The sequence below is a fragment of the Leptodactylus fuscus genome, chromosome 1, assembly GCF_031893055.1.
Source record: "Leptodactylus fuscus isolate aLepFus1 chromosome 1, aLepFus1.hap2, whole genome shotgun sequence".
In the NCBI taxonomy this organism is placed as follows: domain Eukaryota; kingdom Metazoa; phylum Chordata; class Amphibia; order Anura; family Leptodactylidae; genus Leptodactylus; species Leptodactylus fuscus.
Window position 1 is genome coordinate 369,090,418 of NC_134265.1, and position 72,089 is coordinate 369,162,506.

Below are 72,089 nucleotides of genomic sequence, written 5' to 3' on the forward strand. Positions count from 1 at the left end.
GCAGCTCTGGAGTATAATACAGGATAAGTAATGTAATGTATGTACACAGTGACTGCACCAGCAGAATAGTGAGCGCAGCTCTGGAGTATAATACAGGATAAGTAATGTAATGTATGTACACAGTGACTGTACCAGCAGAATAGTGAGCGCAGCTCTGGAGTATAATACAGGATAAGTAATGTAATGTATGTACACAGTGACTGCACCAGCAGAATAGTGAGCGCAGCTCTGGAGTATAATACAGGATAAGTAATGTAATGTATGTACACAGTGACTGTACCAGCAGAATAGTGAGCGCAGCTCTGGAGTATAATATAGGATAAGTAATGTAATGTATGTACACAGTGACTGTACCAGCAGAATAGTGAGCGCAGCTCTGGAGTATAATACAGGATAAGTAATGTAATGTATATACACAGTGACTGCACCAGCAGAATAGTGAGCGCAGCTCTGGAGTATAATACAGGATAAGTAATGTAATGTATGTACACAGTGACTGTACCAGCAGAATAGTGAGCGCAGCTCTGGAGTATAATACAGGATAATTAATGTAATGTATGTACACAGTGACTGCACCAGCAGAATAGTGAGCGCAGCGCTGGAGTATAATACAGGATAAGTAATGTAATGTATGTACACAGTGACTGTACCAGCAGAATAGTGAGCGCAGCTCTGGAGTATAATACAGGATAAGTAATGTAATGTATGTACACAGTGACTGTACCAGCAGAATAGTGAGCGCAGCTCTGGAGTATAATACAGGATAAGTAATGTAATGTATGTACACAGTGACTGCACCAGCAGAATAGTGAGCGCAACTCTGGAGTATAATGCAGGATAAGTAATGTAATGTATGTACACAGTGACTGTACCAGCAGAATAGTGAGCGCAGCTCTGAAGTATAATAGAGGATAAGTAATGTAATGTATGTACACAGTGACTGTACCAGCAGAATAGTGAGCGCAGCTGTGGAGTATAATACAGGATAAGTAATGTATGTACACAGTGACTGTACCAGCAGAATAGTGAGCGCAGCTCTGGAGTATAATGCAGGATAAGTAATGTAATGTATGTACACAGTGACTGTACCAGCAGAATAGTGAGCGCAGCTCTGAAGTATAATAGAGGATAAGTAATGTAATGTATGTACACAGTGACTGTACCAGCAGAATAGTGAGCGTAGCTCTGGAGTATAATACAGGATAAGTAATGTAATGTATGTACACAGTGACTGCACCAGCAGAATAGTGAGCGCAGCTCTGGAGTATAATACAGGATAAGTAATGTAATGTATGTACACAGTGACTGCACCAGCAGAATAGTGAGCGCAGCTCTGGAGTATAATGCAGGATAAGTAATGTAATGTATGTACACAGTGACTGTACCAGCAGAATAGTGAGCGCAGCTGTGGAGTATAATACAGGATAAGTAATGTAATGTATGTACACAGTGACTGCACCAGCAGAATAGTGAGCGCAGCTCTGGAGTATAATACAGGATAAGTAATGTAATGTATGTACACAGTGACTGTACCAGCAGAATAGTGAGCGCAGCTCTGGAGTATAATACAGGATAAGTAATGTAATGTATGTACACAGTGACTGTACCAGCAGAATAGTGAGCGCAGCTCTGGAGTATAATACAGAATAAGTAATGTAATGTATGTACACAGTGACTGCACCAGCAGAATAGTGAGCGCAGCTCTGGAGTATAATACAGGATAAGTAATGTAATGTATGTACACAGTGACTGTACCAGCAGAATAGTGAGCGCAGCTCTGGAGTATAATACAGGATAAGTAATGTAATGTATGTACACAGTGACTGCACCAGCAGAATAGTGAGCGCAGCTCTGGAGTATAATGCAGGATAAGTAATGTAATGTATGTACACAGTGACTGTACCAGCAGAATAGTGAGCGCAGCTCTGAAGTATAATAGAGGATAAGTAATGTAATGTATGTACACAGTGACTGTACCAGCAGAATAGTGAGCGCAGCTCTGGAGTATAATACAGGATAAGTAATGTAATGTATGTACACAGTGACTGCACCAGCAGAATAGTGAGCGCAGCTCTGGAGTATAATGCAGGATAAGTAATGTAATGTATGTACACAGTGACTGTACCAGCAGAATAGTGAGCGCAGCTCTGAAGTATAATAGAGGATAAGTAATGTAATGTATGTACACAGTGACTGTACCAGCAGAATAGTGAGCGCAGCTGTGGAGTATAATACAGGATAAGTAATGTATGTACACAGTGACTGTACCAGCAGAATAGTGAGCGCAGCTCTGGAGTATAATGCAGGATAAGTAATGTAATGTATGTACACAGTGACTGTACCAGCAGAATAGTGAGCGCAGCTCTGAAGTATAATAGAGGATAAGTAATGTAATGTATGTACACAGTGACTGTACCAGCAGAATAGTGAGCGTAGCTCTGGAGTATAATACAGGATAAGTAATGTAATGTATGTACACAGTGACTGCACCAGCAGAATAGTGAGCGCAGCTCTGGAGTATAATACAGGATAAGTAATGTAATGTATGTACACAGTGACTGCACCAGCAGAATAGTGAGCGCAGCTCTGGAGTATAATGCAGGATAAGTAATGTAATGTATGTACACAGTGACTGTACCAGCAGAATAGTGAGCGCAGCTGTGGAGTATAATACAGGATAAGTAATGTAATGTATGTACACAGTGACTGCACCAGCAGAATAGTGAGCGCAGCTCTGGAGTATAATACAGGATAAGTAATGTAATGTATGTACACAGTGACTGTACCAGCAGAATAGTGAGCGCAGCTCTGGAGTATAATACAGGATAAGTAATGTAATGTATGTACACAGTGACTGTACCAGCAGAATAGTGAGCGCAGCTCTGGAGTATAATACAGGATAAGTAATGTAATGTATGTACACAGTGACTGTACCAGCAGAATAGTGAGCGCAGCTCTGGAGTATAATACAGGATAAGTAATGTAATGTATGTACACAGTGACTGCACCAGCAGAATAGTGAGCGCAGCTCTGGAGTATAATACAGGATAAGTAATGTAATGTATGTACACAGTGACTGTACCAGCAGAATAGTGAGCGCAGCTCTGGAGTATAATACAGGATAAGTAATGTAATGTATGTACACAGTGACTACACCAGCAGAATAGTGAGCGCAGCTCTGGAGTATAATACAGGATAAGTAATGTAATGTATGTACACAGTGACTGTACCAGCAGAATAGTGAGCGCAGCTCTGGAGTATAATATAGGATAAGTAATGTAATGTATGTACACAGTGACTGTACCAGCAGAATAGTGAGCGCAGCTCTGGAGTATAATACAGGATAAGTAATGTAATGTATGTACACAGTGACTGCACCAGCAGAATAGTGAGCGCAGCTCTGGAGTATAATACAGGATAAGTAATGTAATGTATGTACACAGTGACTGTACCAGCAGAATAGTGAGCGCAGCTCTGGAGTATAATACAGGATAAGTAATGTAATGTATGTACACAGTGACTGCACCAGCAGAATAGTGAGCGCAGCTCTGGAGTATAATACAGGATAAGTAATGTAATGTATGTACACAGTGACTGTACCAGCAGAATAGTGAGCGCCGCTCTGGAGTATAATACAGGATAAGTAATGTAATGTATGTACACAGTGACTGCACCAGCAGAATAGTGAGCGCAGCTCTGGGGTATAATACAGGATAAGTAATGTAATGTATGTACACAGTGACTGTACCAGCAGAATAGTGAGCGCAGCTCTGGAGTATAATACAGGATAAGTAATGTAATGTATGTACACAGTGACTGTACCAGCAGAATAGTGAGCGCAGCTCTGGAGTATAATACAGGATAAGTAATGTAATGTATGTACACAGTGACTGTACCAGCAGAATAGTGAGCGCAGCTCTGGAGTATAATACAGGATAAGTAATGTAATGTATGTACACAGTGACTGCACCAGCAGAATAGTGAGCGCAGCTCTGGAGTATAATGCAGGATAAGTAATGTAATGTATGTACACAGTGACTGTACCAGCAGAATAGTGAGCGCAGCTCTGAAGTATAATAGAGGATAAGTAATGTAATGTATGTACACAGTGACTGTACCAGCAGAATAGTGAGCGCAGCTGTGGAGTATAATACAGGATAAGTAATGTATGTACACAGTGACTGTACCAGCAGAATAGTGAGCGCAGCTCTGGAGTATAATGCAGGATAAGTAATGTAATGTATGTACACAGTGACTGTACCAGCAGAATAGTGAGCGCAGCTCTGGAGTATAATACAGGATAAGTAATGTAATGTATGTACACAGTGACTGCACCAGCAGAATAGTGAGCGCAGCTGTGGAGTATAATACAGGATAAGTAATGTATGTACACAGTGACTGTAACAGCAGAATAGTGAGCGCAGCTCTGGGGTATAATACAGGATAAGTAATGTAATGTATGTACACAGTGACTGTACCAGCAGAATAGTGAGCGCAGCTCTGGAGTATAATACAGGATAAGTAATGTAATGTATGTACACAGTGACTGTACCAGCAGAATAGTGAGCGCAGCTCTGAAGTATAATAGAGGATAAGTAATGTAATGTATGTACACAGTGACTGTACCAGCAGAATAGTGAGCGTAGCTCTGGAGTATAATACAGGATAAGTAATGTAATGTATGTACACAGTGACTGCACCAGCAGAATAGTGAGCACAGCTCTGGCGTATAATACAGGATAAGTAATGTAATGTATGTACACAGTGACTGTACCAGCAGAATAGTGAGCGCAGCTCTGAAGTATAATAGAGGATAAGTAATGTAATGTATGTACACAGTGACTGTACCAGCAGAATAGTGAGCGCAGCTCTGGAGTATAATACAGGATAAGTAATGTAATGTATGTACACAGTGACTACACCAGCAGAATAGTGAGCGCAGCTCTGGAGTATAATACAGGATAAGTAATGTAATGTATGTACACAGTGACTGTACCAGCAGAATAGTGAGCGCAGCTCTGGAGTATAATATAGGATAAGTAATGTAATGTATGTACACAGTGACTGTACCAGCAGAATAGTGAGCGCAGCTCTGGAGTATAATACAGGATAAGTAATGTAATGTATGTACACAGTGACTGCACCAGCAGAATAGTGAGCGCAGCTCTGGAGTATAATACAGGATAAGTAATGTAATGTATGTACACAGTGACTGCACCAGCAGAATAGTGAGCGCAGCTCTGGAGTATAATACAGGATAAGTAATGTAATGTATGTACACAGTGACTGCACCAGCAGAATAGTGAGCGCAGCTCTGGGGTATAATACAGGATAAGTAATGTAATGTATGTACACAGTGACTGTACCAGCAGAATAGTGAGCGCAGCTCTGGAGTATAATACAGGATAAGTAATGTAATGTATGTACACAGTGACTGCACCAGCAGAATAGTGAGCGCAGCTCTGGGGTATAATACAGGATAAGTAATGTAATGTATGTACACAGTGACTGTACCAGCAGAATAGTGAGCGCAGCTCTGGAGTATAATACAGGATAAGTAATGTAATGTATGTACACAGTGACTGTACCAGCAGAATAGTGAGCGCAGCTCTGGAGTATAATACAGGATAAGTAATGTAATGTATGTACACAGTGACTGCACCAGCAGAATAGTGAGCGCAGCTCTGGAGTATAATGCAGGATAAGTAATGTAATGTAATGTATGTACACAGTGACTGTACCAGCAGAATAGTGAGCGCAGCTCTGAAGTATAATAGAGGATAAGTAATGTAATGTATGTACACAGTGACTGTACCAGCAGAATAGTGAGCGCAGCTGTGGAGTATAATACAGGATAAGTAATGTAATGTATGTACACAGTGACTGCACCAGCAGAATAGTGAGCGCAGCTCTGGAGTATAATACAGGAAAAGTAATGTAATGTATGTACACAGTGACTGCACCAGCAGAATAGTGAGCGCAGCTGTGGAGTATAATACAGGATAAGTAATGTAATGTATGTACACAGTGACTATACCAGCAGAATAGTGAGCGCAGCTCTGGAGTATAATACAGGATAAGTAATGTAATGTATGTACACAGTGACTGCACCAGCAGAATAGTGAGCGCAGCTGTGGAGTATAATACAGGATAAGTAATGTAATGTATGTACACAGTGACTGTACCAGCAGAATAGTGAGCGCAGCTCTGGAGTATAATATAGGATAAGTAATGTAATGTATGTACACAGTGACTGCACCAGCAGAATAGTGAGCGCAGCTCTGGAGTATAATACAGGATAAGTAATGTAATGTATGTACACAGTGACTGTACCAGCAGAATAGTGAGCGCAGCTCTGGAGTATAATATAGGATAAGTAATGTAATGTATGTACACAGTGACTGTACCAGCAGAATAGTGAGCGCAGCTCTGGAGTATAATACAGGATAAGTAATGTAATGTATATACACAGTGACTGCACCAGCAGAATAGTGAGCGCAGCTCTGGAGTATAATACAGGATAAGTAATGTAATGTATGTACACAGTGACTGTACCAGCAGAATAGTGAGCGCAGCTCTGGAGTATAATACAGGATAAGTAATGTAATGTATGTACACAGTGACTGTACCAGCAGAATAGTGAGCGCAGCTCTGGAGTATAATACAGGATAAGTAATGTAATGTATGTACACAGTGACTGCACCAGCAGAATAGTGAGCGCAACTCTGGAGTATAATGCAGGATAAGTAATGTAATGTATGTACACAGTGACTGTACCAGCAGAATAGTGAGCGCAGCTCTGAAGTATAATAGAGGATAAGTAATGTAATGTATGTACACAGTGACTGTACCAGCAGAATAGTGAGCGCAGCTGTGGAGTATAATACAGGATAAGTAATGTATGTACACAGTGACTGTACCAGCAGAATAGTGAGCGCAGCTCTGGAGTATAATGCAGGATAAGTAATGTAATGTATGTACACAGTGACTGTACCAGCAGAATAGTGAGCGCAGCTCTGAAGTATAATAGAGGATAAGTAATGTAATGTATGTACACAGTGACTGTACCAGCAGAATAGTGAGCGTAGCTCTGGAGTATAATACAGGATAAGTAATGTAATGTATGTACACAGTGACTGCACCAGCAGAATAGTGAGCGCAGCTCTGGAGTATAATACAGGATAAGTAATGTAATGTATGTACACAGTGACTGCACCAGCAGAATAGTGAGCGCAGCTCTGGAGTATAATGCAGGATAAGTAATGTAATGTATGTACACAGTGACTGTACCAGCAGAATAGTGAGCGCAGCTGTGGAGTATAATACAGGATAAGTAATGTAATGTATGTACACAGTGACTGTACCAGCAGAATAGTGAGCGCAGCTCTGAAGTATAATAGAGGATAAGTAATGTAATGTATGTACACAGTGACTGTACCAGCAGAATAGTGAGCGTAGCTCTGGAGTATAATACAGGATAAGTAATGTAATGTATGTACACAGTGACTGCACCAGCAGAATAGTGAGCACAGCTCTGGAGTATAATACAGGATAAGTAATGTAATGTATGTACACAGTGACTGTACCAGCAGAATAGTGAGCGCAGCTCTGAAGTATAATAGAGGATAAGTAATGTAATGTATGTACACAGTGACTGTACCAGCAGAATAGTGAGCGCAGCTCTGGAGTATAATACAGGATAAGTAATGTAATGTATGTACACAGTGACTACACCAGCAGAATAGTGAGCGCAGCTCTGGAGTATAATACAGGATAAGTAATGTAATGTATGTACACAGTGACTGTACCAGCAGAATAGTGAGCGCAGCTCTGGAGTATAATATAGGATAAGTAATGTAATGTATGTACACAGTGACTGTACCAGCAGAATAGTGAGCGCAGCTCTGGAGTATAATACAGGATAAGTAATGTAATGTATGTACACAGTGACTGCACCAGCAGAATAGTGAGCGCAGCTCTGGAGTATAATACAGGATAAGTAATGTAATGTATGTACACAGTGACTATACCAGCAGAATAGTGAGCGCAGCTCTGGAGTATAATACAGGATAAGTAATGTAATGTATGTACACAGTGACTATACCAGCAGAATAGTGAGCGCAGCTCTGGAGTATAATGCAGGATAAGTAATGTAATGTAATGTATGTACACAGTGACTGTACCAGCAGAATAGTGAGCGCAGCTCTGAAGTATAATAGAGGATAAGTAATGTAATGTATGTACACAGTGACTGTACCAGCAGAATAGTGAGCGCAGCTGTGGAGTATAATACAGGATAAGTAATGTAATGTATGTACACAGTGACTGCACCAGCAGAATAGTGAGCGCAGCTCTGGAGTATAATACAGGAAAAGTAATGTAATGTATGTACACAGTGACTGCACCAGCAGAATAGTGAGCGCAGCTGTGGAGTATAATACAGGATAAGTAATGTAATGTATGTACACAGTGACTATACCAGCAGAATAGTGAGCGCAGCTCTGGAGTATAATACAGGATAAGTAATGTAATGTATGTACACAGTGACTGCACCAGCAGAATAGTGAGCGCAGCTGTGGAGTATAATACAGGATAAGTAATGTAATGTATGTACACAGTGACTGTACCAGCAGAATAGTGAGCGCAGCTCTGGAGTATAATATAGGATAAGTAATGTAATGTATGTACACAGTGACTGCACCAGCAGAATAGTGAGCGCAGCTCTGGAGTATAATACAGGATAAGTAATGTAATGTATGTACACAGTGACTGCACCAGCAGAATAGTGAGCGCAGCTCTGGAGTATAATATAGGATAAGTAATGTAATGTATGTACACAGTGACTGTACCAGCAGAATAGTGAGCGCAGCTCTGGAGTATAATACAGGATAAGTAATGTAATGTATAGTACACAGTGACTGCACCAGCAGAATAGTGAGCGCAGCTCTGGAGTATAATACAGGATAAGTAATGTAATGTATGTACACAGTGACTGTACCAGCAGAATAGTGAGCGCAGCTCTGGAGTATAATACAGGATAAGTAATGTAATGTATGTACACAGTGACTGTACCAGCAGAATAGTGAGCGCAGCTCTGGAGTATAATACAGGATAAGTAATGTAATGTATGTACACAGTGACTGCACCAGCAGAATAGTGAGCGCAACTCTGGAGTATAATGCAGGATAAGTAATGTAATGTATGTACACAGTGACTGTACCAGCAGAATAGTGAGCGCAGCTCTGAAGTATAATAGAGGATAAGTAATGTAATGTATGTACACAGTGACTGTACCAGCAGAATAGTGAGCGCAGCTGTGGAGTATAATACAGGATAAGTAATGTATGTACACAGTGACTGTACCAGCAGAATAGTGAGCGCAGCTCTGGAGTATAATACAGGATAAGTAATGTAATGTATGTACACAGTGACTGCACCAGCAGAATAGTGAGCGCAGCTCTGGAGTATAATACAGGATAAGTAATGTAATGTATGTACACAGTGACTGCACCAGCAGAATAGTGAGCGCAGCTCTGGAGTATAATGCAGGATAAGTAATGTAATGTATGTACACAGTGACTGTACCAGCAGAATAGTGAGCGCAGCTCTGGAGTATAATACAGGATAAGTAATGTAATGTATGTACACAGTGACTGCACCAGCAGAATAGTGAGCGCAGCTCTGGAGTATAATACAGGATAAGTAATGTAATGTATGTACACAGTGACTGTACCAGCAGAATAGTGAGCGCAGCTCTGGAGTATAATACAGGATAAGTAATGTAATGTATGTACACAGTGACTGTACCAGCAGAATAGTGAGCGCAGCTCTGGAGTATAATACAGGATAAGTAATGTAATGTATGTACACAGTGACTGTACCAGCAGAATAGTGAGCGCAGCTCTGGAGTATAATATAGGATAAGTAATGTAATGTATGTACACAGTGACTGTACCAGCAGAATAGTGAGCGCAGCTCTGGAGTATAATACAGGATAAGTAATGTAATGTATGTACACAGTGACTGCACCAGCAGAATAGTGAGCGCAGCTCTGGAGTATAATACAGGATAAGTAATGTAATGTATGTACACAGTGACTGTACCAGCAGAATAGTGAGCGCAGCTCTGGAGTATAATACAGGATAAGTAATGTAATGTATGTACACAGTGACTGCACCAGCAGAATAGTGAGCGCAGCTCTGGAGTATAATACAGGATAAGTAATGTAATGTATGTACACAGTGACTGCACCAGCAGAATAGTGAGCGCAGCTCTGGAGTATAATACAGGATAAGTAATGTAATGTATGTACACAGTGACTGTACCAGCAGAATAGTGAGCGCAGCTCTGGAGTATAATACAGGATAAGTAATGTAATGTATGTACACAGTGACTGTACCAGCAGAATAGTGAGCGCAGCTCTGGAGTATAATACAGGATAAGTAATGTAATGTATGTACACAGTGACTGTACCAGCAGAATAGTGAGCGCAGCTCTGGAGTATAATACAGGATAAGTAATGTAATGTATGTACACAGTGACTGTACCAGCAGAATAGTGAGCGCAGCTCTGAAGTATAATAGAGGATAAGTAATGTAATGTATGTACACAGTGACTGTACCAGCAGAATAGTGAGCGCAGCTGTGGAGTATAATACAGGATAAGTAATGTATGTACACAGTGACTGTACCAGCAGAATAGTGAGCGCAGCTCTGGAGTATAATGCAGGATAAGTAATGTAATGTATGTACACAGTGACTGCACCAGCAGAATAGTGAGCGCAGCTCTGGGGTATAATACAGGATAAGTAATGTAATGTATGTACACAGTGACTGTACCAGCAGAATAGTGAGCGCAGCTCTGGAGTATAATACAGGATAAGTAATGTAATGTATGTACACAGTGACTGTACCAGCAGAATAGTGAGCGCAGCTCTGAAGTATAATAGAGGATAAGTAATGTAATGTATGTACACAGTGACTGTACCAGCAGAATAGTGAGCGTAGCTCTGGAGTATAATACAGGATAAGTAATGTAATGTATGTACACAGTGACTGTACCAGCAGAATAGTGAGCGCAGCTCTGGAGTTTAATACAGGATAAGTAATGTAATGTATGTACACAGTGACTGCACCAGCAGAATAGTGAGCGTAGCTCTGGAGTATAATACAGGATAAGTAATGTAATGTATGTACACAGTGACTGTACCAGCAGAATAGTGAGCGCAGCTCTGGAGTTTAATACAGGGATAAGTAATGTATATACAACCAAAGGCAACCTATTGCTATTGTGGTGTAGACGTGGACTGGAGCTTCTGGGTAGTGAGGGCGCAGTCTGGGGGCCCTTCACATGGTGATTCATGAATTGTATTTCACGGCAAAAGTTGGAGTGGCTTTTTCGAGGGCGGTGACCCCATGTAATAATTTCATACCTCCTACATAAACTATATCATTTTCACCATTCTCATTGACGCCTTTTATGCTCACCGTAACTAGTGTTGTGATGTTATTGTGCGGTTTGTTATGGTTACGATGTTACCAAATGTAATTTATTAAAATTAGAAGTGCGTCGCCTCTCACGATTACACTGAATGTTAAATAGACTGGACAATTCTGTCATGGTTGCTTATGGCCAAAGCTGCTCTCTGCAGACCTGACTACGAAATAAAGTAGTTGTAAGGCCAGCTACTATAATCTGGTAAGATCGGACCAGAATGGAGACTGCTGTGGACCGATCTTAGATTACGCCTCCACCGGCAGAACCAACATTGATTGGCCGAATGCTGTACTCTGTATGGCATTCGGCCAATCAACGCTGGTCAATGCTTTTCTATGCCGAGATTTAGCAGTGCGTGCTGGCTGTGCGCTCAGCTCAACCACACCGGAGATGCAGCCGAGCTGAGCGCACAGCCAGCACTGCTACACCAGAGAACCGCTGAACCCTGCTTGCACACTCAGCTCAGCTGCATCAGAGATGCAGCATAGCTGAGTGTGCAGCAGGGTTCAGCGGTTCTTCGGCCAATCAACGTTGATTCTGACGTAGGAGGCGGAGTCTAATATTGGTCCACAGCAGTCTCCATTCTGGTCCGATATTAGACTCCACCTCCTCACAGACGAGCTTCCGGAAGAACCAGCGTTGATTGGCTGAATGCTGTACTCTGTATGGCATTCGGCCAATCAACACTGGTCAATACATTCCTATGGGAAAAAGTCAGCTCCTGCATATCACAAGCTGACAGGGATCCCGACCAGATAGAGCCCCAAAGAGCTGGGTGAGTGACATCCCCCCCTAAATAAAGGTAATCCCTAGCTAACCCTGCCTGTACATCTGTCCCTGTCTCACAGTCACAGTCCCAAATTAATTGAATGTTAAATCCACCATTCGTCTAAATTGGAGGTCACCTGATTTCGGCAGCCAATAACTTTTTCTGATTTTTTTTCGATGCCTTCATTGTCGTAGTTCCTGTCCCCCCCCAAAAAAAAGCGCCAGGGAAGGTGGGAGGGGATACAAATTTTTACTGCGTTTGCCTCGTGGTATTCAATCACAATCGAATACCTCGAATGGCCTGATATTCGATCAAATACCTATTCGATCAAACGGCGTTCGCTCATCTCTATTACTTACCTCTCTCTGAAGGCTTCAGGGCCTACTTGTGTGATGTCTCAGACGTCACATGACCGGGGCCTGCGTCCTTATGTGTCGTGACGCAGGCCCCTGGTCACATGACGTCCCTGACGTCATAGAAGATAGCCGACAGCGGGGAGCGCAGGGATAGGTAAGTAACAGTGTTTACAGAAGAGGGCGCTAGCTTCCCAGGCACACATCCAGGGGAGCAAGCCCGACTCCTACCACCACCAAGCATGGCTAAGCCACCTGAGCAAACCAGACACTCACCAACCAAACAGCAGCCAACCACCAAACCAAAAACTCCAACAGATGATAACCAAGGCCGAAATAAAGGCGACCACAGAGGCAAACAGAGAGCGGTACATTGAAGAATGGAGAAACGAAATAAATAACTCCAAGAAACTCACCGTGTACCAATCCCTACAAAGGGACTACACCATGGCCACCTACCTGGAGAGAATACGCCACCCCAAGCACAGACAGACCCTGAGCCGATACAGACTGAGCGCCCACAACCTAGAGATAGAGACGGGGCGATACAGGCAGACGTACAAGCCACGGGAGAAGAGACTGTGCCAGCACTGTGACCAGGGGGTCCTAGAAGACCAGACCCACTTCCTGCTACACTGCACCAAATACTCAGCTGTGAGGGCCGTCTACTACCAAAGACTCTCTGCCCACATCCCAGACTGGGAGAAGAGGAAACTCTACATCCTACTGGGAGAAGAAGAGGCCACTGTGGAGATCGCTGCCCAATACGTGTCCAGCTGTCACCAAACCAGAGGAAGATGTGACTCCACGGACTGTTATATTTATCCAATACACCCGCCCCCCCACCCCCCCCCATATAGCAGTCACCAACGAAGAGGAAGATGAGACTCCACGGACTGTTATATTTATCCCAATACACCCGCCCCACCCCCACCCCCACCTCCCCATATAGCGGTCACCAACGAAGAGGAAGATGAGACTCCACGGACTGTTATATTTATCCAATACACCCGCCCCACCCCCACCCCCCCATATAGCAGTCACCAATGAAGAGGAAGATGAGACTCCACGGACTGTTATATTTATCCAATACACCCGCCCCCCCCCACCCCCCCCCCCCCATATAGCAGTCACCAATGAAGAGGAAGATGAGACTCCACGGACTGTTATATTTATCCCAATACACCCGCCCCACCCCCACCTCCCCATATAGCGGTCACCAACGAAGAGGAAGATGAGACTCCAGGGACTGTTATATTTATCCCAATACACCCGCCCCCCATACCCACCACTCACCCCTCACCCTCCCACCCGACTCCGACTCCAACTCCCCATCCCCTCCACTAGCTTTGGCAATGCCAAATATCTATTTGGACGTGCCAATAAGGCTTGTTTGATTTGATATGACTCCGCCCCTTCTATCCTCATAGTGTAGAGTGTTGTAGTACAGTGTTGGTCCTGCAGGGGCTGCTGTCGTCCTGGACATTCAGATAAGCGGCGCCTGCAGTACCACAGTTGGCCGTAGAGGCCGGTAATCTCTATATATGATACGCAGTGCGCTTGATCCCCGGCAGGTGTCGCTATCTGCTTCCTGGTGTCTGTTATGCGGATGTTCCCCGGCAGGTGTCGCTGTGCTCCCTCCATTCTTCCCGCTCAGGCCCCCGGGCCGCGTCCATAGTAACGGCCGAGAGTGAGCGGTGGCTGCAGTGCGCAGGCGCAGAGGACTGAGGCGGACACGGAGAGGGAAGAGGAGACGGCGGTGAGTGGATGTCATGTGTGAATAGTGCTGGAAATACTGCTGCTCTGCGGTATCACTGCGCGCTGTGTGTCATGTGTATAGGCTGCTATACATACTGTGTGTTATATGTCTACAGGCTACCTATAGATCCTGTGTATTATATACAGTATATACGGACTGGTACACCTATAGATCCTGTGTATTATATACAGTATATACAGGCTGGTAGACCTATAGATCCTGTGTATTATATACGGTATATACCGGCTGGTAGAGCTATAGATCCTGTGTATTATATGCAGTATATAAGGGCTGGTAGACCTATAGATCCTGTGTATTATATACAGTATATACAGGCTGGTAGACCTATAGACCCTGTGTATTATATACAGTATATACAGGCTGGTAGACCTATAGATCCTGTGTATTATATACAGTATATACAGGCTGGTAGACCTATAGATCCTGTGTATTATATACAGTATATACAGGCTGGTAGACCTATAGATCCTGTGTATTATATACAGTATATACAGGCTGGTACACCTATAGATCCTGTGTATTATATACAGTATATACGGGCTGGTAGACCTATAGATCCTGTGTATTATATACAGTATATACGGGCTGGTAGACCTATAGATCCTGTGTATTATATACAGTATATACAGGCTGGTAGCCCTATAGATCCTGTGTATTATATACAGTATATACAGGCTGGTACACCTATAGATCCTGTGTATTATATACAGTATATACAGGCTGGTAGCCCTATAGATCCTGTGTATTATATACAGTATATACAGGCTGGTAGACTTATAGATCCTGTGTATTATATACAGTATATACCGGCTGGTAGACCTATACACCCTGTGTATTATATACAGTATATACGGGCTGGTAGACCTATAGATCCTGTGTATTATATACAGTATATACAGGCTGGTAGCCCTATAGATCCTGTGTATTATATACAGTATATACAGGCTGGTAGACTTATAGATCCTGTGTATTATATACAGTATATACCGGCTGGTAGACCTATACACCCTGTGTATTATATACAGTATATACGGGCTGGTAGACCTATAGATCCTGTGTATTATATACAGTATATACAGGCTGGTACACCTATAGATCCTGTGTATTATATACAGTATATACAGGCTGGTAGCCCTATAGATCCTGTGTATTATATACAGTATATACAGGCTGGTAGACTTATAGATCCTGTGTATTATATACAGTATATACAGGCTGGTAGACCTATAGATCCTGTGTATTATATACAGTATATACAGGCTGTTACACCTATAGATCCTGTGTATTATATACAGTATATACAGGCTGGTAGCCCTATAGATCCTGTGTATTATATACAGTATATACAGGCTGGTAGACTTATAGATCCTGTGTATTATATACAGTATATACAGGCTGGTAGCCCTATAGATCCTGTGTATTATATACAGTATATACGGGCTGGTAGACCTATAGACCCTGTGTATTATATACGGTATATACCGGCTGGTACACCTATAGATCCTGTGTATTATATACAGTATATACAGGCTGGTAGACCTATAGACCCTGTGTATTATATACAGTATATACGGGCTGGTACACCTATAGACCCTGTGTATTATATACAGTATATACGGGCTGGTACACCTATAGATCCTGTGTATTATATACAGGCTGGTAGACCTATAGATCCTGTGTATTATATACAGTATATACAGTCTGGTAGACCTATAGATCCTGTGTATTATCTACAGTATATACCGGCTGGTAGACCTATAGATCCTGTGTATTATATACAGTATATACAGGCTGGTAGACCTATAGATCCTGTGTATTATATACAGTATATACAGGCTGGTAGACCTATAGATCCTGTGTATTATATACAGTATATACAGGCTGGTAGCCCTATAGATCCTGTGTATTATATACAGTATATACAGGCTGGTAGACCTATAGATCCTGTGTATTATATACAGTATATACAGGCTGGTAGACCTATAGACCCTGTGTATTATATACAGTATATACGGGCTGGTACACCTATAGACCCTGTGTATTATATACAGTATATACGGGCTGGTACACCTATAGATCCTGTGTATTATATACAGTATATACAGGCTGTTACACCTATAGATCCTGTGTATTATATACAGTATATACAGGCTGGTAGCCCTATAGATCCTGTGTATTATATACAGTATATACAGGCTGGTAGACTTATAGATCCTGTGTATTATATACAGTATATACAGGCTGGTAGCCCTATAGATCCTGTGTATTATATACAGTATATACAGGCTGGTAGACCTATAGACCCTGTGTATTATATACAGTATATACGGGCTGGTACACCTATAGACCCTGTGTATTATATACAGTATATACGGGCTGGTACACCTATAGATCCTGTGTATTATATACAGGCTGGTAGACCTATAGATCCTGTGTATTATATACAGTATATACAGTCTGGTAGACCTATAGATCCTGTGTATTATCTACAGTATATACCGGCTGGTAGACCTATAGATCCTGTGTATTATATACAGTATATACAGGCTGGTAGACCTATAGATCCTGTGTATTATATACAGTATATACAGGCTGGTAGACCTATAGATCCTGTGTATTATATACAGTATATACAGGCTGGTAGCCCTATAGATCCTGTGTATTATATACAGTATATACAGGCTGGTAGACCTATAGATCCTGTGTATTATATACAGTATATACAGGCTGGTAGACCTATAGACCCTGTGTATTATATACAGTATATACGGGCTGGTACACCTATAGACCCTGTGTATTATATACAGTATATACGGGCTGGTACACCTATAGATCCTGTGTATTATATACAGGCTGGTAGACCTATAGATCCTGTGTATTATATACAGTATATACAGTCTGGTAGACCTATAGATCCTGTGTATTATCTACAGTATATACCGGCTGGTAGACCTATAGATCCTGTGTATTATATACAGTATATACAGGCTGGTAGACCTATAGATCCTGTGTATTATATACAGTATATACAGGCTGGTACACCTATAGATCCTGTGTATTATATACAGTATATACAGGCTGGTAGACCTATAGACCCTGTGTATTATATACAGTATATACGGGCTGGTACACCTATAGACCCTGTGTATTATATACAGTATATACGGGCTGGTACACCTATAGATCCTGTGTATTATATACAGGCTGGTAGACCTATAGATCCTGTGTATTATATACAGTATATACAGGCTGGTAGCCCTATAGATCCTGTGTATTATATACAGTATATACAGGCTGGTACACCTATAGATCCTGTGTATTATATACAGTATATACAGGCTGGTAGCCCTATAGATCCTGTGTATTATATACAGTATATACAGGCTGGTAGACTTATAGATCCTGTGTATTATATACAGTATATACCGGCTGGTAGACCTATACACCCTGTGTATTATATACAGTATATACGGGCTGGTAGACCTATAGATCCTGTGTATTATATACAGTATATACAGGCTGGTAGCCCTATAGATCCTGTGTATTATATACAGTATATACAGGCTGGTACACCTATAGATCCTGTGTATTATATACAGTATATACAGGCTGGTAGCCCTATAGATCCTGTGTATTATATACAGTATATACAGGCTGGTAGACTTATAGATCCTGTGTATTATATACAGTATATACAGGCTGGTAGACCTATAGATCCTGTGTATTATATACAGTATATACAGGCTGTTACACCTATAGATCCTGTGTATTATATACAGTATATACAGGCTGGTAGACCTATAGATCCTGTGTATTATATACAGTATATACGGGCTGGTACACCTATAGATCCTGTGTATTATATACAGTATATACAGGCTGGTAGACCTATAGATCCTGTGTATTATATACAGTATATACCGGCTGGTAGACCTATAGATCCTGTGTATTATATACAGTATATACGGGCTGGTAGCCCTATAGATCCTCTGTATTATATACAGTATATACCGGCTGGTAGACCTATAGATCCTGTGTATTATATACAGTATATACAGGCTGGTAGCCCTATAGATCCTGTGTATTATATACAGTATATACCGGCTGGTACACCTATAGATCCTGTGTATTATATACAGTATATACCGGCTGGTACACCTATAGACCCTGTGTATTATATACAGTATATACCGGCTGGTACACCTATAGATCCTGTGTATTATATACAGTATATACGGGCTGGTAGACCATAGATCCTGTGTATTATATACGGTATATACAGGCTGGTAGACCTATAGATCCTGTGTATTATATACAGTATATACGGGCTGGTACACCTATAGATCCTGTGTATTATATACAGTATATACGGGCTGGTAGACCATAGATCCTGTGTATTATATACGGTATATACAGGCTGGTAGCCCTATAGATCCTGTGTATTATATACGGTATATACAGGCTGGTAGACCTATAGATCCTGTGTATTATATACAGTATATACAGGCTGGTAGACCTATAGATCCTGTGTATTATATACAGTATATACGGGCTGGTAGACCTATAGATCCTGTGTATTATATACAGTATATACGGGCTGGTAGAACTATAGATCCTGTGTATTATATACAGTATATACAGGCTGGTAGACCTATAGATCCTGTGTATTATATACAGTATATACAGGCTGGTAGACCTATAAATCCTGTGTATTATATACAGTATATACCGGCTGGTACACCTATAGTTCCTGTGTATTATATACAGTATATACAGGCTGGTAGCCCTATAGATCCTGTGTATTATATACAGTATATACAGGCTGTTACACCTATAGACCCTGTGTATTATATACAGTATATACAGGCTGTTACACCTATAGACCCTGTGTATTATATACAGTATATACAGGCTGGTAGACCTATACACCCTGTGTATTATATACAGTATATACAGGCTGGTAGACCTATAGGTCCTGTGTATTATATACAGTATATACAGGCTGGTAGACCTATAGATCCGGTGTATTATATACAGTATATACGGGCTGGTACACCTATAGATCCTGTGTATTATATACAGTATATACGGGCTGGTAGCCCTATAGATCCTGTGTATTATATATAGTATATACAGGCTGGTAGACCTATAGATCCTGTGTATTATATACAGTATATACCGGCTGGTAGACCTATAGATCCTGTGTATTATATACAGTATATACGGGCTGGTAGACCTATAGATCCTGTGTATTATATACAGTATATACAGGCTGGTAGACTTATAGATCCTGTGTATTATATACAGTATATACAGGCTGGTAGACGTATAGATCCTGTGTATTATATACAGTATATACAGGCTGGTAGCTCTATAGATCCTGTGTATTATATACAGTATATACGGGCTGGTAGACCTATAGATCCTGTGTATTATATACAGTATATACGGGCTGGTAGACCTATAGATCCTGTGTATTATATACAGTATATACAGGCTGGTAGCCCTATAGATCCTGTGTATTATATACAGTATATACAGGCTGGTAGACTTATAGATCCTGTGTATTATATACAGTATATACAGGCTGGTAGACCTATAGATCCTGTGTATTATATACAGTATATACAGGCTGGTAGACCTATAGATCCTGTGTATTATATACGGTATATACCGGCTGGTAGACCTATAGATCCTGTGTATTATATACGGTATATACCGGCTGGTAGAGCTATAGATCCTGTGTATTATATGCAGTATATAAGGGCTGGTAGACCTATAGATCCTGTGTATTATATACAGTATATACGGGCTGGTAGACCTATAGATCCTGTGTATTATATAAAGTATATACAGGCTGGTAGACCTATAGATCCTGTGTATTATATACAGTATATACAGGCTGGTACACCTATAGATCCTGTGTATTATATACAGTATATACAGGCTTGTAGACCTATAGATCCTGTGTATTATATACAGTATATACAGGCTGGTAGACCTATAGATCCTGTGTATTATATACAGTATATACAGGCTGGTAGCCCTATAGATCTTGTGTATTATATACAGTATATACGGGCTGGTAGACCTATAGATCCTGTGTATTATATACAGGCTGGTAGAACTATAGATCCTGTGTATTATATACAGTATATACAGGCTGGTAGACCTATAGATCCTGTGTATTATATACAGTATATACGGGCTGGTACACCTATAGATCCTGTGTATTATATACAGTATATACGGGTTGGTAGCCCTATAGATCCTGTGTATTATATACAGGCTGGTAGCCTTATAGATCCTGTGTATTATATACGGTATATATCGGCTGGTAGAGCTATAGACCCTGTGTATTATATACGGTATATACAGGCTGGTAGACCTATAGATCCTGTGTATTATATACAGTATATACGGGCTGGTAGACCTATAGATCCTGTGTATTATATACAGTATATACAGGCTGGTAGCCCTATAGATCCTGTGTATTATATACAGTATATACGGGCTGGTAGACCTATAGATCCTGTGTATTATATACAGTATATACAGGCTGGTAGCCCTATAGACCCTGTGTATTATATACAGTATATACGGGCTGGTAGACCTATAGATCCTGTGTATTATATACAGTATATACCGGCTGGTACACCTATAGATCCTGTGTATTATACACAGTATATACAGGCTGGTAGCCCTATAGATCCTGTGTATTATATACAGTATATACAGGCTGGTAGACCTATAGATCCTGTGTATTATATACAGTATATACAGGCTGGTAGACCTATAGACCTTGTGTATTATATACAGTATATACAGGCTGGTAGACCTATAGACCTTGTGTATTATATACAGTATATACAGGCTGGTAGACCTATAGATCCTGTGTATTATATACAGTATATACGGGCTGGTAGACCTATAGATCTTGTGTATTATATACAGTATATACAGGCTGGTAGCCTTATAGATCCTGTGTATTATATACGGTATATACCGGCTGGTAGAGCTATAGACCCTGTGTATTATATACGGTATATACAGGCTGGTACACCTATAGATCCTGTGTATTATATACAGTATATACGGGCTGGTACACCTATAGATCCTGTGTATTATATACAGTATATACGGGCTGGTAGCCCTATAGATCCTGTGTATTATATACAGTATATACCGGCTGGTACATCTATAGATCCTGTGTATTATATACAGTATATACTGGCTGGTACATCTATAGATCCTGTGTATTATATACAGTATATACAGGCTGGTAGCCCTATAAATCCTGTGTATTATATACAGTATATACAGGCTGGTAGCCCTATAGATCCTGTGTATTATATACAGTATATACAGGCTGGTAGCCCTATAGATCCTGTGTATTATATACAGTATATACGGGCTGGTAGCCCTATAGATCCTGTGTATTATATACAGTATATACAGGCTGGTAGACCTATAGATCTTGTGTATTATATACAGTATATACGGGCTGGTAGACCTATAGATCCTGTGTATTATATACAGTATATACAGGTTGGTACACCTATAGATCCTGTGTATTATATACAGTATATACCGGCTGGTACACCTATAGATCCTGTGTATTATATACAGTATATACGGGCTGGTAGACCTATAGATCCTGTGTATTATATACAGTATATGCGGGCTGGTAGACCTATAGATCCTGTGTATTATATACAGTATATACAGGCTGGTAGCCCTATAGATCCTGTGTATTATATACAGTATATACAGGCTGGTAGACCTATAGATCCTGTGTATTATATACAGTATATACAGGCTGGTAGCCCTATAGATCCTGTGTATTATATACAGTATATACGGGCTGGTAGACCTATAGATCCTGTGTATTATATACAGTATATACAGGCTGGTAGCCCTATAGACCCTGTGTATTATATACAGCATATACGGGCTGGTAGACCTATAGACCCTGTGTATTATATACAGTATATACGGGCTGGTAGACCTATAGGTCCTGTGTATTATATACAGTATATACAGGCTGGTAGACCTATAGATCCCGTGTATTATATACAGTATATACAGGCTGGTAGACCTATAGATCCTGTGTATTATATACAGTATATACAGGCTGGCAGCCCTATAGACCCTGTGTATTATATACAGTATATACGGGCTGATAGACCTATAGATCCTGTGTATTATATACAGTATATACAGGCTGGTAGACCTATAGACCCTGTGTATTATATACAGTATATACCGGCTGGTAGACCTATAGATCCTGTGTATTATATACAGTATATACGGGCTGGTAGACCTATAGATCCTGTGTATTATATACAGTATATACGGGCTGGTAGACCTATAGATCCTGTGTATTATATACAGTATATACGGGCTGGTAGACCTATAGATCCTGTGTATTATATACAGGCTGGTAGACCTATAGATCCTGTGTATTATATACAGTATATACGGGCTGGTAGACCTATAGATCCTGTGTATTATATACGGGCTGGTAGACCTATAGATCCTGTGTATTATATACAGTATATACAGGCTGGTAGCCCTATAGATCCTGTGTATTATATACAGTATATACAGGCTGGTAGACCTATAGATCCTGTGTATTATATACAGTATATACGGGCTGGTAGACCTATAGATCCTGTGTATTATATACAGGCTGGTAGACCTATAGATCCTGTGTATTATATACAGTATATACAGGCTGGTAGACCTATAGATCCTGTGTATTATATACAGTATGTACGGGCTGGTAGACCTATAGATCCTGTGTATTATATACAGTATATACGGGCTGCTAGACCTATAGATCCTGTGTATTATATATAGGCTGGTAGACCTATAGATTCTGTGTATTATATACAGTATATACAGGCTGGTGTTTGTGTTTTTCCTTTATTACCTGATAATTAACCTGCAGGGATTCCCTAATGATGAGCTGAGATCAGGGAGATCTCCCAGCGGGGGGGCGCCATCTGCACAGCCTGTACCTCAGCAACCGCAGCATGTATAGTACAGTATAACTGTATGATGTCAGTAACAGGGGGCGGGGCTGTGACAAACTCTCAGACATGCTATACAGTCCTATGAAAAAGTTAGTGCCCCCCTATTAATCTTAATCATTTTTGGTTGTAAATATGTTGGTGTTTGCCATGTCAGTCTGATCTCTCTAATAACTGATGGACACAGTAATATTTCAGGATTGGAATGAGGTTTATTGTACTAACAGAGAATGTGCAATATGCATTACACCAAAATGTGACCGGTGCAAAAGTCTGGGCACCCCAACAGAGACGTGCCAGTAATATTTAGTAGCTCCTCCTTTTGCCTCTAGTCGCTTCCTGTAGCTGTTAATCAGTTCCTGGATCCTGGATGAAGGGATTTTGGACCGTTCCTCTTTACAATTCGCGTTCAGTTCAGTGTGATGGTGGCCGAGCATGGACAGCCCGCTTCCAATCATCCCACAGATGTTCAATGATATTCAGGTCTGGGGACTGGGATGGCCATTCCAGAACATTGTAATTGTTCCTCTGCATGAATGCCTGAGGATTTGGAGCGGTGTTTTGGATCATTGTCTTGCTGACATATCCATCTCCGGGGTAACTTCAACTTCGTCACTGATTCTTGAACATTATTCTCAAGAATCTGCTGATACTGAGTGGAATCCATGCGACCCTCAACTTTAACAAGATTCCCGATGCCGGCATTGGCCACACAGCCCCAAAGCATGATGGAACCTCCACCAAATCTTACAGTGGGTAGCATGTGTTTTTCTTGGAATGCTGTTTTTTTAGACGCTATGCATAACGCCTTTTTGTATGACCAAACAACTCAATCTTTGTTTCATCAGTCCACAGGACCTTCTTCCAAAATGAAGCTGGCTTGTCCCAATGTCCTTTTGCATACCTCAGGCAACTCTATTTGTGGCGTACGTGCAGAAACGGCTTCTTTCTCATCACTCTCCCATACAGCTTCTCCTTGTGCAAAGTGCGCTGTATTGTTACCGATGCACAGTGACACCATCTGCAGCAAGATGATGCTGCAGCTCTTTGGAGGTGGTCTGTGGATTGTCCTTGACTGTTCTCACCATTCTCCTTCTCTGCCTTTCTGATATTTTTCTTGGCCTGCCACTTCTGGGCTTAACAAGAACTGTCCCTGTGGTCTTCCATTTCCTTACTATGTTCCTCACATTGGAAACTGACAGGTTAAATCTCTGAGACTTTTTGTCTCCTTCCCCTGAACAACTATGTAGAACAATCTTTGTTTTCAGATCATTTGAGAGCGGGCTGTCCATGCTCGGCCACCATCAAACTGAACTGAACGCGAATTGTTTTGTAAAGAGGAATGGTCCAAAATCCCTTCATCCAGGATCCAGGAACTGATTAACAGCAACAGGAAGCGACTAGAGGCAAAAGGAGGAGCTACTAAATATTACTGGCACTGTTCTGTTGAGGTGCCCAGACTTCTGCACCGGTCACATTTTGGTGTAATGCATATTGCACATTCTCTGTTAGTACAATAAACCTCATTCCAATCCTGAAATATTACTGTGTCCATCAGTTATTAGAGAGATCAGACTGACATGGCAAACACCAACATATTTACACCTAACAAGGATTAAGATTAATAGGGGGGCACTAACTTATACATAGGACTGTATACAGCTGGTTGTCAGTAATGGGCGGGGCTGTGACAACCTCTCAGACATGATATATACAGCTGGTTGTCAGTAGTAATAGATGATTTGTTGAGCTGGTGGTTCCTGAGTATCGGTGTGACAGATAAGGGGTGTATATAATTTGGGGGTTCTATACGAGGCCTCTTCTGTATTTGGTGGTGTCGGCGTCTCGGTTCCCATTCTCTCGGGTGTATACTGACTTCCTCGGCCCTCTTCATCTTCTTCTTCTTTTCACAATTTATTACAGATTTGATTATTTCTTTTTTATCTGACGTCACGTTGAAGAACAAAAGCGGCGTCTGCGCCCGCCGGTGGCGAGGAGCTTCTATAAATAGTCGCTGGCAGCTGTGACACCTACCGCGCTATTTGTAGGGCACTCAAGGGAAACAAAAAACCTGCGATTTTTAATTTTTATGTAATTTAATTATTTATTTTAATGAAATGTAAAACTCCCGATTTGCTGACGCCGGGGCTGGGGATGGCGTCACCTCTTTTGTCTGTCACTTTTTCTGATGCTTCATCTCCAGAACATGGCAGGTATCACATTTGGGGGCCGCTCATTAATAGGACGGGGTACGTCATTCTGTTCTGTTGTTTACACCAGGAAAGCATCCGGCCTAAACAGAGGAAAGAAAATGGTGCTGTTACCTCTAGCAACCGTGTCTGAGATCTGATTGGTCACAGTGGTTAGCTGACTCTATTACGTGACTCCTTCGGGTTTTTGTCACTCATGACAACCAATCAGATTCCAGCTTTCATTGAGGTCACACTTGGCCAGAACGGTGGGGGGGGAGGGCAAGTACGGTGGGGGGGGAGGGCAAGTATAACTTTGGGGCTGGGTGAATAAATTGTATATTTGTCCCACCCAGATGGCAGAGTCGTGGTACCAGCTACCGGCAGAGGAAGACGCCAGCGTGGCCATGCTTAGTGAGGCGGTCCCCCGCGGAGAGCAGACAGACTTCCCGAGTTTGGAGGAGGGCACGCTGCTGTCAGACACGGAGATAAGGAAAGGCTTCTCCGCCGGGCGGGCGCACACACTACAGCTGGGTAAGGATCTGGTACGTGAATGCTCCGACCTCAAGAGCGAGTCTATGTGTAATGGTTGTGCTGTGTCTATATGACAGAGGTCCAGGATAGTCGCCTGTCTCCCTGCCTCCCTCTGCTGACCACTGATTCCACCCCAGGGGACAAGTTCTTTGAAGACACGTTGTTCCAGAAGACAGAGGAGGACGAGTTTGCTCCCCTAAGGTACAGTGACCACTCCATGAAGCCTTCACTTCACAGGGGACATACGTATCACGGGTAGGGTTAAGGTGAGCATACAGTGGTGAGGGTCATAATATATTAGGGTGCCAAGTAACCTTAGGTCCACCATGGTTTTGTAGATTGTTGGCCATCCCTGAAGACCAGAGAACTGGACATATACCGTATGTGCTAGATGACCAAACGCTTTCCAGGTGAGCTGCTCACATTGTCTTATGTCACCATTGTTCTTTGTATCACTGCAGAGCTTCACTAGACATTTCGGAGTTCCCCGGACCGCCACCAAAGTCATTGCAGATAAGTGACGTAGTGGAGCTGACCAGCAAGGAGATAACACTGGACGAGGGGAATGGCGGTCTGTCACTGTCTCGGCAGTACTCGAGGAAAGCCCCACGAGACACTGGAGATGGTCACAGAGAAAAAGAGGACAAAAATCCTTCCGCGGACAATGAGCCAGAATCGGTAGTCGTACATAGGACATCATCTAATGACATCATTCAACCTGTGGGAGATACATTGGGCAAGGAACTGAGAAGTGAGGACGGGGCTTTCTTAAGCAGCACCGTCCCGGCCCCTGTGCTGTTGGAACTTTTGGAGAAAGAAGTGGGCATGTCAAGTAGCAGTGGAAGGTCCTCAAAGTCTTCCTCTACTGGCGGGGCCGAAAAGGTTCATGGAATGAGAGGGAAACCTGATCCTGAAGAAGGAAACCTCAACACCTTGGAGCTCGGTGTGCACTTTGATCTCAGGACAAGCTCCAACCAGTCATTGGAAGAATCATTCAGAGACGCCAGTGAAATTGATTTTTCCAAAGACGTTGAGAAAGAAGCCGATGATCCCAATGACTCCAGTCAGCTAAAGCAGTCCGGGATTACTCTTCGACCGTCGAGAGACGCTCTCCACCAGCAACTATTCTCTGAAATCCTACAGCGAAGCCAGGAAAGGGACATGTCAGGCAGTACTAAGAGCAGAAAAGACTCCATGGCCCCTGGAAGCTCTCCTGTCCTCAACAAAACGCCTACTGAGCCCCCCAACAAGGTAGATGACACGTCGGCAGAAGCTCACTTACGGGACGAGCTGAGTATGTCATCTCGTTGTAGCATCGAACGTGGACATAAAGACACGGACATATTACAGACAGGAAATACTCCTGTGGACGAGACTTTGTTCATCGGCAGATTACCTCATCCTATCTCTCAGTCGACACCTGGAACGTTTACAGTGAATCGGAAACCACTGTCAGGGCGAATACAGCAAATCAAAGCCAAGCTGACCGGTTCTGACATGTCCTTAAATGAAGAGCCTTCCTCCGAATCTCCTCCCCGTAATGTGGCTCCTTCTGCGGTGCCCCAATCTATCCAGAGCAGCCAAGGTTACCCCGAGAGCAGTGACTCTCAGAGATCATTGTCTCCACAAAGGAGGAGGATTCAGTCTCTGCCAAGTCTGAATTATATCGAAAAGGTCGGAGCCTGGAATACAAACCAGTCATTTGACACGTTAGTTCTCCGCGGCTTAACCGGAGTGTCTCCTAAAAAGTTAGCTTATAATGCCGTGGCTGATTCCTTGAACCGCATGCTATCCAAACAGACCGGTACCACCGCTACTCCAAAGAAAGCGCTCTCCGCCTCACTCAATGCCACATCTTCTATGACCAATCTAAGTGCGGCTGAGAAAGGGTCAAGCATCGCCTCCGCGATCACCAGATCTCAGTCTTATAACTCTGTCTTACCTGCAAGAGATCAAACTGAAGAAGTACGTCACGCAACCAAGTCCAAAACGTCACAATCACTTGACTCATTGAGAGGTTCCTCCTCCACTAGAGGTCCAAGTGTTGGAGGCCATGATCTTCCTAGCAAGCAGATATCTTCAGACCTTAAGGAGGTTGTTCGTAGTGGACAAGAGGAGGTGTTTAATACATCGGGAAAGCAGAGTCGTAACGTTGTGACAATGGATCGATTCAGTGATGTTTCTTCTGAGCAAGATTACGCCAATAGCTCTCACTCCAGTCACCATGAGAAGGAGATGGTCGTGGGCTCTCGGACTTCTGGCCAACACCAGCTGACCAAGGAAGGTGGAAGTATTGAGTGGTCACCTACTGAGGAGACTTCTGGGAAGGAGGAACTGGACATAGAAGGAAGAATACCTGTAAGTAGTTCCTAGGGCTGTTGGGTGTCATTCGTAGCATAGTCTTCTGTCATCCGGATTGTCCTTACGATAGGTCCAGCTGTCAGCACCCTGACAATCACCTCTTCTCATTATAAGATGCCTTCATGGTTCTGAACCTTCTTGTGACGCTTTGCTTATATTAACCAGAATGCCTTTGTTTTGTAGACGTATCTCAGGAACCTCGGCATTGATCAGTCCCCCACCGCTATCCTCACACCCTTTGCTCTAAAGGGACCCATCCGAGAACCAGAATTCTCGCCCTCAGAGCTGAGAACCATCAAGGGATCCACAGCCACACCAAGCCGAAGCATGAGGCTCTCCGAAGGTAACTGTCAGATGGTTCTTCTGCAGGGCTCACATCTTCTGGTTCAGTGTCTTATATAATAGTATTGAGTACTGCCCTTGCTCTCGTAGTCTCAGCCTGTAATGATTTTGTGTTTTGGGGTTCTTTTTTTGGTTAGGTGGCTCCCAAAGCGCAGTGAACATCTCTCAGTCCAGCCTGTATTCATCCACCTCCACCACCAGCGTGTCTATCCCTATGGGATCAGAAGTTGGGCCAGAATCTCCTTTGCCCACTGAAATGTCTCCTTCATTTGGCCTTGGGTCAGCTAATGATAGACCGATCAGTCAGGATGACACCATGCCTCGTGGTGTTGGCAATGAGTTGAGGGCACTCTCCACCCATGTCGAGATGTCGCCAGCTCTGCAACCAACCAGTGACCTTAACTCTGCATGTCAAGGCTTCGTCAGTGAGGACCACGTGGAGCTAACGCAGGTGAAGCATCTGATCGAGCAGTCGGAGTCTGGTGGGTCTGAAGGGACCACCTCACACGATATTGTCAATGATCAGGTGCCATCCTTACAAGGGTACCCAATAAAACCTCCCTCCAGGGATCTTGTCAATGATTCCTTTGTTGGATCCAAAACCCTCAAAGAGATTCAGAAGCTCTTGGCAGAAGCAGAGGACGCCGGCCTTGATAGAACTGGTTCTAGTTTATACCGAGCTTCTCCAATCGGGGATCCATATACTGAGGCTCCATCAAGGAGCCTAAATTTAGAAGACTCTCTCCATAGTAGGTCAGCCACTCCTCTGGACATCCTGTTGAAGGACATGTCCTGGGACTCTTCATTTAATAGCAGCTTAACCGGTGATCACTCCGTAAACAAAGATTTGTCGGTGACTTGGAATAATGACTCTCCGCCGACAACTCGGGACAGCTCTTACTTAGAACTTGTCGAAAACAGAAGCTCCTTGGCTGCTCCATTTACTCTACGGAGTCAGTGGGGAAGATCTGAGCCAGAAGGCTGCAGTAAAGCCACAACAAACAAGATGGTGCCATCTAAATTTAGCATGGGGAATGATGGGGCCATAACTGAGAAGGTTCAGCGCAGTCAACAACTTCTGAGTGGCGTTTCAAGCTCAGTAATGGGCTTGAGAAATGCGTTGGCTGTGACGGGACCTGGATTTGTTCAGGGGACGGAGCTAGAGAGCGATGAAAGTAGCGGAGACTCCCTGGCCGCACGAGTCACAAGTCTCCTGAAGAACGATAACCCATTGGCTTACACGGTGCGAGCAATGCAAGATTCGGCGGAGGAGGAACGGAGGACACGTGGTAAGATGCCACCTATAGAGTCTGACCACTGTCCTGACCGTTCAGGCTGATGGATCCAGGCTCCTCAACTTTTATTGATCTTCTTCCATTGCACTTTGTTGTAAGGTTCGATGAAGATAAAGCTGACCAGTCACCCGGTGATCCCGGACTCGGAGCTGAGTGATGAGGACAGACGACGGATTGAGGAGATCAAGAGAGAACTGCTGGAGAGCGCTAAGGAAGCCGAGAAGGTGCACAGACTTATGTATTGGGGCATCGTGAGCAATACTGGTTAGGGAGTAGTATGTGGTCACTTCATAGATAGGGGGCGCCATTGAGATATAACAGCAGGGGGGCAGGGCTCGGATTGTTGTCAGTTCCTTCTAGTAACTTCTCCTTACTTGTTATGATGCAGCGTCCCGCGTGGACTTCAGGTAAGTTCACACTCTGCTGTGTGCCGTGCTTCTCTGCATGACGGAACCGTTGCCTTTACTCTACCAGATCTATCCAGCTGTTGTATAGAGAAAATCTTTCTCCTAGATTTGGTGACTTCATCCCTCAGTGCCGGGGGACATTTATGGGGATGTCTGTGAGTAAGCACATAGGTAGCGCATATATCCCCCGCCCCCAATGGGACCAGCGCAGAGAATATCCATCATGTTCCAGAAGATTGCCTGAAACTACAGCAAACCTCCAGCTGTGAGAAGTAGCAGGTCGGGAGAAAGTATTCTGGAGGTGAACAAGCAGGTTCCTATTCACTGACAGCAAGCATAGGAATGGACCTGAAGAGAATAGGTCGGGGGGTGGATATATAACATTGACTGGTTATATTAGTGCTGCGGATATGAGGTCTGCGTGTCCAGGATGCCGAGATACCATCTCCTTCTATAGTCCACGAGGGACCTTGTACTGACAGACATCACTGCAGAACTTGCCTTGGGGTTTTCTCTACACTCATTACTCATCATACACAGCCTGCGTGACTCCCCCTTCCTTCCCATGTCGCATCTCCTTATTCTCGTGTGTGTGTGTGTGTGTGCGTGCGCGCGCGCACTAATCTTCTCTGTATCGTTCCAATTTTTTTTTTTTTACGTATATGTGCTGCTGAAGTAAGCCCAACCCCCACCCCTGTCTATATTCTGATACGTTACAACCTATGTGATCTGCTCCTCCTGAAGACTTGGGTGCTCCCCCCCCCTCATCTGTATTCTGATACGTTACAACCTATGTGATCTGCTCTTCCTGAAGACTTAGGTGCTCACCCCTCCCCCCCTTTGCCTTCCTGCTGCTACCAGTATATGTGAGAAGAGCAGACAGAGGCCGGAGCCGAGTATCAGCCACCTAGGAGTTGCTGCATAGCTTAATATGATCCCTTTAAGACACCAGTGTTTATGTTTGTATCCTCAGTGTGACCCTGCTTGCTGTTTGTTATATAAAACATCCTCCGTGTTTCTTTCCATGGACCCTCCACCGTCAGGCGCTTCAGTGTTCTTGTGTATTGCGATAATCCTTGGCGAGAATAAGGGCTAATTCACGTTCCGTCGCGGCTGCCACAACGGGATGCCGGTGCAGTGCTTTCCGCTCCGTATTAGGCCCAGGCCTAGTCCGGAGGGTGGTGTCGTGAGGCGGACGCCGGGGCTGAATCAGCCGCAGAATCTGCCTCAAGAAGGGGCAGCTCGCTTCTTTTTTCGCGAATGGGAACAAATCGCTCACGGAAAAAAGGAAATGCCCGGATGTGAATAAGCCCGATGAGGGTCTAGTGCGGAGGACCAGGAGGGGGCAGATAGATGGTGAGAAACCTGCGGGGTGGTATGGAGAAGCCGTCATCCAAACTGCCCATAGACATCACAAGAACATCCTCTTATGGCGCCTTCCACTCCCAGCAAGCCCTGCACCAATAGTAGTTTTGCCAAAACAGGAGAGCCCAATATTGTCCGGGAACAAGTCCTTAGATATTGTCACCACCCGGATGGAAAGTAACCCAGCAGTTTCCCTTTATGTCTTATATGGCGTCTCTTCCGGGGGGCAGCGCTGACCCCCCGACTCCCAGAAATAGCTTTCTATACAGCCATAGAATTCCGTGTCTTTGAGATTATCGGCGTGACGTTGTCGGGAGGTTTCTGTGAGTGTCAGGGGTTTCCTGAAGCTTCACGTAACCATCTACTATGTGAGACTAACAAGTCTACAAAGCGCGACTGTGCCGACCCTGACCCGAGTGCCGGAAGTGTTATATATATAGCCTTCATTCAGCGCACTCGCTTTTATCCGCATCTCGTTGTTGTTTCATCTTTATACCAAATGCTTTTTTATCCCTTGGGAGATATTTATAACGAATGAAAGGCCCTGAGCGTAGAACATGGGTATCTGTCCTCGCACAAAGCAAGACAACGGGGGAAGAAAGGAAGCGTGGGCGGCAGCGGCGCCGCCATGTTTAGGAAGAGCTCCACACTCCAGGCACCAGAAATAGCTAGTATTAACTCTTTCCATATCATTTATAGGGACTCAAGTAAAGATGACAAGGTGGGGATCCAGTGGTGATCTATTAAGGAGAGTTTGGCTGTAGTTGTAGTCAGGTTCCGTCATAGTAGAGGCCATCAATGAGGATTTGCAGATTCTTCTTATCCCAGTAGGGTATAGGGGGTACGGCCAGCTTTACCAGTCTACAAAACCACTCATTAAACGTATCACACCATTGTTTTCAGGATCATCCTCACCCTATAAGGCGAGCTTCTTCAGGGGACGCAGTAGAATTCCAGCTACGGTTGACCCCATCGCCCTTGCAGTTACCTGTTACCAACTCTAATGAGGAGGACACCAAAGATATCACCTCTGTTCAAGCTTTCGATATACAACGCAACGCTACATATGGTGGGAGGACTGAAGATGTGTCCTCTGTCGTGTCTGCTCAGTCTCCACCAATGTCTGCTCCTAGCCAACAAGACCCAATAACTGAGCTTCAATATCACGAAACTCCAAGAAGAAATGTTAGTGAGCTGGACAGACGAGACGCACCACTAGTGAAATCCACTGAAGAGGCCACCAAACCAATATCCTCTATCACATTCTCCTCTCGTAAACGTTCTTCACCTCCGTCCTCTTCTCCCGATAGACGTTCTCCACCACTTCCTTTTGACTTACACGTTGACCATGATAAATCGCCAACCAACCACAGCTTTGACCTTAGACCTCCTCCAGCTTCTCTAAATGTCCACCACGTTTATCACCCAACTCCTTCACCATCACGTCTGGAGGATAAACGTGCAGATACCGCTCTTGTGACTTCTCAACGATGGCGATCTGGCGATTCTACAACCCAAGAGTTCTCGGCAAGTTCCTGGGCCAGGGATAAAGAATGTTCTACAGTTGCATCGCCACTTACTTCTCCATCTATTGGGAGATTTGATCCATCCTCAGGTCCTCAGAAGCAAAATGTGGATCCTGAAAAAGTCAATTCGGAAGGTTTAGTCATCAACTATGGTTGCCAAGTGAAGAGTGATGGTGGCGATAGCCAACTGACTACATGTAGTGGACCCAAAGCCGATGGGGATGGATCACCTCCATCTATGTCTTCTCCAACTCGCAAAGCCCTTTCTTGTGTCCATGTGACAATCTCTCCAAAGGAGGACATGAAAGTTATAGACGTGTCCAAAGCTCTGGTGACATTAGATACTGGTTTATTGGCTTTGGAACCAAGAGCAAAGGCTGACATGTCTTGGTCATCTTCTGCAAACCTCTCCAGGAATGAGCAGGTCCTGAGCCAGAACGACCTCTCTGCTGGTACCGAACCATCCAGTCCTTCTCACGTATACCCTATAAGAGACATGAAGACCATTCCTGAAGATGTGCTCCAGTTCACAGACAAAGAAAACATTCCCGACAGACTAATCCATTCTGAGAGAAGACGTTCTCCATTATCTGATGCCACCACCCAGATCACCACTGAAAGTCCACAGAAAACCAGCTTCTCGGCTGAGATCTTTGTTGACGGGTCACTAAGAGAAGCCTCCACATCATCAATCCTGAAAGTCAACCAGACTCCTGAACATCAGACGCCCTCTCGTACCCCACTGTCCTGCCTGTCCCGGGCCATCGGTGAGCACTGTCTTATAAGTATTCTGGGCTGCACTCCTGCAATGACATCACACATTCTGTAGTAGACCTCTATGATGTCATCAGTTCCAGATGTATAACTGCACCTGCATAATGACATCTTGGAGGGATCAGATGTCCTCAACATGGCGGGGTGAGCCACGGGTGGAAAAAACAATTTTAAGTAGCATGAGGGGGGTCAAATTGTGTCTGAAGGGATTATAAGTTCTGACCTATGACCTTTTTCCTGTGCAGCAGTGGGAGTGGTTGCACTAGTATAAAGGCCCCAATCCCTGAATCGGTATCCAGCCCCCGCCATGTGGTAGAAGGGGAGTGTGACCTCTAGCTCTGCACCCCCTATAACTAGACCCCTATGCTAGAATACAGGATAACACTGTGATGTTTGCAGATCAGCCCCTGCTGCTGCCATATCGACCCCCGGGGAGCCCCGAGCTGTTCTATGTGCCTGTCATGGAAGGAGGGTCCAGGATGTCCCCGGTCAGTACCATCGAGAGCTCCCACCCAGGTAAGACAGACCTGGATCACCCCCAGTTCTCATATGAGGAGCTGCCGATCATTATTATGTCCTCTGATTCTGATTAGTCGCAGAGTCCAGCCACGGTTGGGGCCTATATGGCCGTCTCCTCCCTGCAGGGGGCGCTGCTCGGTAGTGTGAGCGCAGTGTTACTCCAGCAGCGGCAGGGTCTTCTTGTCATTACGACAGGGAACATGAACATAAATGTCTGCGCTCCCTCCAACCTGCCTTAACCCTGATAATAAACGTTCTCCTCCTCCTCCTCTTCTGTCTCTTTTGCCTTGTTTCTTCTTCTCCTCCTCCTCCGTCTCTTCTTCCTCCTCTTCCACCCTCTTTGTTTCTTCTTCCTTTTCTGCCTTGTTTCTTCTTCTCCTCTTCTTCCTCTTCCGCCTTGTTTCTTCTTCTCCTCCTCTGTTTCTTTTTCTCCTCTTCTTCCTCTTCCACCCTCTTTGTTTCTTCTTCTCCTCCTCCTCCGTTTCTTCTTCTCCTCTTCTTCCTCCTCCTCCTCCGTTTCTTCTTCTCCTCTTCTTCCTCTTCCACCTTCTTTGTTTCTTCTCCGTTTCTTCTTCTCCTCTTCTTCCTCCTCCTCCTCCGTTTCTTCTTCTCCTCTTCTTCCTCTTCCACCTTCTTTGTTTCTTCTCCTTCTCCTCCTCCGTTTCTTCTTTTCCTCTTCTGTCTCTTCCACCTTCTTTGTTTCTTCTTCTCCTCCTCCTCCGTTTCTTCTTCTCCTCTTCTTCCTCTTCCACCTTCTTTGTTTTTTCTCCTCCGTTTCTTCTTCTCCTCTTCTTCCTCCTCCTCCGTTTCTTCTTCTCCTCTTCTTCCTCTTCCACCTTCTTTGTTTCTTCTCCTTCTCCTCCTCCGTTTCTTCTTTTCCTCTTCTGTCTCTTCCACCTTCTTTGTTTCTTCTTCTCCTCCTCCTCTGTTTCTTCCTCTTCCACCCTCTTTGTTTCTTCTCCACCTTCTTTGTTTCTTCTTCTCCTCTTCTTCCTCCTCCGCCTTCTTTGTTTCTTCTTCTCCTCCGTTTCTTCTTCTCCTCTTCTTCCTCTTCCGCCTTCTTTGTTTCTTCTTCTCCTCCTCCTCCGTTTCTTCTTCTCCTCTTCTGACTCTTCCGCCTTCTTTGTTTCTTCTTCTTCCTCCTCCTCCTCCTCCGTTTATTCTTCTTCTCTTCTGACTCTTCCACTTCTTTTGTCTCTTCTTCTCCCTCATCTTCACCTTCTCTTCTTACATACAGGCTCCAATGATGCCATTTCACCAAAGTTTCCCCCGGACGTCTTGGGTTCGGCACCGGAGAAGTTTTCAGACCCTTCTATACCCAAACACAGAGACGGCATCTACAGCAAAGAGCCCAGCCCGAAAACAGCGGAGCGAAGGCAGAAGCTGGCGAGAGGTGAGCGCCAGCACCCTGCTGTACAAGTCTATGGAGAGAGCGCAGTCACATCCAGAGCTGTATTCACACTTCTGATCTCTTGCACAGGATCTGTAGTGCTCATTGTCTAGAAGACGTACAGACACTGAAGCAGCAGGCGCTGCAGCAAGATGCCAAGAGAAAAGGAGTATAAGACATAACGCTGCTCCCAGCCAGGGCTAGTGATGAGCTCCTTGTGAGGAGGAGGAGAGCGTCTCCATTATACTCTATGGTTAGCGTGCAGCTCTGGATATGACTGGAGTATAAGATGAGATGTAAATCTTTCTGACGTGTAGAGACCTTCACATGTCATTGGCATCACTTCTTGTATGGACACTTCTTCAGTATCTTTTTGTTCTAGATCGGACTGATAACTCGACCCCATCCCAATATCCATCAGCACCCGCCTCACGGCAGACACCGGCAGCGAAGGATCCCGGGAGTAAAATGTCCTTCAGCGTTGTCCATCATAGAGGTTCTGAGTCCACAAAGAGGTCGGACCCCAGAGGACCACGGGTGTATACGACTTCTACCTTCGAGGACGAGTTCCTTCCTTTACAACCAGAAATGGACTATTCCCAAGACCAGTCAGATCTTAATGGTCTGGCGGGGTCCAGGACCCTAGAAGTGACCGAGAGGAAGAAAACTTACTCCGTGACTAGTAAGGACCTCTCAGGACGAAGTGACAAGAGTGGACAGAGTGATGGAGACCGGAGAGATAAATGTCAGAGCGTCACCTCCAACCAGAGCCTGGACGACCTGTGGGCGCGCTATACGGAAAGCAAGAGAAGACGGACCACAGAGTCCAGCAACGGGCTGGAGGTGTCCCTTGTGGAGCGTCTAGAGCGACTGGCCAGACTGCTACAGAATCCTCCGCCACATTCACTGAGGTCCTCTAAAGATGAAGAGAAGGACAAGCACCATCAGAAGAAAGCTGCCCGGGAGCAGTGGTACAGGAGGAAGCTGGGGGTGGACTCTGCACAGTCTGTGGATGATGGCTCAGTGGGTAAACCCTACGAGGACAGTCCTGACACCGGCTCACTGCACTCAGACCCCAGCACTGTGACCGATGGTGCCACCACCACCGAGTCACAGACCAGCAGCGATATCTCATCTGGGACCGGCTCCGTGTCCACCATAGACACCATCAGACTCATTAACGCATTTGGGCCTGAGCGGGTTTTGCCCTCATCGAGGCTCGGCCGTCTCTACAGCACCATCGACCTGCAAAAGAAACGCACCGAGGAGAAGGCAAAAGGCTCAAAACAGTCATCTACAGGCCGGGAGCAGTCCAGGATGGAGATGCAGGAGCTCCTGAAGAGTCAGGTATGACGGCACGGCGCTGATGCCGCTTATCTCACGGTTAGTCTTCAGAGTAGTCACTCGCTGTCTCTTTCTCTTATGAAGATGGCGGATGCTGAATCTGTCACCTCGTCAAGTGGTTTATGGGAACCAAGTCCAGCGCTGAGACAAAAGAAGAGTAGCAGAGGTCTGAACAAGGGCGTCCAGGCAGGTAGGTGACCTCTGCGCCTTCTAGAAGTATCTACCCTACCATCAGATCTCCTTACTAAGGTCTACAGAGAGGCCCGGCAGCCTGTTGTTGGTGTCCCCTCCGCTGGTCCGTGCTGAGTGTTTACGATTGTTGTAGGGGAGCTGGAGATTGTGATGAGCACCACCAGGAGGAACACCAGAGATGTGGGGACCACATTCCCATCTCCAGGGGGTGAAAGGCTGATGTCTGATCCGGCACCTTCTGTGACCAAGGAGACCAGTACGAGAACAGCCAGGAGCAAAGTGAACATAGCGGCGCAGTACAACCCACCAGGTGGGTGATGTCTATACTGTAGGAAGCCATCAATAGAATGAAAGAAGTTACTCAGCTTTTCCTGACCCAGAGTGGCAGGGAACTTATAGAATTGAACATTTATGGGGGTTCCTATGGTATAATCCGGCCTGTTTTCCTCCATCGTCCTCACAGGGATGAGCTGGTTTGTTCCAGCTGAAGACCTAAAATCTGAGTCCCGGAAGGAGAATGAGCCGAGGGTCCGGAGGGGTCCAGGCCCGGCCTGGTATGAGCCAGTGACCAGCACCAAGCCCTGGAGAGAACCTCTGCGGGAGAAGAACGAGCAGGAGTGGGTGACCGGGAGATCAGAGAGCCCCATCCTCAAAACCAGAGTCATCCCCAGTGCACAGGACAATTCGTTCATCAGAGTGACCCTACAGGTGAGTGGAGCCCCAGGTGTGGCGTCAGGGGTGGAGTGGGCCCCGGGGTGTGGCGTCAGGGATGGAGCAGGACCTTGTGTGTGGCATCAGGGGTGCAGTGGGCCCCGTGGTGTGTCAACAGGGGTGGAGTGGGCCCCGGGGTGCGGCGTCAGGGGTGCAGCGGGCCCCGGGGTGTGGTGTCAGGGGTGAAGCGGGCCCTGGGGTGTGGTGTCAGGGGCGGAGCAGGACCTGGGGTGTGGCGTCAGGGGTGCAGCGGACCCCGGGGTGTGGTGTGAGGGACGGAGCGGACCCCGGGGTGTGGTGTGAGGGACGGAGCGGACCCCGGGGTGTGGTGTGAGGGACGGAGCGGACCCCGGGGTGTGGTATGAGGGACGGAGCGGACCCCGGGGTGTGGTGTGAGGGACGGAGCGGACCCCGGGGTGTGGTATGAGGGACGGAGCGGACCCTGGGGTGTGATGTGAGGGACGGAGCGGACCCCGGGGTGTGGTGTGAGGGACGGAGCGGACCCCGGGGTGTGGTGTGAGGGACGGAGCGGACCCTGGGGTGTGATGTGAGGGACGGAGCGGACCCCGGGGTGTGGTGTGAGGGACGGAGCGGACCCCGGGGTGTGCTGTTTGGGACGGAGCGGGACCTGGGGTGTGACGTCAGGGGTGGAGGGGGCCCCGGGGTGTGGCGTCAGGGGCGGAGTGGGCCCCGGGGTGTGGCGTCAGGGGCGGAGTGGGCCCCAGGGTGTGGCGTCAGGGGTGCAGAGGGCCCAGTGGTGTGGTGTCAGGGGCGGAGTGGGCCCCAGGGTGTGGCGTCAGGGGCGGAGTGGGCCCCAGGGTGTGGCGTCAGGGGTGCAGAGGGCCCAGTGGTGTGGTGTGAGGAACGGCGCAGGACCTGGGGTGTGGTGTCAGGGGCGGAGCGGGCCCCAATCCTGTCTTATTCTCTGCTTATGTCTTAGGAGTCTCTGAGGTCTCATCGGCCGGACTTCATCTTCCGCTCTGGGGAGAGGGTGAAACGGCTGCAGCTCCTCACCGAGGAACGAAAACTACAGAGCGTGTTCCAGGGAGAGAGAGAAGAACTCTTCAACCAGGCGCGGAGGAGCGGAGACCCCCGATACAAAGGTGATGGCAATTCACCACCTACACTACTCTGTCCTGACGCCCCTTTATATGTCATTCTGAATTGGTCTCTTTGGGTTCCTGTAGTTACTTGTCGCCCAGTGCTGCCCTCTGCAGGTGCCTGTAGATGACTGTCAGAGTAATAATTTACTGTAATGAGGCGGGAGCGGAGGCCACGCCCACAGCCGCCATCGCCTCATCTCACACGTGTCCTCTCCTTGTAGGTCCCGCATTATCAGAGCAGAACCGAAGCATCCCGAAGAAAGAGATGATCCAGAGGTCAAAGAGGTGAGATGGGGCCCCGCACTATAGGGTGGGCCTGTGGGTGTCATGTAGGGGCAACTGCGAATGTACAGGGCGAGGCTCAGAGTGCGGGGTCAGTATACATGAGAGAAGGTCATAGCGCCCCCTTCTGGACTGACACATTGCACTCATTATTTCAGGATTTACCAGCAGCTTCCAGAAATCAGGAAGAGGAAGGAAGAAGAGAAGAGGAGGTCGGAGTACGAGAGCAATCGGCTGAGGGCCCAGCTGTACAGGAAGGTGAGCAGTACTGCAACGCTGCCACCGGAGGCGCAATACCCGCAGAACACCACAGGAGGCGTAATACCCGCAGAACACCACAGGAGGCGTAATACCTGCAGAACACCATAGGAGGCGTAATACCTGCACAACACCACAGGAGGCGTAATACCCATACACCGTCACAGGAGGCGTAATACCTGCAGAACACCACAGGAGGCGTAATACCAATACACTGCCACGTGAGGGCAGCATCTACTCGCTGCTCCAGATTAACAACATAATCCCCCTACAGGGCTACAAGTCCGCCTGTGAAGGGGTTAATGTGACCTTCATCTATAAATACTCTACAGCAGCACAGAGCATTTCAGGAGGGGAACATGCTAGTCATTTAGAGGTTCCAATCTGCGCCGGAGGACTCTGCTGTCTTTATGGAACTCACCCAAGATCATATAGTTCTTAGATACTCTGTGCTGCTGGGGGCCCTGCTCCTCCCACTATGTAACTCTCACCCTGTGACCTCCTCTATAAGCTCTGCACACTCCTGTCCTGACATCCTCTGTGCTGCTGTGACCCTGCTCCTCCCACTATGTAACTCTATAGGATCTGCACACTCCTCTCCTGACATCCTCTGTGCTGCTGGGGCCTCTGATATTTGCATTTCCTCTAATTCTTCTCTGTATTTTCTTGCAGAAATTGACCAATCACATCCTGGGCAGGAAGACCCCCTGGAATTGACCCCGCCCTGACGTGTGACAATACAGGCTCCGCCCCTATTGCTGACTCCTCCCTTCTGTGTTTTGTAGATTTGTTTCTATTTTTTTATTAGCTAATTATTATATTTTATATATTTTTTCTTAATATATTTGGGTCTCCGGGGCTGTGCGGGGGAGGGACGTTTGCTGCAGCTCTCGTTGTGTTTGGAGGATTTTATACGTTATGAATAAAGTGAGAACAAGATACAAATCACCGTCTTGGCAATTACAAAACTTTATTTACACTAACACTGGGTGACGCCTTCCGCTGGCTGTATTATCTGCTATAGACAGGGGGCGCCGCTCGTCACAGGGTCATGCTACCACTCAGCTCCTTCTCCACTGTCTGTATAGCCTGGTGGCTGAGGAATAGCAGCGCCCCCTGTGGCATGAAGGCGTCCATGATCATCTCCATCTTGTCGGGCCGGAGGACGGCACTGCTGCCGAGGCTGAGGAGGCGCAGCGTGTCCAGCAGGTACTTCACCAGCATCCTCAGCGTCATCTCTGCCAGTGACAGGTTGTCCTGGAGGTCACAGATCAGGGAGAAGCCCAGGTGGTGCACCCCCAGCCACACCACCGTCATCTCCTGCGGGAAGGGCTCCCCCACTGGTAACCCCAGCACCCCAACATCCTCCTCATGGAGAGTGATCGCCTCCTCCGTGTCAGCCAGCGGCCGAGCCGAGACCTGACGCCTCAGGAGACAGAGAGAGTCCACCTGTCTGAGGAGGGAACGGGACAAGCGTCATGGAGGGAGCAGGCACAACAGGCAAGGCATCATGGGAGGAGCAACACATCGGGAAGGAGGCGGAGACAACAGGTGGAGAGAAGACCGCGGGCGACGCATCAGGAGAGAGGAGGAGACCACGGGCGACACATCAGGAGAGAAGAGACCGCGGGTGACGCATCAGGAGAGAGGAGGAGACCACGGGCGACGCATCAGGAGAGAGGAGGAGACCACGGGTGACGCATCAGGAGAGAGGAGGAGACCACGGGCGACGCATCAGGAGAGAGGAGGAGACCACGGGTGACGCATCAGGAGAGAAGAGGAGACCGCGGGCGACGCATCAGGAGGAAGAGGAGACCACGGGTGACGCATCAGGAGAGAGGAGGAGACCGCGGGCGACGCATCAAGAGAGAGGAGACCGCGGACGACGCATCAGGAGGAAGAGGAGACCACGGGCGACGCATCAGGAGAGAGGAGGAGACCACGGGCGACGCATCAGGAGAGAGGAGGAGACCACGGGCGACGCATCAGGAGAGAGGAGGAGACCACGGGCGACGCATCAAGAGAGAGGAGGAGACCACGGGCGACGCATCAAGAGAGAGGAGACCACGGGTGACGCATCAGGAGAGAGGAGGAGACCACGGGTGACGCATCAGGAGAGAAGAGGAGACCACGGGTGACGCATCAGGAGAGAAGAGGAGACCACGGGCGACGCATCAAGAGAGAGGAGGAGACTACGGGCGACACATCAGGAGAGAAGAGGAGACCACGGGTGACGCATCAGGAGAGAAGAGGAGACCACGGGTGACGCATCAGGAGAGAGGAGGAGACCACGGGTGACGCATCAGGAGAGAAGAGGAGACCACAGGCGACGCATCAAGAGAGAGGAGACCACGGGTGACGCATCAGGAGAGAAGAGGAGACTGCGGGCGACGCATCAGAAGAGAGGAGGAGACCACGGGCGACGCATCAAGAGAGAGGAGACCGCGGGCGACGCATCAAGAGAGAGGAGGAGACCACGGGCGACACATCAGGAGAGAAGAGGAGACCACGGGTGACGCATCAGGAGAGAAGAGGAGACCACGGGCGACGCATCAAGAGAGAGGAGACCGCGGGTGACGCATCAGGAGAGAAGAGGAGACCACGGGTGACGCATCAGGAGAGAAGAGGAGACCGCGGGCGACGCATCAGGAGAGAGGAGGAGACCGCGGGTGACGCATCAGGAGAGAAGAGGAGACCACGGGTGACGCATCGGGAGAGAGGAGGAGACCGCGGGCGACGCATCAGAAGAGAGGAGGAGACCGCGGGCGACGCATCGGGAGAGAAGAGGAGACCGCGGGCGACGCATCGGGAAAGAAGAGGAGACCGCGGGCGACGCATCGGGAGAGAAGAGGAGACCGCGGGTGACGCATCAGGAGAGAGGAGGAGACCACGGGCGACACATCAGGAGAGAAGAGACCGCGGGTGACGCATCAGGAGAGAGGAGGAGACCACGGGCGACGCATCAGGAGAGAGGAGGAGACCACGGGTGACGCATCAGGAGAGAGGAGGAGACCACGGGCGACGCATCAGGAGAGAGGAGGAGACCACGGGTGACGCATCAGGAGAGAAGAGGAGACCGCGGGCGACGCATCAGGAGGAAGAGGAGACCACGGGTGACGCATCAGGAGAGAGGAGGAGACCGCGGGCGACGCATCAAGAGAGAGGAGACCGCGGACGACGCATCAGGAGGAAGAGGAGACCACGGGCGACGCATCAGGAGAGAGGAGGAGACCACGGGCGACGCATCAGGAGAGAGGAGGAGACCACGGGCGACGCATCAGGAGAGAGGAGGAGACCACGGGCGACGCATCAAGAGAGAGGAGGAGACCACGGGCGACGCATCAAGAGAGAGGAGACCACGGGTGACGCATCAGGAGAGAAGAGGAGACCGCGGGCGACGCATCGGGAGAGAGGAGGAGACCACGGGCGACGCATCAGGAGAGAGGAGGAGACCACGGGCGACGCATCAGGAGAGAAGAGGAGACCACGGGTGACGCATCAGGAGAGAAGAGGAGACCACGGGCGACGCATCAAGAGACAGGAGACCGCGGGTGACGCATCAGAAGAGAGGAGGAGACCACGGGTGACGCATCAGGAGAGAAGAGGAGACCACGGGTGACGCATCAGGAGAGAAGAGGAGACCACGGGCGACGCATCAAGAGAGAGGAGGAGACCACGGGCGACACATCAGGAGAGAAGAGGAGACCACGGGTGACGCATCAGGAGAGAAGAGGAGACCACGGGTGACGCATCAGGAGAGAGGAGGAGACCACGGGTGACGCATCAGGAGAGAAGAGGAGACCACAGGCGACGCATCAAGAGAGAGGAGACCACGGGTGACGCATCAGGAGAGAAGAGGAGACTGCGGGCGACGCATCAGAAGAGAGGAGGAGACCACGGGCGACGCATCAAGAGAGAGGAGACCGCGGGCGACGCATCAAGAGAGAGGAGGAGACCACGGGCGACACATCAGGAGAGAAGAGGAGACCACGGGTGACGCATCAGGAGAGAAGAGGAGACCACGGGCGACGCATCAAGAGAGAGGAGACCGCGGGTGACGCATCAGGAGAGAAGAGGAGACCACGGGTGACGCATCAGGAGAGAAGAGGAGACCGCGGGCGACGCATCAGGAGAGAGGAGGAGACCGCGGGTGACGCATCAGGAGAGAAGAGGAGACCACGGGTGACGCATCGGGAGAGAGGAGGAGACCGCGGGCGACGCATCAGAAGAGAGGAGGAGACCGCGGGCGACGCATCGGGAGAGAAGAGGAGACCGCGGGCGACGCATCGGGAAAGAAGAGGAGACCGCGGGCGACGCATCGGGAGAGAAGAGGAGACCGCGGGTGACGCATCGGGAGAGAGGAGGAGACCGCGGGCGACGCATCAGAAGAGAGGAGGAGACCGCGGGCGACGCATCGGGAGAGAAGAGGAGACTGCGGGCGACGCATCGGGAAAGAAGAGGAGACCGCGGGTGACGCATCGGGAGAGAGGAGGAGACCGCGGGTGACGCATCAGGAGAGAAGAGGAGACCACGGGTGACGCATCAGGAGAGAAGAGGAGACCACGGGCGACGCATCAAGAGAGAGGAGGAGACCACGGGCGACACATCAGGAGAGAAGAGGAGACCACGGGTGACGCATCAGGAGAGAAGAGGAGACCACGGGTGACGCATCAGGAGAGAGGAGGAGACCACGGGTGACGCATCAGGAGAGAAGAGGAGACCACAGGCGACGCATCAAGAGAGAGGAGACCACGGGTGACGCATCAGGAGAGAAGAGGAGACTGCGGGCGACGCATCAGAAGAGAGGAGGAGACCACGGGCGACGCATCAAGAGAGAGGAGACCGCGGGCGACGCATCAAGAGAGAGGAGGAGACCACGGGCGACACATCAGGAGAGAAGAGGAGACCACGGGTGACGCATCAGGAGAGAAGAGGAGACCACGGGCGACGCATCAAGAGAGAGGAGACCGCGGGTGACGCATCAGGAGAGAAGAGGAGACCACGGGTGACGCATCAGGAGAGAAGAGGAGACCGCGGGCGACGCATCAGGAGAGAGGAGGAGACCGCGGGTGACGCATCAGGAGAGAAGAGGAGACCACGGGTGACGCATCGGGAGAGAGGAGGAGACCGCGGGCGACGCATCAGAAGAGAGGAGGAGACCGCGGGCGACGCATCGGGAGAGAAGAGGAGACCGCGGGCGACGCATCGGGAAAGAAGAGGAGACCGCGGGCGACGCATCGGGAGAGAAGAGGAGACCGCGGGTGACGCATCGGGAGAGAGGAGGAGACCGCGGGCGACGCATCAGAAGAGAGGAGGAGACCGCGGGCGACGCATCGGGAGAGAAGAGGAGACTGCGGGCGACGCATCGGGAAAGAAGAGGAGACCGCGGGTGACGCATCGGGAGAGAGGAGGAGACCGCGGGTGACGCATCAGGAGAGAAGAGGAGACCACGGGTGACGCATCGGGAGAGAGGAGGAGACCGCGGGCGACGCATCAGGAGAGAGGAGGAGACCGCGGGCGACGCATCAGAAGAGAGGAGGAGACCGCGGGCGACGCATCAGAAGAGAGGAGGAGACCGCGGGCGACGCATCGGGAGAGAAGAGGAGACTGCGGGCGACGCATCGGGAAAGAAGAGGAGACCGCGGGTGACGCATCGGGAGAGAAGAGGAGACCACGGGCGACGCATCAGGCGAAAAGAGAAGGTGGTGGAAACCATGCACAAAAGATCAGGAGAGAGAGCAGAGACCACGGCCGACGCATCAGGAGAAAAGAGGAGACCGCGGGCGACGCATCGGGAGAGAGGAGGAGAAGGTGGTGGAAACCATGCACAACAGAGCAGGAGAGAGAGCAGAGACCACGGGTGATGCAGCAGGACAGAAGGCGGAGACAAGAGGCGGAGTGGGAGAAGGAAAGAGATAAGGGGCGACACATTGGGGAGACGAGGGGTGACACATTGGGGGTGGGGAGTGACATACAACAGGACGGGGAGAGAATGGTGACAACTAAGGGCTAGTTCACATGGATTTTGCCTCGGACTCCGCCTCCTCACAATGGCGGCCGATGTCGATCACTAGCCATCGGTTTTCCGCTAGCGGTTTGTTGCTGCCGTATCTTGAGGCAGACACGGCGGCGGCACGTCACGGACATCCCTCCAGACTGGTACCAATCATTGGGGCCGGAGCCGCGCACTTCCTGTGTCTAAATCAAGATCCGTGGTCACTAGCCCGTGGGAGGAGGTGGAGCCAATGAGCGCTATGTTATGAGGCATTATGGGAGTAGTGCGCCCCCTGCAGGCTCTGACTACCTCCAGCCGTTGTCAGCCCCTCCCCCGGAGGACACGTTACCTGGCCACGGCCTCCACCTGCGCCTTCCTGCTGACGGTCTCCTGCTCCAGATAAGCTTCTTCCGTCCGCCGCTGCTCATCCACCAGACGGCAGGAGAAGACGCGATGGTACAGGATCCGGGGGCCCTCAGGGGCGGAGCCCACCGTGTGGAGGATGAAGCCGTACACCATGAGGGGGCGCTATAACACAACAGAGAGTCAGCCTGAGGGGAGAACCCCGGAAACAGCACAGAACATAATACCAGGCCTCAGCTCCTACCTGCAGATACTCAGCCTGACTCTGCTCCACTCACACATCAAGCTGCAAGGAAGAGAGGAGACGTTAGTGAGAGCATGACGTCACTATAATGAGGCACATGACGTCATATATAGTCCACGCCTACTACGAGAAGACGGCTGCGGTACCGCACATCACTGGCACACACTCACCTCTGCTCCACACTGCAGCCATAACAAGGGAGGCCTGATCACATGACTTATACAAACTCATTGTACGTCACTTCCTGTCTATGTCACATTGCATCATGGGAACTGTAGTCCCACAGCGATAAACCCGGAGGATCAGAGAAACAGCGCCACCTAGCGGAAAGAGAGAGATAGTGCAGATGAGGAAAGAAGAGATCTGAGCTGTGAGATCGGTGCGCCCTCCGGTGGTCAAGTATAGTATGTGCAGCTCTCTATAGATATGGAAATGTACAGTCAGAAACAGTGTGACTACAATCTATTACTATCTGTTATCAGCCATGTCAGGAGAGGAGAGGGCGACTGTAGGACAGGGGAATACAATCTATTACTATCTGTTATCAGCCATGTTAGGAGAGGAGAGGCCGACTGTAGGACAGGGGAATACAATCTATTACTATCTGTTATCAGCCATGTCAGGAGAGGCCGACTGTAGGACAGGAGAATACAATCTATTACTATCTGTTATCAGCCATGTCAGGAGGGGAGAGGCCGACTGTAGGACAGGGGAATACAATCTATTACTATCTATTATCAGCCATGTCAGGAGAGGAGAGGCCGACTGTAGGACAGGAGAATACAATCTATTACTATCTGTTATCAGCCATGTCAGGAGAGGAGAGGGCGACTGTAGGACAGGGGAATACAATCTATTACTATCTGTTATCAGCCATGTCAGGAGAGGAGAGGCCGACTGTAGGACAGGGGAATACAATCTATTACTATCTGTTATCAGCCATGTCAGGAGAGGAGAGGCCGACTGTAGGACAGGGGAATACAATCTATTACTATCTGTTATCAGCCATGTCAGGAGGGGAGAGGCCGACTGTAGGACAGGAGAATACAATCTATTACTATCTGTTATCAGCCATGTCAGGAGGGGAGAGGCCGACTGTAGGACAGGTGACTACAATCTATTACTATCTGTTATCAGCCATGTGAGGAGAGGCCGACTGTAGGACAGGGGAATACAATCTATTACTATCTGTTATCAGCCATGTCAGGAGAGGCCGACTGTAGGACAGGGGAATACAATCTATTACTATCTGTTATCAGCCATGTCAGGAGAGGCCGACTGTAGGACAGGAGAATACAATCTATTACTATCTGTTATCAGCCATGTCAGGAGAGGCCGACTGTAGGACAGGGGAATACAATCTATTACTATCTGTTATTAGCCATGTCAGGAGGGGAGAGGCCGACTGTAGGACAGGAGAATACAATCTATTACTATCTGTTATCAGCCATGTCAGGAGAGGAGAGGCCGACTGTAGGACAGGAGAATACAATCTATTACTATCTGTTATCAGCCATGTCAGGAGAGGCCGACTGTAGGACAGGAGAATACAATCTATTACTATCTGTTATCAGCCATGTCAGGAGAGGAGAGGCCGACTGTAGGACAGGAGAATACAATCTATTACTATCTGTTATCAGCCATGTCAGGAGAGGCCGACTGTAGGACAGGAGAATACAATCTATTACTATCTGTTATCAGCCATGTCAGGAGGGGAGAGGCCGACTGTAGGACAGGGGAATACAATCTATTACTATCTGTTATCAGCCATGTCAGGAGAGGAGAGGCCGACTGTAGGACAGGGGAATACAATCTATTACTATCTGTTATCAGCCATGTCAGGAGGGGAGAGGCCGACTGTAGGACAGGGGAATACAATCTATTACTATCTGTTATCAGCCATGTCAGGAGAGGCCGACTGTAGGACAGGGGAATACAATCTATTACTATCTGTTATCAGCCATGTCAGGAGAGGCCGACTGTAGGACAGGGGAATACAATCTATTACTATCTGTTATCAGCCATGTCAGGAGAGGAGAGGCCGACTGTAGGACAGGGGAATACAATCTATTACTATCTGTTATCAGCCATGTCAGGAGGGGAGAGGCCGACTGTAGGACAGGGGAATACAATCTATTACTATCTGTTATCAGCCATGTCAGGAGAGGAGAGGCCGACTGTAGGACAGGAGAATACAATCTATTACTATCTGTTATCAGCCATGTCAGGAGGGGAGAGGCCGACTGTAGGACAGGGGAATACAATCTATTACTATCTGTTATCAGCCATGTCAGGAGAGGAGAGGCCGACTGTAGGACAGGGGAATACAATCTATTACTATCTGTTATCAGCCATGTGAGGAGGGGAGAGGCCGACTGTAGGACAGGGGAATACAATCTATTACTATCTGTTATCAGCCATGTCAGGAGAGGCCAACTGTAGGACAGGGGAATACAATCTATTACTATCTGTTATCAGCCATGTCAGGAGAGGCCGACTGTAGGACAGGGGAATACAATCTATTACTATCTGTTATCAGCCATGTCAGGAGAGGCCAACTGTAGGACAGGGGAATACAATCTATTACTATCTGTTATCAGCCATGTCAGGAGAGGCCGACTGTAGGACAGGGGAATACAATCTATTACTATCTGTTATCAGCCATGTCAGGAGAAGAGAGGCCGACTGTAGGACAGGAGAATACAATCTATTACTATCTGTTATCAGCCATGTCAGGAGGGGAGAGGCCGACTGTAGGACAGGGGAATACAATCTATTACTATCTGTTATCAGCCATGTCAGGAGGGGAGAGGCCGACTGTAGGACAGGGGAATACAATCTATTACTATCTGTTATCAGCCATGTCAGGAGAGGCCGACTGTAGGACAGGAGAATACAATCTATTACTATCTGTTATCAGCCACATCAGGAGAGGAGAGGCCGACTGTAGGACAGGGGAATACAATCTATTACTATCTGTTATCAGCCATGTCAGGAGAGGAGAGGCCGACTGTAGGACAGGAGAATACAATCTATTACTATCTGTTATCAGCCATGTCAGGAGAGGCCAACTGTAGGACAGGGGAATATAATCTATTACTATCTGTTATCAGCCATGTCAGGAGAGGTCGACTGTAGGACAGGAGAATACAATCTATTACTATCTGTTATCAGCCATGTCAGGAGAAGAGAGGCCGACTGTAGGACAGGAGAATACAATCTATTACTATCTGTTATCAGCCATGTCAGGAGGGGAGAGGCCGACTGTAGGACAGGAGAATACAATCTATTACTGTCTGTTATCAGCCATGTCAGGAGAGGAGAGGCCGACTGTAGGACAGGTGAATACAATCTATTACTATCTGTTATCAGCCATGTCAGGAGAGGCCGACTGTAGGACAGGGGAATACAATCTATTACTATCTGTTATCAGCCATGTCAGGAGAGGCCAACTGTAGGACAGGGGAATATAATCTATTACTATCTGTTATCAGCCATGTCAGGAGAGGCCGACTGTAGGACAGGAGAATACAATCTATTACTATCTGTTATCAGCCATGTCAGGAGAAGAGAGGCCGACTGTAGGACAGGAGAATACAATCTATTACTATCTGTTATCAGCCATGTCAGGAGGGGAGAGGCCGACTGTAGGACAGGAGAATACAATCTATTACTGTCTGTTATCAGCCATGTCAGGAGAGGAGAGGCCGACTGTAGGACAGGTGAATACAATCTATTACTATCTGTTATCAGCCATGTCAGGAGAGGCCGACTGTAGGACAGGGGAATACAATCTATTACTATCTGTTATCAGCCATGTCAGGAGAGGCCGACTGTAGGACAGGAGAATACAATCTATTACTATCTGTTATCAGCCACATCAGGAGAGGAGAGGCCGACTGTAGGACAGGGGAATACAATCTATTACTATCTGTTATCAGCCATGTCAGGAGAGGAGAGGCCGACTGTAGGACAGGAGAATACAATCTATTACTATCTGTTATCAGCCATGTCAGGAGAGGAGAGGCCGACTGTAGGACAGGAGAATACAATCTATTACTATCTGTTATCAGCCATGTGAGGAGGGGAGAGGCCGACTGTAGGACAGGGGAATACAATCTATTACTATCTGTTATCAGCCATGTCAGGAGAGGCCGACTGTAGGACAGGAGAATACAATCTATTACTATCTGTTATCAGCCATGTCAGGAGAAGAGAGGCCGACTGTAGGACAGGAGAATACAATCTATTACTTTCTGTTATCAGCCATGTCAGGAGAGGAGAGGCCGACTGTAGGACAGGGGAATACAATCTATTACTATCTGTTATCAGCCATGTCAGGAGGGGAGAGGCCGACTGTAGGACAGGGGAATACAATCTATTACTATCTGTTATCAGCCATGTCAGGAGGGGAGAGGCCGACTGTAGGACAGGGGAATACAATCTATTACTATCTGTTATCAGCCATGTCAGGAGAGGAGAGGCCGACTGTAGGACAGGGGAATACAATCTATTACTATCTGTTATCAGCCATGTCAGGAGGGGAGAGGCCGACTGTAGGACAGGGGAATACAATCTATTACTATCTGTTATCAGCCATGTGAGGAAGGGAGAGGCCGACTGTAGGACAGGGGAATACAAACTATTACTATCTGTTATCAGCCATGTCAGAAGAGGCTGACTGTAGGACAGGAGAATACAATCTATTACTATCTGTTATCAGCCATGTCAGAAGAGACCGACTGTAGGACAGGGGAATACAATCTATTACTATCTGTTATCAGCCATGTGAGGAGGGGAGAGGCCGACTGTAGGACAGGGGAATACAATCTATTACTATCTGTTATCAGCCATGTGAGGAGGGGAGAGGCCGACTGTAGGACAGGAGAATACAATCTATTACTATCTGTTATCAGCCATGTCAGGAGAGGAGAGGCGGACTGTAGGACAGGAGAATACAATCTATTACTATCTGTTATCAGCCATGTCAGGAGAGGAGAGGCCGACTGTAGGACAGGGGAATACAATCTATTACTATCTGTTATCAGCCATGTCAGGAGACACCGACTGTAGTACAGGGAATACAATCTATTACTATCTGTTATCAGCCATGTCAGGAGAGGAGAGGCCGACTGTAGGACAGGAGAATACAATCTATTACTATCTGTTATCAGCCATGTCAGGAGAGGAGAGGCCGACTGTAGGACAGGAGAATACAATCTATTACTATCTGTTATCAGCCATGTCAGGAGAGAAGAGGCCGACTGTAGGACAGGGGAATACAATCTATTACTATCTGTTATCAGCCATGTCAGGAGAGCAGAGGCCGACTGTAGGACAGGAGAATACAATCTATTACTATCTGTTATCAGCCATGTCAGGAGAGGAGAGGCCGACTGTAGGACAGGGGAATACAATCTATTACTATCTGTTATCAGCCATGTCAGGAGAGGAGAGGCCGACTGTAGGACAGGAGAATACAATCTATTACTATCTGTTATCAGCCATGTCAGGAGAGGAGAGGCCGACTGTAGGACAGGAGAATACAATCTATTACTATCTGTTATCAGCCATGTCAGGAGAGGAGAGGCCAACTGTAGGACAGGGGAATACAATCTATTACTATCTGTTATCAGCCATGTCAGGAGAAGAGAGGCCGACTGTAGGACAGGGGAATACAATCTATTACTATCTGTTATCAGCCATGTCAGGAGAAGAGAGGCCGACTGTAGGACAGGAGAATACAATCTATTACTATCTGTTATCAGCCATGTCAGAAGAGGCCGACTGTAGGACAGGAGAATACAATCTATTACTATCTGTTATCAGCCATGTCAGGAGAGAAGAGGCCGAAGGTAGGACAGGGGAATACAATCTATTACTATCTGTTATCAGCCATGTCAGGAGAGGAGAGGCCAACTGTAGGACAGGGGAATACAATCTATTACTATCTGTTATCAGCCATGTCAAGAGAAGAGAGGCCGACTGTAGGACAGGGGAATACAATCTATTACTATCTGTTATCAGCCATGTCAGGAGAAGAGAGGCCGACTGTAGGACAGGAGAATACAATCTATTACTATCTGTTATCAGCCATGTCAGGAGAGGAGAGGCCGACTGTAGGACAGGGGAATACAATCTATTACTATCTGTTATCAGCCATGTCAGTGGAGGCCGGCTGTAGGATAGGAGAATACAATCTATTACTATCTGTTATCAGCCATGTCAGGAGAGGAGAGGCCGACTGTAGGACAGGAGAATACAAACTATTACTATCTGTTATCAGCCATGTCAGGAGGGGAGAGGCCGACTGTAGGACAGGGGAATACAATCTATTACTATCTGTTATCAGCCATGTCAGGAGGGGCCGACTGTAGGACAGGGGAATACAATCTATTACTATCTGTTATCAGCCATGTCAGGAGAGGAGAGGCCGACTGTAGGACAGGGGAATACAATCTATTACTATCTGTTATCAGCCATGTCAGGAGAGGAGAGGCCGACTGTAGGACAGGGGAATACAATCTATTACTATCTGTTATCAGCCATGTCAGAAGAGACCGACTGTAGGACAGGGGAATACAATCTATTACTATCTGTTATCAGCCATGTGAGGAGGGGAGAGGCCGACTGTAGGACAGGAGAATACAATCTATTACTATCTGTTATCAGCCATGTCAGGAGAGGCCGACTGTAGGACAGGAGAATACAATCTATTACTATCTGTTATCAGCCATGTGAGGAGGGGAGAGGCCGACTGTAGGACAGGGGAATACAATCTATTACTATCGGTTATCAGCCATGTCAGGAGAGGCCGACTGTAGGACAGGAGAATACAATCTATTACTATCTGTTATCAGCCATGTGAGGAGGGGAGAGGCCGACTGTAGGACAGGGGAATACAATCTATTACTATCTGTTATCTGCCACATCAGGAGAGGAGAGGCCGACTGTAGAACAGGAGAATACAATCTATTACTATCTGTTATCAGCCATGTCAGAAGAGGCCGACTGTAGGACAGGGGAATACAATCTATTACTATCTGTTATCAGCCATGTCAGGAGAGGAGAGGCCGACTGTAGGACAGGGGAATACAATCTATTACTATCTGTTATCAGCCATGTCAGGAGGGGAGAGGCCGACTGTAGGACAGGAGAATACAATCTATTACTATCTGTTATCAGCCATGTCAGGAGAGGAGAGGCCGACTGTAGGACAGGGGAATACAATCTATTACTATCTGTTATCAGCCATGTCAGGAGGGGAGAGGCCGACTGTAGGATAGGAGAATACAATCTATTACTATCTGTTATCAGCCATGTCAGGAGGGGAGAGGCCGACTGTAGGACAGGAGAATACAATCTATTACTATCTGTTATCAGCCATGTCAGAAGAGGCCGACTGTAGGACAGGAGAATACAATCTATTACTATCTGTTATCAGCCATGTCAGGAGAGGCCGACTGTAGGACAGGGGAATACAATCTATTACTATCTGTTATCAGCCATGTCAGGAGGGGAGAGGCCGACTGTAGGACAGGGGAATACAATCTATTACTATCTGTTATCTGCCATGTCAGGAGAGGAGAGGCCGACTGTAGGACAGGAGAATACAATCTATTACTATCTGTTATCTGCCATGTCAGGAGAGGCGAGGCCGACTGTAGGACAGGGGAATACAATCTATTACTATCTGTTGTCAGCCATGTCAGGAGAGGAGAGGCCGACTGTAGGACAGGGGAACACAATCTATTACTATCTGTTATCAGCCATGTCAGGAGAGGAGAGGCCGACTGTAGGACAGGAGAATACAATCTATTACTATCTGTTATCAGCCATGTCAGGAGAGGCCGACTGTAGGACAGGAGAATACAATCTATTACTATCTGTTATCAGTCATGTCAGGAGAGGAGAGGCCGACTGTAGGACAGGGGAATACAATCTATTACTATCTGTTATCAGTCATGTCAGGAGAGGCCGACTGTAGGACAGGAGAATACAATCTATTACTATCTGTTATCAGCCATGTCAGGAGAGGGCGACTGTAGGACAGGAGAATACAATCTATTACTATCTGTTATCAGCCATGTCAGGAGAGGAGAGGCCGGCTGTAGGACAGGAGAATACAATCTATTATTATCTGTTATCAGCCATGTCAGGAGGGGAGAGGCCGACTGTAGGACAGGGGATTACAATCTATTACTATCTGTTATCAGCCATGTCAGGAGAGGCCGACTGTAGGACAGGAGAATACAATCTATTATTATCTGTTATCAGCCATGTCAGGAGAGGGCGACTGTAGGACAGGAGAATACAATCTATTACTATCTGTTATCAGCCATGTCAGGAGAGGAGAGGCCGACTGTAGGACAGGAGAATACAATCTATTACTATCTGTTATCAGCCATGTCAGGAGAGGAGAGGCCGACTGTAGGACAGGAGAATGCAATCTATTACTATCTGTTATCAGTCATGTCAGGAGAGGCCGACTGTAGGACAGGAGAATACAATCTAATACTATCTGTTATCAGCCATGTCAGGAGAGGCCGACTGTAGGACAGGGGAATACAATCTATTACTGTCTGTTATCTACCATGTCAGGAGAGGCCGACTGTAGGACAGGAGAATACAATCTATTACTATCTGTTATCAGCCATGTCAGGAGAGGAGAGGCCGACTGTAGGACAGGAGAATACAATCTATTACTATCTGTTATCAGCCATGTCAGGAGAGGAGAGGCTGACTGTAGGACAGGGGAATACAATCTATTACTATTTGTTATCAGCCATGTCAGGAGAGGCCGACTGTAGGAAAGGGGAATACAATCTATTACTATCTGTTATCAGCCATGTCAGGAGAGGCCGACTGTAGGACAGGGGAATACAATCTATTACTATCTGTTATCAGCCATGTCAGGAGAGGCCGACTGTAGGAAAGGGGAATACAATCTATTACTATCTGTTATCAGCCATGTCAGGAGAGGCCTACTGTAGGACAGGAGAATCCAAACTATTACTATCTGTTATCAGCCATGTCAGGAGAGGAGAGGCCGACTGTAGGACAGGGGAATACAATCTATTACTATCTGTTATCAGCCATGTCAGGAGAGGCCGACTGTAGGACAGGAGAATACAATCTATTACTATCTGTTATCAGCCATGTCAGGAGGGGAGAGGCCGACTGTAGGACAGGAGAATACAATCTATTACTATCTGTTATCAGCCATGTCAGGAGAGGAGAGGCCGACTGTAGGACAGGGGAATACAATCTATTACTATCTGTTATCAGCCATGTCAGGAGAGGAGAGGCCGACTGTAGGACAGGGGAATACAATCTATTACTATCTGTTATCAGCCATGTCAGGAGGGGAGAGGCCGACTGTAGGACAGGAGAATACAATCTATTACTATCTGTTATCAGCCATGTCAGGAGAGGAGAAGCCGACTGTGGGACAGGAGAATACAATCTATTACTATCTGTTATCAGCAATGTCAGGAGGGGAGAGGCCGACTGTAGGACTGGAGAATATAATCTATTACTATCTGTTATCAGCCATGTCAGGAGAGGAGAGGCCGACTGTAGGACAGGGGAATACAATCTATTACTATCTGTTATCAGCCATGTCAGGAGGGGAGAGGCCGACTGTAGGACAGGGGAATACAATCTATTACTATCTGTTATCAGCCATGTCAGGAGGGGAGAGGCCGACTGTAGGACAGGGGAATACAATCTATTACTATCTGTTATCAGCCATGTCAGGAGAGGAGAGCCCGACTGTAGGACAGGAGAATACAATCTATTACTATCTGTTATCAGCCATGTCAGGAGAGGCCGACTGTAGGACAGGAGAATACAATCTATTACTATCTGTTATCAGCCATGTCAGGAGAAGAGAGGCCGACTGTAGGACAGGAGAATACAATCTATTACTATCTGTTATCAGCCATGTCAGGAGGGGAGAGGCCGACTGTAGGACAGGGGAATACAATCTATTACTATCTGTTATCAGCCACATCAGGAGAGGAGAGGCCGACTGTAGGACAGGAGAATACAATCTATTACTATCTGTTATCAGCCATGTCAGGAGAGGCCGACTGTAGGACAGGAGAATACAATCTATTACTATCTGTTATCAGCCATGTCAGGAGAGGCCGACTGTAGGACAGGGGAATACAATCTATTACTATCTGTTATCAGCCATGCCAGGAGAGGAGAGGCCGACTGTAGGACAGGGGAATACAATCTATTACTATCTGTTATCAGCCATGTCAGGAGAGGAGAGGCCGACTGTAGGACAGGGGAATACAATCTATTACTATCTGTTATCAGCCATGTCAGGAGGGGAGAGGCCGACTGTAGGACAGGAGAATACAATCTATTACTATCTGTTATCAGCCATGTCAAGAGAGGCCGACTGTAGGACAGGTGAATACAATCTATTACTATCTGTTATCAGCCATGTCAGGAGAGGAGAGGCCGACTGTAGGACAGGAGAATACAATCTATTACTATCTGATATCAGCCATGTCAGGAGGGGCTGACTGTAGGAAAGGAGAATACAATCTATTACTATCCGTTATCAGCCATGGCAGGAGAGGCCGACTGTAGGACAGGAGAATACAATCTATTACTATCTGTTATCAGCCGTGTCAGGAGAGGAGAGGCCGAATGTAGGACAGGGGAATACAATCTATTACTATCTGTTATCAGCCATGTCAGGAGGGGAGAGGCCGACTGTAGGACAGGGGAATACAATCTATTAATATCTGTTATCAGCCATGTCAGGAGAGGAGAGGCCGACTGTAGGACAGGAGAATACAATCTATTACTATCTGTTATCAGCCATGTCAGGAGAGGCCGACTGTAGGACAGGAGAATACAATCTATTACTATCTGTTATCAGACATGTCAGGAGAGGCCGACTGTAGGACAGGAGAATACAATCTATTACTATCTGTTATCAGCCATGTCAGGAAAGGAGAGGCCGACTGTAGGACAGGAGAATACAATCTATTACTATCTGTTATCAGCCACATCAGGAGAGGAGAGGCCGACTGTAGGACAGGGGAATACAATCTATTACTATCTGTTATCAGCCATGTCAGGAGAGGAGAGGCCAACTGTAGGACAGGGGAATACAATCTATTACTATCTGTTATCAGCCAGGTCAGGAGGGGAGAGACCGACTGTAGGACAGGGAATACAATCTATTACTATCTGTTATAAGCCATGTCAGGAGAGGAGAGCCCGACTGTAGGACAGGAGAATACAATCTATTACTATCTGTTATCAGCCATGTCAGGAGAGGCCGACTGTAGGACAGGAGAATACAATCTATTACTATCTGTTATCAGCCATGTCAGGAGGTGAGAGGCTGACTGTAGTAAAGGGAAATACAATCTATTACTATCTGTTATCAGCCACATCAGGAGAGGAGAGGCCGACTGTAGGACAGGGGAATACAATCTATTACTATCTGTTATCAGCCATGTCAGGAGAGGAGAGGCCGACTGTAGGACAGGAGAATACAATCTATTACTATCTGTTATCAGCCGTGTCAGGAGAGGAGAGGCCGACTGTAGAACAGGAGAATACAATCTATTACTGTCTGTTATCTACCATGTCAGGAGAGGCCGACTGTAGGACAGGAGAATACAATCTATTACTATCTGTTATCAGCCATGTCAGGAGAGGCCGACTGTAGGACAGGGGAATACAATCTATTACTGTCTGTTATCTACCATGTCAGGAGAGGCCGACTGTAGGACAGGAGAATACAATCTATTACTATCTGTTATCAGCCATGTCAGGAGAGGAGAGGCCGACTGTAGGACAGGAGAATACAATCTATTACTATCTGTTATCAGCCATGTCAGGAGAGGAGAGGCCGACTGTAGGACAGGGGAATACAATCTATTACTATCTGTTATCAGCCATGTCAGGAGAGGCCGACTGTAGGACAGGAGAATACAAACTATTACTATCTGTTATCAGCCATGTCAGGAGGGGAGAGGCCGACTGTAGGACAGGGGAATACAATCTATTACTATCTGTTATCAGCCATGTCAGGAGAGGCCGACTGTAGGACAGGAGAATACAATCTATTACTATCTGTTATCAGCCATGTCAGGAGGGGAGAGGCCGACTGTAGGACAGGAGAATACAATCTATTACTATCTGTTATCAGCCATGTCAGGAGAGGCCGACTGTAGGACAGGGGAAAACAATCTATTACTATCGGTTATCAGCCATGTCAGGAGAGGAGAGGCCGGCTGTAGGACAGGGGAATACAATCTATTACTATCTGTTATCAGCCATGTCAGGAGGGGAGAGGCCGACTGTAGGACAGGAGAATACAATCTATTACTATCTGTTATCAGCCATGTCAGGAGAGGAGAGGCCAACTGTAGGACAGGGGAATACAATCTATTACTATCTGTTATCAGCCATGTCAGGAGGGGAGAGGCCGACTGTAGGACAGGGGAATACAATCTATTACTATCTGTTATCAGCCATGTCAGGAGGGGAGAGGCCGACTGTAGGACAGGGGAATACAATCTATTACTATCTGTTATCAGCCATGTCAGGAGAGGAGAGCCCGACTGTAGGACAGGAGAATACAATCTATTACTATCTGTTATCAGCCATGTCAGGAGAGGCCGACTGTAGGACAGGAGAATACAATCTATTACTATCTGTTATCAGCCATGTCAGGAGAAGAGAGGCCGACTGTAGGACAGGAGAATACAATCTATTACTATCTGTTATCAGCCATGTCAGGAGGGGAGAGGCCGACTGTAGGACAGGGGAATACAATCTATTACTATCTGTTATCAGCCACATCAGGAGAGGAGAGGCCGACTGTAGGACAGGAGAATACAATCTATTACTATCTGTTATCAGCCATGTCAGGAGAGGCCGACTGTAGGACAGGAGAATACAATCTATTACTATCTGTTATCAGCCATGTCAGGAGAGGCCGACTGTAGGACAGGGGAATACAATCTATTACTATCTGTTATCAGCCATGCCAGGAGAGGAGAGGCCGACTGTAGGACAGGGGAATACAATCTATTACTATCTGTTATCAGCCATGTCAGGAGAGGAGAGGCCGACTGTAGGACAGGGGAATACAATCTATTACTATCTGTTATCAGCCATGTCAGGAGGGGAGAGGCCGACTGTAGGACAGGAGAATACAATCTATTACTATCTGTTATCAGCCATGTCAAGAGAGGCCGACTGTAGGACAGGTGAATACAATCTATTACTATCTGTTATCAGCCATGTCAGGAGAGGAGAGGCCGACTGTAGGACAGGAGAATACAATCTATTACTATCTGATATCAGCCATGTCAGGAGGGGCTGACTGTAGGAAAGGAGAATACAATCTATTACTATCCGTTATCAGCCATGGCAGGAGAGGCCGACTGTAGGACAGGAGAATACAATCTATTACTATCTGTTATCAGCCGTGTCAGGAGAGGAGAGGCCGAATGTAGGACAGGGGAATACAATCTATTACTATCTGTTATCAGCCATGTCAGGAGGGGAGAGGCCGACTGTAGGACAGGGGAATACAATCTATTAATATCTGTTATCAGCCATGTCAGGAGAGGAGAGGCCGACTGTAGGACAGGAGAATACAATCTATTACTATCTGTTATCAGCCATGTCAGGAGAGGCCGACTGTAGGACAGGAGAATACAATCTATTACTATCTGTTATCAGACATGTCAGGAGAGGCCGACTGTAGGACAGGAGAATACAATCTATTACTATCTGTTATCAGCCATGTCAGGAAAGGAGAGGCCGACTGTAGGACAGGAGAATACAATCTATTACTATCTGTTATCAGCCACATCAGGAGAGGAGAGGCCGACTGTAGGACAGGGGAATACAATCTATTACTATCTGTTATCAGCCATGTCAGGAGAGGAGAGGCCAACTGTAGGACAGGGGAATACAATCTATTACTATCTGTTATCAGCCAGGTCAGGAGGGGAGAGACCGACTGTAGGACAGGGAATACAATCTATTACTATCTGTTATAAGCCATGTCAGGAGAGGAGAGCCCGACTGTAGGACAGGAGAATACAATCTATTACTATCTGTTATCAGCCATGTCAGGAGAGGCCGACTGTAGGACAGGAGAATACAATCTATTACTATCTGTTATCAGCCATGTCAGGAGGTGAGAGGCTGACTGTAGTAAAGGGAAATACAATCTATTACTATCTGTTATCAGCCACATCAGGAGAGGAGAGGCCGACTGTAGGACAGGGGAATACAATCTATTACTATCTGTTATCAGCCATGTCAGGAGAGGAGAGGCCGACTGTAGGACAGGAGAATACAATCTATTACTATCTGTTATCAGCCGTGTCAGGAGAGGAGAGGCCGACTGTAGAACAGGAGAATACAATCTATTACTGTCTGTTATCTACCATGTCAGGAGAGGCCGACTGTAGGACAGGAGAATACAATCTATTACTATCTGTTATCAGCCATGTCAGGAGAGGCCGACTGTAGGACAGGGGAATACAATCTATTACTGTCTGTTATCTACCATGTCAGGAGAGGCCGACTGTAGGACAGGAGAATACAATCTATTACTATCTGTTATCAGCCATGTCAGGAGAGGAGAGGCCGACTGTAGGACAGGAGAATACAATCTATTACTATCTGTTATCAGCCATGTCAGGAGAGGAGAGGCCGACTGTAGGACAGGGGAATACAATCTATTACTATCTGTTATCAGCCATGTCAGGAGAGGCCGACTGTAGGACAGGAGAATACAAACTATTACTATCTGTTATCAGCCATGTCAGGAGGGGAGAGGCCGACTGTAGGACAGGGGAATACAATCTATTACTATCTGTTATCAGCCATGTCAGGAGAGGCCGACTGTAGGACAGGAGAATACAATCTATTACTATCTGTTATCAGCCATGTCAGGAGGGGAGAGGCCGACTGTAGGACAGGAGAATACAATCTATTACTATCTGTTATCAGCCATGTCAGGAGAGGCCGACTGTAGGACAGGGGAAAACAATCTATTACTATCGGTTATCAGCCATGTCAGGAGAGGAGAGGCCGGCTGTAGGACAGGGGAATACAATCTATTACTATCTGTTATCAGCCATGTCAGGAGGGGAGAGGCCGACTGTAGGACAGGAGAATACAATCTATTACTATCTGTTATCAGCCATGTCAGGAGAGGAGAGGCCAACTGTAGGACAGGGGAATACAATCTATTACTATCTGTTATCAGCCATGTCAGGAGAGGAGAGGCCGACTGTAGGACAGGGGAATACAATCTATTACTATCTGTTATCAGCCATGTCAGGAGGGGAGAGGCCGACTGTAGGACAGGGGAATACAATCTATTACTATCTGTTGTCAACCATGTCAGGAGAGGAGAGGCCGACTGTAGGACAGGTGAATACAATCTATTACTATCTGTTATCAGCCATGTCAGGAGAGGAGAGCCCGACTGTAGGACAGGAGAATACAATCTATTACTATCTGTTATCAGCAATGTCAGGAGGGGAGAGGCCGACTGTAGGACTGGAGAATATAATCTATTACTATCTGTTATCAGCCACATCAGGAGAGGAGAGGCCGACTGTAGGACAGGGGAATACAATCTATTACTATTTGTTATCAGCCATGTCAGGAGAGGAGAGGCCGACTGTAGGACAGGGGAATACAATCTATTACTATCTGTTATCAGCCATGTCAGGAGAGGAGAGGCCGACTGTAGGACAGGAGAATACAATCTATTACTATCTGTTATCAGCCATGTCAGGAGGGGAGAGGCCGACTGTAGGACAGGGGAATACAATCTATTACTATCTGTTATCAGCCATGTCAGGAGAGGAGAGGCCGACTGTAGGACAGGGGAATACAATCTATTACTATCTGTTATCAGCCATGTCAGGAGAGGCCGACTGTAGGACAGGAGAATACAATCTATTACTATCTGTTATCAGCCATGTCAGGAGGGGAGAGGCCGACTGTAGGACAGGAGAATACAATCTATTACTATCTGTTATCAGCCATGTCAGGAGAGGAGAGGCCGACTGTAGGACAGGGGAATACAATCTATTACTATCTGTTATCAGCCATGTCAGGAGAGGAGAGGCCGACTGTAGGACAGGGGAATACAATCTATTACTATCTGTTATCAGCCATGTCAGGAGGGGAGAGGCCAACTGTAGGACAGGAGAATACAATCTATTACTATCTGTTGTCAGCCATGTCAGGAGAGGAGAAGCCGACTGTGGGACAGGAGAATACAATCTATTACTATCTGTTATCAGCAATGTCAGGAGGGGAGAGGCCGACTGTAGGACTGGAGAATATAATCTATTACTATCTGTTATCAGCCATGTCAGGAGGGGAGAGGCCGACTGTAGGACAGGGGAATACAATCTATTACTATCTGTTATCAGCCATGTCAGGAGGGGAGAGGCCGACTGTAGGACAGGAGAATACAATCTATTACTATCTGTTATCAGCAATGTCAGGAGAGGAGAGCCCGACTGTAGGACAGGAGAATACAATCTATTACTATCTGTTATCAGCCATGTCAGGAGAGGCCGACTGTAGGACAGGAGAATACAATCTATTACTATCTGTTATCAGCCATGTCAGGAGAAGAGAGGCCGACTGTAGGACAGGAGAATACAATCTATTACTATCTGTTATCAGCCATGTCAGGAGGGGAGAGGCCGACTGTAGGACAGGGGAATACAATCTATTACTATCTGTTATCAGCCACATCAGGAGAGGAGAGGCCGACTGTAGGACAGGAGAATACAATCTATTACTATCTGTTATCAGCCATGTCAGGAGAGGCCGACTGTAGGACAGGAGAATACAATCTATTACTATCTGTTATCAGCCATGTCAGGAGAGGCCGACTGTAGGACAGGGGAATACAATCTATTACTATCTGTTATCAGCCATGCCAGGAGAGGAGAGGCCGACTGTAGGACAGGGGAATACAATCTATTACTATCTGTTATCAGCCATGTCAGGAGAGGAGAGGCCGACTGTAGGACAGGGGAATACAATCTATTACTATCTGTTATCAGCCATGTCAGGAGGGGAGAGGCCGACTGTAGGACAGGAGAATACAATCTATTACTATCTGTTATCAGCCATGTCAAGACAGGCCGACTGTAGGACAGGTGAATACAATCTATTACTATCTGTTATCAGCCATGTCAGGAGAGGAGAGGCTGACTGTAGGACAGAGGAATACAATCTATTACTATCTGTTATCAGCCATGGCAGGAGAGGCCGACTGTAGGACAGGAGAATACAATCTATTACTATCTGTTATCAGCCGTGTCAGGAGAGGAGAGGCCGACTGTAGGACAGGGGAATACAATCTATTACTATCTGTTATCAGCCATGTCAGGAGGGGAGAGGCCGACTGTAGGACAGGGGAATACAATCTATTAATATCTGTTATCAGCCATGTCAGGAGAGGAGAGGCCGACTGTAGGACAGGAGAATACAATCTATTACTATCTGTTATCAGCCATGTCAGGAGAGGCCGACTGTAGGACAGGAGAATACAATCTATTACTATCTGTTATCAGACATGTCAGGAGAGGCCGACTGTAGGACAGGAGAATACAATCTATTACTATCTGTTATCAGCCATGTCAGGAAAGGAGAGGCCGACTGTAGGACAGGAGAATACAATCTATTACTATCTGTTATCAGCCACATCAGGAGAGGAGAGGCCGACTGTAGGACAGGGGAATACAATCTATTACTATCTGTTATCAGCCATGTCAGGAGAGGAGAGGCCGACTGTAGGACAGGGGAATACAATCTATTACTATCTGTTATCAGCCAGGTCAGGAGGGGAGAGGCCGACTGTAGGACAGGGGAATACAATCTATTACTATCTGTTATCAGCCAGGTCAGGAGGGGAGAGGCCGACTGTAGGACAGGGAATACAATCTATTACTATCTGTTATAAGCCATGTCAGGAGAGGAGAGCCCGACTGTAGGACAGGAGAATACAATCTATTACTATCTGTTATCAGCCAGGTCAGGAGGGGAGAGGCCGACTGTAGGACAGGGAATACAATCTATTACTATCTGTTATAAGCCATGTCAGGAGAGGAGAGCCCGACTGTAGGACAGGAGAATACAATCTATTACTATCTGTTATCAGCCATGTCAGGAGAGGCCGACTGTAGGACAGGAGAATACAATCTATTACTATCTGTTATAAGCCATGTCAGGAGGTGAGAGGCCGACTGTAGTAAAGGGAAATACAATCTATTACTATCTGTTATCAGCCACATCAGGAGAGGAGAGGCCGACTGTAGGACAGGGGAATACAATCTATTACTATCTGTTATCAGCCATGTCAGGAGAGGAGAGGCCGACTGTAGGACAGGAGAATACAATCTATTACTATCTGTTATCAGCCGTGTCAGGAGAGGAGAGGCCGACTGTAGGACAGGGGTATACAATCTATTACTATCTGTTATCAGCCATGTCAGGAGAGGAGAGGCCGACTGTAGAACAGGAGAATACAATCTATTACTATCTGTCATCAGCCATGTCAGGAGAGGCCGACTGTAGGACAGGTGAATACAATCTATTACTATCTGTTATCAGCCATGTCAGGAGAGGCCGACTGTAGGACAGGAGAATACAATCTATTACTATCTGTTATCAGCCATGTCAGGAGAGGCCGACTGTAGGACAGGGGAATACAATCTATTACTATCTGTTATCAGCCATGTCAGGAGAGGCCGACTGTAGGACAGGGGAATACAATCTATTACTGTCTGTTATCTACCATGTCAGGAGAGGCCGACTGTAGGACAGGAGAATACAATCTATTACTATCTGTTATCAGCCTTGTCAGGAGAGGAGAGGCCGACTGTAGGACAGGAGAATACAATCTATTACTATCTGTTATCAGCCATGTCAGGAGAGGAGAGGCCGACTGTAGGACAGGGGAATACAATCTATTACTATTTGTTATCAGCCATGTCAGGAGAGGCCGACTGTAGGAAAGGGGAATACAATCTATTACTATCTGTTATCAGCCATGTCAGGAGAGGCCGACTGTAGGACAGGAGAATACAAACTATTACTATCTGTTATCAGCCATGTCAGGAGAGGAGAGGCCGACTGTAGGACAGGGGAATACAATCTATTACTATCTGTTATCAGCCATGTCAGGAGAGGCCGACTGTAGGACAGGAGAATACAATCTATTACTATCTGTTATCAGCCATGTCAGGAGGGGAGAGGCCGACTGTAGGACAGGAGAATACAATCTATTACTATCTGTTATCAGCCATGTCAGGAGAGGCCGACTGTAGGACAGGGGAATACAATCTATTACTATCGGTTATCAGCCATGTCAGGAGAGGAGAGGCCGGCTGTAGGACAGGGGAATACAATCTATTACTATCTGTTATCAGCCATGTCAGGAGGGGAGAGGCCGACTGTAGGACAGGAGAATACAATCTATTACTATCTTTTATCAGCCATGTCAGGAGAGGAGAGGCCAACTGTAGGACAGGGGAATACAATCTATTACTATCTGTTATCAGCCATGTCAGGAGAGGAGAGGCCGACTGTAGGACAGGGGAATACAATCTATTACTATCTGTTATCAGACATGTCAGGAGGGGAGAGGCCGACTGTAGGACAGGAGAATACAATCTATTACTATCTGTTATCAGCCATGTCAGGAGAGGAGAAGCCGACTGTAGGACAGGAGAATACAATCTATTACTATCTGTTATCAGCCACATCAGGAGAGGAGAGGCCGACTGTAGGACAGGGGAATACAATCTATTACTATCTGTTGTCAGCCATGTCAGGAGAGGAGAGGCCGACTGTAGGACAGGAGAATACAATCTATTACTATCTGTTATCAGCCATGTCAGGAGGGGAGAGGCCGACTGTAGGACAGGAGAATACAATCTATTACTATCTGTTATCAGCCATGTCAGGAGAGGCCGACTGTAGGACAGGGGAATACAATCTATTACTATCTGTTATCAGCCATGTCAGGAGGGGAGAGGCCGACTGTAGGACAGGAGAATACAATCTATTACTATCTGTTATCAGCCATGTCAAGAGAGGCCGACTGTAGGACAGGTGAATACAATCTATTACTATCTGTTATCAGCCATGTCAGGAGAGGAGAGGCTGACTGTAGGACAGAGGAATACAATCTATTACTATCTGTTATCAGCCATGTCAGGAGGGGCTGACTGTAGGACAGGAGAATACAATCTATTACTATCTGTTCATCCATGGCAGGAGAGGCCGACTGTAGGACAGGAGAATACAATCTATTACTATCTGTTATCAGCCGTGTCAGGAGAGGAGAGGCCGACTGTAGGACAGGGGAATACAATCTATTACTATCTGTTATCAGCCATGTCAGGAGGGGAGAGGCCGACTGTAGGACAGGGGAATACAATCTATTAATATCTGTTATCAGCCATGTCAGGAGAGGAGAGGCCGACTGTAGGACAGGAGAATACAATCTATTACTATCTGTTATCAGCCATGTCAGGAGAGGCCGACTGTAGGACAGGAGAATACAATCTATTACTATATGTTATCAGACATGTCAGGCGAGGCCGACTGTAGGACAGGAGAATACAATCTATTACTATCTGTTATCAGCCATGTCAGGAAAGGAGAGGCCGACTGTAGGACAGGAGAATACAATCTATTACTATCTGTTATCAGCCACATCAGGAGAGGAGAGGCCGACTGTAGGACAGGGGAATACAATCTATTACTATCTGTTATCAGCCATGTCAGGAGAGGAGAGGCCGACTGTAGGACAGGGGAATACAATCTATTACTATCTGTTATCAGCCAGGTCAGGAGGGGAGAGGCCGACTGTAGGACAGGGGCATAAAATCTATTACTATCTGTTATAAGCCATGTCAGGAGAGGAGAGGCCGACTGTAGGACAGGGGAATACAATCTATTACTATCTGTTATCAGCCATGTCAGGAGAGGAGAGGCCAACTGTAGGACAGGAGAATACAATCTATTACTATCTGTTATCAGCCAGGTCAGGAGGGGAGAGGCCGACTGTAGGACAGGGAATACAATCTATTACTATCTGTTATAAGCCATGTCAGGAGAGCCCGACTGTAGGACAGGAGAATACAATCTATTACTATCTGTTATCAGCCATGTCAGGAGAGGCCGACTGTAGGACAGGAGAATACAATCTATTACTATCTGTTATAAGCCATGTCAGGAGGTGAGAGGCCGACTGTAGTAAAGGGAAATACAATCTATTACTATCTGTTATCAGCCACATCAGGAGAGGAGAGGCCGACTGTAGGACAGGGGAATACAATCTATTACTATCTGTTATCAGCCATGTCAGGAGAGGAGAGGCCGACTGTAGGACAGGAGAATACAATCTATTACTATCTGTTATCAGCCGTGTCAGGAGAGTAGAGGCCGACTGTAGGACAGGGGTATACAATCTATTACTATCTGTTATCAGCCATGTCAGGAGAGGAGAGGCCGACTGTAGAACAGGAGAATACAATCTATTACTATCTGTCATCAGCCATGTCAGGAGAGGCCGACTGTAGGACAGGTGAATACAATCTATTACTATCTGTTATCAGCCATGTCAGGAGAGGCCGACTGTAGGACAGGAGAATACAATCTATTACTATCTGTTATCAGCCATGTCAGGAGAGGCCGACTGTAGGACAGGGGAATACAATCTATTACTGTCTGTTATCTACCATGTCAGGAGAGGCCGACTGTAGGACAGGAGAATACAATCTATTACTATCTGTTATCAGCAATGTCAGGAGAGGAGAGGCCGACTGTAGGACAGGAGAATACAATCTATTACTATCTGTTATCAGCCATGTCAGGAGAGGAGAGGCCGACTGTAGGACAGGGGAATACAATCTATTACTATTTGTTATCAGCCATGTCAGGAGAGGCCGACTGTAGGAAAGGGGAATACAATCTATTACTATCTGTTATCAGCCATGTCAGGAGAGGCCGACTGTAGGACAGGGGAATACAATCTATTACTATCTGTTATCAGCCATGTCAGGAGAGGAGAGGCCGAATGTAGGACAGGGGAATACAATCTATTACTGTCTGTTATCTACCATGTCAGGAGAGGCCGACTGTAGGACAGGGGAATACAATCTATTACTATCTGTTATCAGCCATGTCAGGAGAGGCCGACTGTAGGACAGGAGAATACAATCTATTACTATCTGTTATCAGCCATGTCAGGAGGGGAGAGGCCGACTGTAGGACAGGAGAATACAATCTATTACTATCTGTTATCAGCCATGTCAGGAGAGGCCGACTGTAGGACAGGGGAATACAATCTATTACTATCGGTTATCAGCCATGTCAGGAGAGGAGAGGCCGGCTCTAGGACAGGGGAATACAATCTATTACTATCTGTTATCAGCCATGTCAGGAGGGGAGAGGCCGACTGTAGGACAGGAGAATACAATCTATTACTATCTGTTATCAGCCATGTCAGGAGAGGAGAGGCCAACTGTAGGACAGGGGAATACAATCTATTACTATCTGTTATCAGCCATGTCAGGAGAGGAGAGGCCGACTGTAGGACAGGGGAATACAATCTATTACTATCTGTTATCAGCCATGTCAGGAGGGGAGAGGCCGACTGTAGGACAGGAGAATACAATCTATTACTATCTGTTATCAGCCACATCAGGAGAGGAGAGGCCGACTGTAGGACAGGGGAATACAATCTATTACTATCTGTTGTCAGCCATTTCAGGAGAGGAGAGGCCGACTGTAGGACAGGTGAATACAATCTATTACTATCTGTTATCAGCCATGTCAGGAGAGGAGAGCCCGACTGTAGGACAGGAGAATACAATCTATTACTATCTGTTATCAGCAATGTCAGGAGGGGAGAGGCCGACTGTAGGACTGGAGAATATAATCTATTACTATCTGTTATCAGCCACATCAGGAGAGGAGAGGCCGACTGTAGGACAGGGGAATACAATCTATTACTATCTGTTATCAGCCATGTCAGGAGAGGAGAGGCCGACTGTAGGACAGGGGAATACAATCTATTACTATCTGTTATCAGCCATGTCAGGAGGGGAGAGGCCGACTGTAGGACAGGAGAATACAATCTATTACTATCTGTTATCAGCCATGTCAGGAGGGGAGAGGCCGACTGTAGGACAGGGGAATACAATCTATTACTATCTGTTATCAGCCATGTCAGGAGAGGAGAGCCCGACTGTAGGACAGGAGAATACAATCTATTACTATCTGTTATCAGCCATGTCAGGAGGGGAGAGGCCGACTGTAGGACAGGAGAATACAATCTATTACTATCTGTTATCAGCCATGTCAGGAGAGGCCGACTGTAGGACAGGGGAATACAATCTATTACTATCTGTTATCAGCCATGCCAGGAGAGGAGAGGCCGACTGTAGGACAGGGGAATACAATCTATTACTATCTGTTATCAGCCATGTCAGGAGAGGAGAGGCCGACTGTAGGACAGGGGAATACATTCTATTACTATCTGTTATCAGCCATGTCAGGAGGGGAGAGGCCGACTGTAGGACAGGAGAATACAATCTATTACTATCTGTTATCAGCCATGTCAAGAGAGGCCGACTGTAGGACAGGTGAATACAATCTATTACTATCTGTTATCAGCCATGTCAGGAGAGGAGAGGCTGACTGTAGGACAGAGGAATACAATCTATTACTATCTGTTATCAGCCATGTCAGGAGGGGCTGCCTGTAGGACAGGAGAATACAATCTATTACTATCTGTTATCAGCCATGTCAGGAGAGGCCGACTGTAGGACAGGAGAATACAATCTATTACTATCTGTTATCAGCCGTGTCAGGAGAGGAGAGGCCGACTGTAGGACAGGGGAATACAATCTATTACTATCTGTTATCAGCCATGTCAGGAGGGGAGAGGCCGACTGTAGGACAGGGGAATACAATCTATTAATATCTGTTATCAGCCATGTCAGGAGAGGAGAGGCCGACTGTAGGACAGGAGAATACAATCTATTACTATCTGTTATCAGCCATGTCAGGAGAGGCCGACTGTAGGACAGGAGAATACAATCTATTACTATCTGTTATCAGACATGTCAGGAGAGGCCGACTGTAGGACAGGAGAATACAATCTATTACTATCTGTTATCAGCCATGTCAGGAAAGGAGAGGCCGACTGTAGGACAGGAGAATACAATCTATTACTATCTGTTATCAGCCACATCAGGAGAGGAGAGGCCGACTGTAGGACAGGGGAATACAATCTATTACTATCTGTTATCAGCCATGTCAGGAGAGGAGAGGCCGACTGTAGGACAGGGGAATACAATCTATTACTATCTGTTATCAGCCAGGTCAGGAGGGGAGAGGCCGACTGTAGGACAGGGGAATACAATCTATTACTATCTGTTATAAGCCATGTCAGGAGAGGAGAGGCCGACTGTAGGACAGGGGAATACAATCTATTACTATCTGTTATCAGCCATGTCAGGAGAGGAGAGGCCAACTGTAGGACAGGGGAATACAATCTATTACTATCTGTTATCAGCCAGGTCAGGAGGGGAGAGGCCGACTGTAGGACAGGGAATACAATCTATTACTATCTGTTATAAGCCATGTCAGGAGAGGAGTGCCCGACTGTAGGACAGGAGAATACAATCTATTACTATCTGTTATCAGCCATGTCAGGAGAGGCCGACTGTAGGACAGGAGAATACAATCTATTACTATCTGTTATCAGCCATGTCAGGAGGTGAGAGGCCGACTGTAGTAAAGGGAAATACAATCTATTACTATCTGTTATCAGCGACATCAGGAGAGGAGAGGCCGACTGTAGGACAGGGGAATACAATCTATTACTATCTGTTATCAGCCATGTCAGGAGAGGAGAGGCCGACTGTAGGACAGGAGAATACAATCTATTACTATTTGTTATCAGCCGTGTCAGGAGAGGAGAGGCCGACTGTAGGACAGGGGTATACAATCTATTACTATCTGTTATCAGCCATGTCAGGAGAGGAGAGGCCGACTGTAGAACAGGAGAATACAATCTATTACTATCTGTTATCAGCCATGTCAGGAGAGGCCGACTGTAGGACAGGTGAATACAATCTATTACTATCTGTTATCAGCCATGTCAGGAGAGGCCGACTGTAGGACAGGAGAATACAATCTATTACTATTTGTTATCAGCCATGTCAGGAGAGGCCGACTGTAGGACAGGGGAATACAATCTATTACTGTCTGTTATCTACCATGACAGGAGAGGCCGACTGTAGGACAGGAGAATACAATCTATTACTATCTGTTATCAGCCATGTCAGGAGAGGAGAGGCCGACTGTAGGACAGGAGAATACAATCTATTACTATCTGTTA

The 72,089-nt window shown here is 46.7% G+C and overlaps 2 protein-coding genes across 2 annotated transcripts; one reads left to right on the forward strand and one right to left on the reverse strand.

Annotated features, from left to right (window-relative positions):
• The first annotated feature begins 14,348 nt into the window (after positions 1 to 14,348).
• Positions 14,349 to 40,782, forward strand: LOC142189148 (uncharacterized). Its single transcript, XM_075262132.1, has 18 exons — positions 14,349 to 14,377; positions 25,979 to 26,156; positions 26,234 to 26,357; positions 26,618 to 28,514; positions 28,701 to 28,860; positions 28,997 to 30,148; positions 30,254 to 30,378; positions 32,830 to 34,219; positions 34,626 to 34,742; positions 35,983 to 36,138; positions 36,518 to 37,482; positions 37,564 to 37,669; positions 37,805 to 37,981; positions 38,135 to 38,379; positions 39,323 to 39,485; positions 39,707 to 39,770; positions 39,926 to 40,025; positions 40,698 to 40,782. Exons 2-18 carry the CDS (start codon positions 25,979 to 25,981, stop codon positions 40,740 to 40,742), a joined length of 7,164 nt encoding a protein of 2,387 aa, XP_075118233.1. The 5' UTR covers positions 14,349 to 14,377; the 3' UTR covers positions 40,743 to 40,782.
• A 284-nt stretch (positions 40,783 to 41,066) lies between these two features.
• LOC142188556 (AP-5 complex subunit sigma-1-like) lies at positions 41,067 to 46,669 on the reverse strand. Its single transcript, XM_075261858.1, has 3 exons — positions 46,628 to 46,669; positions 46,370 to 46,548; positions 41,067 to 41,478 (listed from the first exon to the last, which is right to left on the reverse strand). The coding sequence occupies exons 2-3, from the start codon at positions 46,537 to 46,539 to the stop codon at positions 41,067 to 41,069; spliced, it is 582 nt and encodes a 193-aa protein (XP_075117959.1). The 5' UTR covers positions 46,540 to 46,548; positions 46,628 to 46,669.
• Positions 46,670 to 72,089: the final 25,420 nt, after the last annotated feature.

Coding starts and splice junctions, on each gene's coding strand:
- LOC142189148 (XM_075262132.1), top strand. CDS start 25,979: ATGGCAGAGTCGTGGTACCAGCTACCGGCAGAGGAAGACGCCAGCGTG. Junction 37,982..38,134: donor GGCGCAGTACAACCCACCAG/GTGGGTGATGTC, acceptor TCGTCCTCACAG/GGATGAGCTGGTTTGTTCCA. Junction 38,380..39,322: donor TCATCAGAGTGACCCTACAG/GTGAGTGGAGCC, acceptor CTTATGTCTTAG/GAGTCTCTGAGGTCTCATCG.
- LOC142188556 (XM_075261858.1), bottom strand. CDS start 46,539: ATGGTGTACGGCTTCATCCTCCACACGGTGGGCTCCGCCCCTGAGGGC. Junction 41,479..46,369: donor CAGGTGGAGGCCGTGGCCAG/GTAACGTGTCCT, acceptor TTCCCTCCTCAG/ACAGGTGGACTCTCTCTGTC.